Source organism: Amphiura filiformis, chromosome 2, assembly GCF_039555335.1.
Source record: "Amphiura filiformis chromosome 2, Afil_fr2py, whole genome shotgun sequence".
In the NCBI taxonomy this organism is placed as follows: domain Eukaryota; kingdom Metazoa; phylum Echinodermata; class Ophiuroidea; order Amphilepidida; family Amphiuridae; genus Amphiura; species Amphiura filiformis.
Window position 1 is genome coordinate 19,049,376 of NC_092629.1, and position 72,089 is coordinate 19,121,464.

The following is a 72,089-nucleotide window of genomic DNA, read 5'->3' on the forward strand; positions in this document are numbered from 1 at the left end:
TAATATTTTAACAACTCGTCAATTAAAAAAGTGACACCAATCCTACAGTCAATCTGATTGTTTGATAATAAACAAACATTCTTAGTTCATTTCACGCGGTATTTCATAGACAAAATTAGTGGCAAATCATACTGATATGAATGATATCCACAATCTTTCGACGCTGCTACAGCTTTACATGCAAGTTAATGTCGCACCTCTTTTTCACATTCACTTTCAAATATACCCTAGCATTTTCCTGGACCCATATTCGCCAAAAAAAGTTTTTCACAATTCTTTTATTCTTTCCAGACCACAGCATACACTCATATTTTTGTCATGGAGACTTGTTTGATTTTCATTCACATTGTGGTGTCTTCGTCTTCGTTATATCATAACACCTGTATTCAATTCTCTGAAATTTACAAATCAAAAGAAAATCACTCTCATGTGACGAGATTTTGAATATATTGCACGGGCGTTGGATACTTATACTACGTTTGGAAGTTGCAATCTCTCTATTTCGCCAAGACGACATCTACTTTTTGGTATGTCGACTTTGTATGATAATTTATCTTGCCCTATTGACTTACATGTAAGTTGTCTCGGCTAGTCGGCCACATGATTTTCGAACTAAAATAATGAATGCAGCAATTAATATTACCTATTGTTCTTTTATACTCGTACTAAGTATATAACGCACAATGTACTCGTGCAAATGCATTCGTCAAAATAATCGCACTTGCCATGGAGTTATTAGAGTCACGCGGTAGCCGTGACCAGCAAGTTTTTTTTTTAAAAAGACTGATAAAGAAGACTAATAACAGATGCTCCCGCGAGACTATATTAGAGTCACGCGGTAGCCGTGACCAGCAAGTTTTTAAAAAAAAGACTGATAAAGAAGACTAATAACAGATGCTCCCGCGAGACTATATTTACACCTAACATTAAAACACTTGACTTCTATTGTTCGATGTTATTTTCCGCTGGGTACAAAATGTATCTAAAACCATGCTAAATGTTATTTACAGTCCCAGGTGTAATATCTTGACAACTCATTAATTCAAAAAGGGCCACCAATCCTACAGTCAATCATTGTTCGTAATAAACAAATATTTTTGCTTCCATTTCACGCGGTATTCTATAGCGAAAATTAGTGGCAAATCATACTGATCCAGAATTTTTAGACACTGCTACAGGTCTACCTGGTTATCACCTTCACACTACTTTTTCAGATTCACTTCCAATTATACCCTAGCAATTTCTGAAATACCGTACATACAAATTCCGAACCCCATTCGCCAAAAAATCAAGTTTTTCACAATTCTTTTGTTCTTTTCGGACGAAACATCAATTCATATAATAAATATTGTACATCGACAAGCTATTTCACAGCCGACTCCTGTGGTCTAATGGTTAAGGCATTTGACTCCTATTCCGGGGACTAGAGTTCGAAATCCGATGAGCAACTTATTTTTTTTACAATCTTTTATTAAACAATTAATTTTCGTTCATCAAGGATAACATAATTTTAAACATCAGGTGCTATTGTGATATTATTTTTTTAAATCAAAGCAAGATGTTTTATTCTCAGGGAAATTGTTTATTATATTAAGAACCTATTTAAAAAACACCACTGCACAGTGTCATACAACATCACCAATGATAGAGACCAGTTCTATGTATCCATGTACTGTAGCCGTTAGCGAACAAATAATAAAACAAATCTGAATAACACAAGAAACTACATCAGGATAACAATACTAGGATATATGCAAAACTACGTCACTAATTGCAGAGTCATTCTCACGTCGTGTTCACACGGTCGGACATTATCATCATTAAAAACCACAAATCGCGAAATACCGCCAACAACCGCCGCTCATTAGGGATGTCAAACTATATTGCCTCGCAGGCTACAAAGAACCACAAACCGCAAAATATGGATATCCAACCAGTTTAAAAGACAAATTAGCCACCGATAGAGGCCAGGGCCTGAAAATTAGAGAAATTAAAACCACAAACCGCGAAAGAACGCCAAAAACCGCCGCTCACTAGGGATATCCAACTAGATTGGCCCGCAGGGCTACAAAGAACCACAAACCGCGAACTTTGGATATCCAACAAATTAAAACCACAAACTGCGAAAGACCACCAGCAACGACCGCTCAATAGAGACATCCAGCTAGATTGCCCCGCAGGGCTTCAAAAACCACACACCGCAAAGTATAGTTATCCAACAAGCTTAAACTATAAATTAACCCCCGATAGAGGGCATAGGGCATGAAGAATGAGGGAATTCAAAACTACAAACCGCGAAAGACCGCAAACAACCGCCGCTAAATAGGGAAATCCAACTAGATCTACTCTCTAAATGTAAAAGAGTGACAATTTCACTCGGAACTTGGAGTGATTTCATTCTCACTCTATTCGAGTGGTTAGTCGTTCTTTTAGAGTGAAGAAAAGCTTCTACTCGGTCAATCTAGATTCACTCCTTACAGAGTGATCCAAAATTACCGCTCAATTTCAGAGTGAAATCAGAATCACTCTTTGCGGAGTGAATCCACAGTTCGTACAGCCAATCAGAAAGCCGGATTTTCGCATGAAAAAATTGTGATTATTCATTCGGCGAATTAATCGTTGCAGCAATGGCGGTGGAGTTGTCAGTAGTCAGGAATGGGCGAGGCAGTTTGGCGAAGAAATAGCCAATATTTTCGTCGGTAAGTATACTTTGAACTATTTTATTTATATGTTGAATCATTGCAGATTGTAATCGACAACTAAAATCTGATGTTACTGTCTCAAAGGTGATAATTGTACCCATGAAGCTTCTTCATTTGTTGAACACATTGATTCACATTGTCGGTCCGGCATTACGGTGGCACACTCATGGACTGTTTTGCATACCTGGTACATGTATTACTTCGATCATAAACCTGTAAATGATTGAGTGTACTTGTGTAATGTTTGTTATACTGCGTCAGCCTTTTTATTGTTAGTATGTACCCGATCATATCTCCGAGTCCGATGCGCTAGTCATGCTATACATACCAGTAGCCACAGGATCACATGCAGCAAGGCCAGGCCATACCTAGCTTGGCTTAGGCCATAGGGCCAGGCCAAAGCATAGGCATGTTATCTCTGACCAGTCTCTAATTTATCATGTTTATATACTGCAGCATGTTATATCTGCATGTGTGATGCCAAAAGTCACAGAGGACTATAGGCCTCTATGTCTGACCAGTCTCCAAAGGCTTTACTATAGTACAGCACGTCTACCTGCATGTGTGATGCTAGGCCTATAGTCCTACATCACTAAGCTTTTAAGCATGCCAAAATTACCATTTTAATCTTAATTAACATGTAAAAATACTTATTGTGTTGTAATTCCTTTGCTCACAAAAATACATGAATGAATGAACATTTTGTGCCTATTTCTGTGATTATTTTTTGTCAGTCTCATTCACTTCTTTATTTCAGAGCTATTAACTCAAAAAGAGTGGTTTTTCCACTCCTCTTTGGAGCTGTATGAGTAACCAATCCTTTTGGAGTGAAATTCACTCTCCCTCTTTTTTTTTTTTTTTTTTTTCTCACTCTTTTTGAAGAGTGAATTTCACTCTAAAAGGAGTGGTCACTCATACAGCTCCAAGGAGGAGTGGAAAAACCACTCTTTTTGAGCTGTTTTTCACTCTTTCACATTTAGAGAGTAAAAATCTAAATAACTATCAACCGCGAAATTTGGATATCCAACTAGATTGCCCCGCAGGGCAACAGAAACCACAATCATTAAAACATAATTATCTTGCTAAGTCGTGGCACTTAGACGCTTCCGTAGTATAAGCCTTGCTACATATACGCACATTTCTCAGTTTTAATTTGAAATCGGACTGACTCTGTGTCTCGCTGGCATCGTTAACATTGGGTATGTGTTGTTCATATTTATATTTTCTTAGTTGCCTTGAATAATTAAAGTATATTAAGTGTATGTGTATCCCTATTAACATTACAGTCACGCGGTAGCTGTGACCAGCAAGTTTTAAAAATAAACGGCTGATAAAGTTTTATTAAATTATTTACAGTCATAAATCAAGGATAACATAATTCAAAACATCTATTTTTCGTTTTATTCGTTTTATCAGACTGTCCCTGGTTTTATGGAGTACTTCGTAACCCGATGACTTTCCAAGCTTAGAGCTGCTTGGCTACATTCATAAAAAGAAAGAAAATCCACCAAAAAAACGTTGGTAACGTAAAGAAAGCAGCAAGTTTAAAAAGCCCCCACCTCGGCTCACTTTTTGAAACTTGAAAAAAAATATCAACAGCAAATCGGTGTTTTTAACGTTTAAACAATAGCATCATTGCCATTAACATGCCTACTTGTTATTCGTTTAATTCAATCATTGATCATGAACTTGATAATTATTATAAAACAAAACATATGATATTGGCCAAGAACAACATAATAACCTTTCTGATCCAGTTCCAGAATGCTAACAACTTTTACGCATCGGCACATTAAAGATAGATAACACTTCTGGAAATGTTTTAAGTTTAAATCAGTATATTTTACAAATGGGACCAAATTTCAAAAAGTGAGCCGAGGTGGGGGCTTTTTAAACTTGCTGTTTTCTTTACGTTACCAACGTTTTTTTGGTGGATTGCATTTGCAACAATAACTCCACCGCGCGTGCGATTATCTTGACTAATGCATTGTACTCAGTTCACTAGGTAATATTGCTGCAAAATATTTTAAATTACAAAAACACCGTCAGGTCACTGACCTGGTAGTAAGGATGCATGTAACAGGTCAGGAAAAGCAAACACTCCCTCATTTCAAATATATAGTTTTGGTTTCTCTATTGTTCAGAAACCAAAAATCAAGGGATTAAAATGTGGAGATGAACTGGTATGCAATCATAACACTATTGTGCTGGGAGGACACAAGAGGGTATATATAATCAAAAGTATAATGGCCTATAACCATACGTATATAATAGCCTATTGTGCTAACATTTTCATTATCGATATCTATCAACGCGGACGACTTTTGATGCTCTCTGCCGTAGGTGGCACACTTCAATGACACCATAAAATTACAACCGAGTTCCGAGATTCGTTTGATAAGTTATGCATAGACATCATGTGCATATATTGAGGGGTGGGGGTGGGGGTGTTTTGTTTATTTGTCTGAAATATAAACGATGCATGATGATGTAGATGATTTGATTATGAATTAGATTATTCCCCGGAAAGCACAACCCATACCTCTTACCTATGTTCCCTCCGCCACCTATATATAACCTCCTCCTCCCCCCTCCCCACACTCGATATCGACTCTTCCCTATTATTCCACTCCACTCTTGAGCCCCGCTCTCCCCCTCCTTCCTTCCCACTTCCAAAACTATCTCCCCTCTGTTTCTCTTTCTCCCTTACCCTTACCCCCTCCCCCTCACACACACATACCCTCTTTCCCTGTCGATCTCTTCTATCTCTCTCTCTCTCTATTCTCCAATAAATAAATTGAATAAAAGTTAGTTTAAACCAGCTTTCTATGATATTGATCTTCCGTCATGCGACATGCACATAAATAGAGTTGTGGATAATAGTGTTTATAACACTGAAGTCATAATCTGTCAAGTGCCTATTGTAATGTCTGTGGAAATATTTCGATGGTCTATATATTTTCACAGTGAAATCAGCTTAGGCTAATTCGTAGTCTCAAGTCAATGCTTTCAAACTAAATCAATGCTTTCAAATGTAGACTGCTTTGTTCGACTTCTCTGCTCGTGAATATTGCACTGCGAAATTTAAACATTTCTTTTGTATACTTAGAGTAGGTAACTTCAAATCAAATAATTTTACGATCCACACCACTTATAAGAAACTGAAACCAAAACCGAAACTGACTGACACAAATGTTCGGTTTTAAACAAAAGGTAGAAACAATGAGTTCGATATCTTATGATTCAAGTGGTTAGGCAGGACAATAGGAAACCACGTGACCAAAACCAAAACCAAAACTAAAACTATATATTTGAAATGAGGCACTGTATAAGTTGATCATTGATGATCAATGGTATCGATTGCGCCATTCGTCATACTGTACTTTAGCAACTTGTTCACGCATGGTTTGCATACCTGTTAGCAACCAATTGACATTCATGCTGTGATCATTTTTATCGCGGTTCCGAACACAGAGACATGGAGGAGATGAGAAAATAAACTTAAATAACAATATCAACGGAACTTTATAGTTCTGTATTAAATTTGAACTTTAAAATCTACTCATTAAAACACACGACAGTGGAATTTTACAATTTGTACAGTATTATAAAGCATGATCATGATATTATGTGCTAGTGTGTGTTTCCCGGTCGTGTTTATGTTATTTTAGATGCTGAATATTTTGAATGGTGTTTTCTTGTATACGGTCACCCTGTTTTTAGCACTTTTTAATTAACATAAGCTAGATTATTCTCATTTTAAGTTTGATTTATTTGGGTACATTAATGAAAATTTATGGCAATGATAGGCCCAGTTCAAAATAGAACACAATTTGTTACCTTTGATTTACATCATGCGCATTAAAAAATACCATAACCTATATTTTTAACACCACCGAATATGTATTCGTACTTTTTTGGTGATATATATAATTATATATATTGGAAAGACAAGTTATGTGAAAGTAGTATTTCTAGTATTTGAATCTCCCGTGCAAATATTATCAAAAATCTATTGTTTAGCGTGCTGGTTTCAGATAATGCATTGTTCAGCGTGCATGTTTATATAATTTGAGTAGTTCGCGAAAATAATGCACGGGAGAAGAATACATAACGGTGAATAGAAATAGGCACTAGAAGCATATGGACGGATAATTGCATTTGCAAGAACCGCGAGGCTCGGCTCCACGGTTGTTTAATGGCATGTGAGACTGAGTCATTTTAAAGAAAAGTTGATGGCCCTATTTATCTGAAATCTTGTTTGCATCTTTACAAGGGGTAGACACTTGTAGAACATCAGCAAACAGACTAACAACTGACAAGGGAATTAAAAAAACCCATTTTATCATGAAAGTATAACTCATATTATATGGATAATTTAAATTTAAAGTATATGTGAATAGCGCCCTCAATTTGCACACAAACGTACCGTTTATAGAATTAAAATTACCACAAAAAAGCAGAAAAAGATGAACAATTTGATATAGAAACGAACAGCTATGTTAATAATTGCTACAAAATAAATGCATTAGTGTAATAGCTGTTGGTATTATTTAGGTCTAGAATTGAACATTATAATGTTTTGTTAGAAAAAAATAATATATGATCACATCAAACAACCGTGGCTCGGACTGCCTATGGAATGCATTCCTTAAGGTCCGTTCATACTACCACCGCATTTGCGATGCGGTGCTTTGTGATAAGGTGCGTTGCCGCACTGCATCGTACTGCAAACTTCTGCATTGCGATATCACAATAAAGTTTTAACTTTAAATGAACACAGTTGTCAATAACGTGATGATTGTTCGCGTATTTTAAAAATACATTAACTTGGAAATGCGACGAGTTGCGTTGAGTTGCGGCAAAAAGTAATCTGTAATGTATCGGCATCGCAAAGTAACGCATCGCAAATGCGGTGGTAGTATGAACGGACCTTTAGCATGGCTGGATTCACTTTCGGGTTATTCTCACACACACCCCCACACAGGTGTTCATCACACAGTGTACGCGAACAATCATCACGTTATTGACAACGGTGTTAATTAAAATAAAATTTCTACTTTAGTAAATAAATATTTTAATAATTCCGTCTTGTTATTCATTTATATTAAGTTCGAATGATAAAGTATGGTACTAGAAACATTGTAAAAAATATCGACTTCATTTAAAAAATAAAAATTAGAAAAATATATAAATTTAGATTTTATATTCTTTAATTGGTTAAAATATTACTCACTAGCATAATGCATATCGAGCATAGGTTTATGTACTGTGGTATTTTGTTTGAGTCTGGTCCCATCAGGACACAAGCTTGTCTCCACACGGAGCGACCGTTTAAACAAACAAACAAACATGTAAATGGCCAAGAGCAAACTCCGGCATAGCTAGGCTTAGCGTCATTTTTATATTTTCAGTTTGTGGTAGTCTATTGCTCAGAAACAAACGCAAGGCATTAATTAAGTGAGTTGATCATGATCAGTATCATGACTTTATTGTTACACTGATCTGATTATTTACAAAGCATTGAAAGAACCATGTGTAACTCTTGTTTAAATGCAGTCGGAGGCATATGTATTGCATTGGGTGAAGGAAATGAAAGGTTCAGATCCCATGTATCGAAAAAGAATACCCCAGTATCCCTAAGGTGTTCTTTCATCATCTTCGCAATCTCGTACGTAAAAAAATCAGATCGTGATACCGTCATGTATATATTCTGAAACTGTCCAGGGGTTTGTGACATATGTGGCCCTTTTACTATTATTGGTACGTCTGGACACCGCTTTTGAAATCTTTTTATTGCAGATTTGATTTTAATTAGCCTATCTAAAAAAGCACTGCGTGACCATTGAAGAAAGTGTATGCCAAAACCTAGCCAAATTATATAATCACATTGGTTTGCACCAAGACTGTCCAAAACATCAACTTCAAATACAGAGAGATGAAAATGTCTGGGAGCCCCTACTCTAATCTGATGAAAAATGAAATTTATAGTTAAATTGTAAGCACTAATGTGTACAAATCTTGGAATAGAAGAGGGGGCCGCTCTCTGGTCTTCGGATTTTTCTCCGAGAAGAAAAGGCGCATCTAGTAGTTTACACAGGGAAACGTATAATAAATGTATTGTAGAATCCCCCATAATATAGATTCGCTTATTACGGAGGCAGTTTCCAACAACATGTTTGTCTTCAAAATGAGCGTTTTTACAGGTAAGCGATCTCCAGCGTGATGCCTCCCAGTATCCCGAGCTGCTTCTAGCATTGGACTGCGGGCTGTTTTTACATACTGGCAGCTTTGACGGAATGTTTCCTGAAAATAAAGAAGCCATAGAGAAATATAGAATATAACATTCTAGTCCGGCATTATACGGACTAGTATGGTATATCTGGTTAACTAGCACGCCAAATTATTTCTCTCATTGTAAGGATTCAGAAAAAGTATAGTTTGTCCTACCTGCGACATACCGTTCTTGAGTTATAAGCAAAAAGGTCAAATCTTTGGGGGAGGTCAGTTGTTTGGCCACACAGGGGCCAAAAAATAAAAATGCTCCGATTTTAACGAAATTGGGCTCAAATTGCTTGTCATGGAAAAACACATCAAAACAGGAATAACCATGTAGGATTTTCCGTTACCTAGGAAACAACACAACATAGGTTGTGCTCAATAGGCTGTAATGGGGATTGACCTTTATTGGTCCATTTTGTCAATAACGAAGTATTTTAGACAGTGCAAACATTTCCTTATTTGACTTGTTTTCCTTATTTGACCTGTGTGGCCAAAAATACTGACCACCCCCACATTATACCTTTTTGCTTATTACTTTGTAATAATATTCCCGGGTAACAAAATCGAAAAACAAATCAATTTTGGCCTATATCTATACAAAAGTTTAATTAGATTGCGTCATGTTCGCTATGTTGAGTGGATTAAAGGAAAGAAGAGACCCAAAGCAGTAATCTGATAGCAATTTGGAAATTCCAGAAGAATCTTGAAAACAATATTATTGGTTACACAATTTTAAAGCCTAATCCTGTTACTTTACTTTCTGAAATGTTGGTAATAAAATGGAAAATGTTTTCGAATGCTTACCTTTCTGTAAATCGATGTATCTTGGTCCGAGGTTTATTAATGAGTAATTTTTGTGTACACTGCATAACAAATGAAAGGGTAAAGCTAGGTTATTGTATTTTCGTTTTCATATTATCTAATCCAACATCGCGAATCATACCAATTAGGAGGATGAAGAAAAAGAGCATAAAAACACATGAAGTATACACAAAACAAATGGTAAACGAGGGAAAGTGGCGACGTGTAAAAGTTGCAAGGAAAAGATGGAGGACGTATGAGAAGAAAATGATGCAGCTAAAAATTAATGAGAAGGTAACAGGAAAATGAAAGAAGGTATTTCAACCCGCTGTGTTTACATATTAAGTGCTAACGACATGTAAACTGTCGATATCATAAAAAAAATGACCAATGATGGTGCACGGTGGTAACGAACGAAGTGCGTAGATAGGTAACTGTCACGTACGATCTGTGGAAACTGACGTCACATTATTTTAACCATGAGTCGATGCTGGCGGCAGTGTTATTTTTCTGCTATTAATTATTTATGTTTTTATATAACGACATCTTAACTAAGTCTTTGTAGACGAATCCAATTTCACACATTCCTACAGCTCAATGGTAGCCATAGCCGGGTCCCCGTTGGCTCCTTCCCACCTTAAATGTGAAATGATGCGGCCTTGGCGGGGATTTTAACTGCATTTCATCACCCATGTTACACGTAGACAAATGAATGATGCAAAATGTACAACACATTGCAATATAGCATCGATTTCTAAACGGCTTTAATTCACCCAATTGGGCAGTCACAGCACCAGTTTGTTACAAAGGGGAACCAGTAATAGCCGAATGAATTCTGACCATCACTTGGGTTTTGGATTCGTCTCTAGCAAAACGCTGTGTTTTATTTTTCTGCTTCAAACGACCGTTGACCTTTCATATGCCCTAGCCTTAACCTTAATAGAGGTGCGAAGCAAAACTTATTACGGAGTCTCTATATATTATTATCACTTTTACCCCTGTCCCTACCAATATTATGTACTGATAGGGAGTGCAAGAGTAAAAAGGTGGTAGTATAGAGCTCCGAGTTAACACCGTGATAAGCCCCTAGATCGCCAGGGCTTAAAAGTATAAAGACCGCACTGAGGCCACCACTAGTGGAGTTTCACTCGTCACCATTGCTTTCGTGCCCTGCGGGCCTCTTCTAAATTGAAACCCCATTAGTTGCAAGTCTTATGGAAGTATATGACCTTAGCCCTGCCGGGAATGTGGGCTTAATTTTTTAAAGCCCTGAGCACCCCACCCCATCAGGAGTATCCCCTCATTTGAAAGGGGGGAATAAAGAGATTTCGGGAGTGATTAAATATTGAGGGTATAGTTAAAAGGAAGGGGTATTTATTTTAAAAGAGGGAAATGAATTTGTAGAAAATAGTGGGAGAGTCGGTACTTTTTACCTGCCCTCTATTAATACTGTGTACACATATATATAGAGACAATGCTAAAATGTGGTAGTATATAGAAATAGAAATACTATACTACAACATTTTACCCCTATTAATACTCTCGGTAGTATTCTATACTGATAAATAAATAAATAAATAAATACATAAATAAATAAATAAATAAATAAATAAATAAATAAATAAATAAATAAATAAATAAATAAATAAATAAATAAATAAAGAACGAAAGAAAGAACGAAAGAAAGAAAGAAAGAAAGAAAGAAAAAAGAAAGAAAGAAAGAAAGAAAGAAAGAAAGAAATAAAGAAATAGAGAAATGAATGAATGAATGAATGAATGAATAAATAAATAAATACATAAATAAATAATTAATTAATTAATTAATTAATTAATTAATTAATTAATTAATTAATTAATTAATTAATTAATTAATTAATTAATTAATAGAAACCTACCCCGTAAACAAGAATTCTTTTCCTTGCAGTAGTTTCTTTACGGGATTATCCTGAATTCGCGTTTTGTTCTTCGTTTGTTCATGTCCGTAATCGATCAAATTTTTACAAGATAAATTTTTTCCTGGCATATCGCACAGAAACAAATGATTGCCAAGAGCTGTGGGGTGAGTGTATTCACATTTATTATACCAGTTCTCGGAGGTTGATGCAATAGTGCAAATCGATGTATCTTCAGTGTTGCCAGATATGTAAAATCCAGTGAAGTAAAGACGACATGTTGGCCATATATTGTATTTGAGATACTGCGCAGATTCACTGGAATGAACAAGTGTTACATTGATCACTGATTTGGCGCTCCATGCTGCTATAAAATACACACTGTAGGTGCCATTAGAATGGTCTTCAATTCTCCCTGAAGTACTGTAATTCCCCGACTTGGAAGTTAAAGTTGCTGTCCACAAATCTCCTCCGCCCAGCTTTCGTTGGCCGTTCTCATCTCGTGCTGTTATGAGTATATGGACAAAATCGCCATTATCAGTATGGATATTTCCAAGGATTTCATACGACGAAGTTACGGGACTTGTACTACCACTGGAGTTTCCGCGTATTCCATTTTCAATGATATCTTCATTAACTGCAAAAAACGACATGTTCTTGTGGCGAAGATTTCCAATTTCAACAACACCTGCACTGTCGAGGAATATAGGATTATCTGGTATTACCTGAAACAACAAACACATGGATACATTACAATGCAGTCGCAGCATATTCAAATGTTCAAACAACCGTAGGAGATTCTTTTGTTATCTAAATTAGTTTCCTCCCGGTCATTTTGTCAAATTAGATATAGCTCGTTTGTACAAAAGTAAAATTATCCCCGATTTGAAGGTTTAGTCTGCCAGCCAAATTCGGAAGAGTTACAAAAGACTTAAGTTGCCTGCGCAACTGCCTGGCACGGCCGTGTTTCCTGGCCAGGCAGTTGAACCGGACTGTTCACATTATAGTCGAGTAGATGCCTTTTGTTCTCTCTCCTTCAGAGTAAAGTTGCGTATGACTAAGGTTTTCTTGTTTAAAGTTGATGCCTAACATGTTGAGAGGTCAATCATGACGGGTGCCCAGTGGGCAGGTCAAAGGTTATACATGGGTCAAAAGTCAAAATTGTTCCGATTTGGTTAAACCTTTTTCAAAATATTCCTCAGGTCACAAGGATTCGGGAAATATATAGTTTGACCTACCTACGACCAATCAGTCTGGAGTTATTAGCAAAAAGGTCAAAGGTTGAAATTTGGGCTCAACATGGGTCAAACACAGAAAAATTATCAGATTTTGATAAAAATGGTCTCAAAATGTCCTTCTTGTTATAATAATTCAGAGAAAAGAATAGTTTTTACTATGTGCGATATTTTGTTCCCTGGGTAACGCGGGAAAATACCTCAACATCATTGGAAACAACGGGCAGTAATTCTTTTTGGTGTGTTTCCATGGTAACGAAACATAGTATGTAGTGCAAACTAATTCGTTTCTGAATTATTATAACAAGACAAACATTTTGAGACCATTTTGAGCAAAATTGGGTAACGTTTCTGTGTTTGACCCCCATGGAGCTCAAATTTCGACCTTTGACGTTTTTGTCAATAACTCATGACTTATTAGTTCATTTTTTCATTCATTGTATTTTATTAAGTACGTAGGCCTCCAGCCCATAGTACAAAGCAAACAATAATTACACGGTGACAGACATTATTTACATGCATATGAAAGAAAAATCAACAATTTAGATTAATAGAGAAACATTATGTATCAGAATGCATATTATACCTGAGTTTGAGAGCAATATAAATACACTCTGAAAGTGTTTGAATAACATTAATATCTTCATTTTTCATCAAAGAGATAAACTTATATAATGATGGATTGACTCTATAAAAAACAGGAATGTACTTATCTCTTAAAATCCGAAAAGGGACATACCAAAACAAAGTGATATTCATCTTCAACACTACCATCATTGCACAATTCGCAAAACCTCTCCTCGGCGTTTATTTTATTCCACCTGCCAGTTTCAATTCTGAGAGGGTGATCGGAACATCTTAATTTTGCCATGGCCCTTCTTTTTACCAAAATTTCTAATCAATAATAAGTACCTTTCAGGAGCAAGGAGTGATTTGAACTGAATGTAGGTTCTTAATTTATTCCTTGAACTCATATCAGAAAACCAATTTTGAAAGGAAATATCTCTAATTCTGGTGGCAAAAATATTCAAAAATAATTTTAAATCACCAACATCTTGAGTTTGCCACACTACACCGAAACCAGACGTCTGCAATAAGTGTTTTATATTTGTAGTCAATTTGTCATACCACGTTGATCTAAATTAAAAAGCATCAGATAACATTTCTTTGGGTATCTATCATTTGACATAAAAATTAATTTCAACCAATATTTTATACAACGCACAACCTGAAAAGTATACATAGGTGGTCTTCCGCACTCACCCAAAGAAGCACTATTTGATGTATTGTATGATACCCCTAAAAACTTTTTACAGGCCTTAATAATTATGTACATTCTCAATCGCATCATATCTTTTTACACCCCAGATCTCAGAACCATAAAGCAAAATAGGTGCAATGACTGAATCAAAAATTTTGAAATATGCAGAGAAGGGCAAACCACCAACCTTTTTCATTGCACTTTCTAAAGCATACATTGCTTTTGTTGCTTGCATAGCAAGCGTTTTGGTTGCTTCAGTAAAAGTATTAACAATTTCAAGCTCTTTACCTTGAAAAAACCACTTTTCATACCTTCCTGATTTGCCTCCTTTTCGGTTTATGATAACCTTGGTCTTATCTACATTTACTGACATGCCCCAAGTATTACAAAACAATTCAAGAACATCGATGTGTTTTTTTAAACTACCAACACTATCTGCAACCAAAACAATATCATCTGCATAGAACAATGATTTGACTTCAGTGTTATTATCAAGTTGAATTCCACGACCACCATTAACATCAAGAAGTCTTGAAAGCTCACTAATAAAAATTGAGAAGGAAAGAGGGCTAATTTGGCAGCCCTGACGAAGACCAAAGGGGCAATCAAAGAGATCTGAAAGATGTGAGCCACTTTTAATACAAGATTTTAAAATATTGTTTATATTACAAAGAATATTATACAATTTACCATTAACACCAATATCCTTAATTTTTTAAGGAACTTATCCCGAGGTATGCTGTCAAAGGCCCTCGAGAAATCAACATAAAGACAATAACATTTACCACGTTTTCTGACCAATATTTTTTGAATAATACCATGGAGTGTAAAAATGTTATCAACAGTCATATAGCCTTTCCTAAAACCGGCTTGATTTTCAGGCAAAATATTATTATTTTCACACCAAGAATACAAACGACTGTTTATAATATACATAAAAAATTTTCTTATGACATCGAGAAGAGAAATAGGCCTGTAATTTGAGGGACTATTCACATCACCCTTCTTAAAAATTGGAACAATAATACTTACTGTCCACGAATCTGGAATGACAGCAGTATCAAAAATTAAATTAAAATATCTTTCCAACAAAGGCAAAATGTAATCAAGAGAAAATTTAAACACCTCAGCTGGTAGTCCATCAGGACCAACAGCTTTTTACATTTCATTTTAGAAACAGCAACTTCAATTTCATGCCTACTTATTGGAGCATTAAGCTCTTCGACGTCACGATTTGGATCAAACAAATTCTCTTCTTCAACCTCATTTTGATCAAAATTCACAAAATCATTTTTGTGATAAACAGTTTGAAAGTGATTAAACCAATCATCAATACCCAAATTATTTGCAACTCTAGGCTCATTTTTAGAATAAATGTTCCTAAGAGTTTCCCAAAACTCGTTTGGGTCATTGACCTTATCTTCCAACTCCGTTTGTAACATTTTGTTATAAACGTCTTTTTTTGTTTTACATAACTTCTTATAATCTGACCGACAAGCAATATAATTTCTTAAATCAGTTTCAGTTCTTTTTGTTCTGAATTTCTTAAGTAAATTAAGCTTTTTCTTTTCATACTTCTACATTCATCATCAAACCAACCATCATTTTTCATATTATTATTATTACTACGACTTGGTTTACACAGCATGTTATTTGCAGCCAACTTCAATGCATTAATCAGCTGGGATGTAGCACTACTTACGTCACTGGAATTTATCGCATTGTCACACCCATTTAAAAGTTCATAAACCTCATTTGAAGCTAGATTACACCTAAACTCATTAACATACTGGTCTTTCCATTTATACTTTTCATGAATGCTACCTGTACTACATGTATCATTGATATTATTTGTGAACATGTTATGCAAAGCTCCTGTCTTAATAGACCAGGTGATAGGTAAATGGTCGGATTCAGTACGCATAGCCACTTCAAAATCATTCACCGCATTAAGGTTAGCCGAGAGTTTTTCATGCGCTTGATTTCAGAGGGGCGTAAGTTCATAACAGAAACAGCCATGCAGAAAATGAACAAGCGTACTGGGACGTAGGCCTACTTTACAATAGAATATTGATCCACGGTCAAGACATGAAACTTGGCTTAGCTCGTGCCCGGAGCTCGTGAGTCGGGGGCGGGCGGGGGGGTGTCAGGAGGGGCGGCATGCCGGGTCGGATGCCGAGGGAGGGGCACAAGCCGTTTTCGGCAATTTTCATAAGGATTTTATAAATTTTAAATATAACATCAACAACAGTATCAAAAAGCAATTATTTGCAAATCGAATTTGGGAAGAATATTCAAAAGACAGACTTAGCAGGCCTACAAATTTCTGAATTATATAAAGTGAAAAACAATCAATCACATTCACTGCAGTCAGCGAATCAATCAAATAAAACTAAAAAGAAAAGATCAAGACAGACTAAAGAAATGGTGAAAAAGAAAGAGAAAGAGAGAGAGAAAAAAAGAACGACAAAGAAAGGAAGAAAGAGAGAAAGAAATAAAAAAAAATGAAAAAAGAAAAGAGAAAGAAAAGAGGAAAGAAAGAAAGTAAAAATGAAAAAAAAGAAAAAAAAGGAAAGAAAATTCAGCCACACGGGGACTCGAACCCACAAAAATTGTTCATAACAGATTCCCAGTCCAACGCCCTATCCACTCGACCATACATCAGCTTACGAAATTTCTTGTTCTCGAAGCGGATATGTAACTATTGATGCAATTACTTAATGATTACAATCGCGTCCGCACAATGGCTCTTAGAATAAACACGCATGTCGGCGCTGAAATTTTGAACGAAGTGATGGAGGAAAAACCTCGTTTTTGCAATACTAGCTTCAATTTGGAGTGAAAATCAAATGGGATAGCAATTGGCAGAATGTTGAGAAATAATGTAGGTATTCAGATGTCTAAATTAACGCCCCGTTATCAAGATATCGATAATTTCACAAAACAGTTTTTTCTCAGACAAGATTCTCGAAAATGTTCCCCCAAAACGGGCTTTTTAAATTTAATCGGTACTGTATTTGGTTCTTCCCCATGGCAACATTATTTCTTTAATCGATTTGTAGTACAATACAAAAAGGAGAAAACAATCACTCGGCGTGGTTTTATACGGAGCGAACATTTGAAAAAACTGCATGGAACGTGTTTTTGATCTTGTGAACATGGTGCGTAAAAATGATTTAAACGAAGGATTTTCAAACGGATTCTAAATTTTTTATAAACACACAAAAATAATGTAAAGATACATCCATGCACCAACATTTGACTCACTGCGATATTTGATTGCTGAGAAAACGCGGTTTTAGAGAACAACTTTATACGTCTTTTATACGTTTTTTATACGTTTCTTCGTGTAACTTTAAAGAATTGGCTGCTCACCAGTAGATAATCCACAAGACTAAGACCTTGGTGACTAACAAAGGTATATTCACCTTCTTTATCTCTTTCTGACCGTCCATTCATGATGTGAATATTAAGTATTTTACACAACTCAATAAGTCTACGACCCCAAACATTAACAACTTTGTCCTTAGAGCATTAGTAGGTCAAACTATATATTTTCTGAATCCTTGTGACCTGATGAATATTTTGGAATAAGTTTTAACCAAATAGGAAAAAAATGAGTTTTGACCCCTGTGTAAACTTTGACCTCGGATTTCTCAAAATGCTCAAGGGTGCTCATTAGGCATCCGTTATTCTCTTATTCTATACAACTCAGATATCAATATTAAAGCACAAAATGTTAGTCATACCTGACTTTACACTCAGAAGCAAGTTCTATCCGACTATTACTGATAAACAACTATTTATTGTAAGGGGCCGTTAAATTCCCCATTTAGGGCCTGACATTTTCTTCCGAAAAGTACTGGGGGTCATACATTTTTGTAAAGAAAAATGGGGGGGGGGTCATAAATTGTTGATGACCAACATGTAGAGAGTGTTAAGATGACCACAGATATTGTGTTTATTTTATTCAAAAAGATTGATTTCAATACAATTTTAGCCTGTTTAGGGGTAAGGTGTATCAGTGGTGTGGGGAGGTCATAACATTTTTGTTGGGGGTCGCAAATTTTATTGACGCCGACTCTTTGTAAATTTGGGAACCCTTCGGAAGAAAATGCAAGCCTCCGTATACTGCTCTAGCAATGCAACACCCGGAAGTGGGTGTCGAAATTGGTGGACTGCTTCCCTGCTACTATGCCATAATGCATTTCGTGCCGATTTCGTGTTGAAAGCCCATACGATTAAAAAAAAAAAACACGACAGCAACCTTCAGTTCTCTTCACGTTTTATCAATATTTGTAAAAGGAAAATAATTTAATGATATTCCCTTGATTTATCAACGATTTTTAGGTGACTTGTGAAAATGTTACATATTTTTAGAGTCGTCGACCAATTTCTGAATGGGCCTTTTATCCTATTCCTTCAGTGTGTTCACTCTATTATTTGTTTGGGTATTGTTGTTTTTACTAAAGGAGTGGCTGCATTTTGTGGTCAAACTTATACTTCACTGCATACGGTGGCTCATGTGGCGGAGGATCATGTGGCGGAGGATCACAATGCTGTACAATGGTGATCCTCCGCCACATGATCTTCAATAAACATTATTGATGGATTTCTACTTGTTTCTGTATTTGATCTCAGCCAAGTGATATCATATTTAGCATTCATTGCCTCAGTATTTGTTAATTAGACAATTAAAAATGACTAATTACTTGTTGCTACATTAATAAAGTTCGTTGACTTCTATGTATTTAATAGGGATTTAATGTAGGCAACATTCAAAAGGATGCTACGGACAAACGAAACATGATAAAAGGCTCAAATTTCTTAAGCAGACCTTGGTTGTGATCCTCTTTACTTCAGTAAACAAAAAACTAGTAACACATATAAAGTTTGCGACAAATCTGAAAGAGCGCCCTCATGCTCAATTTTGATCCAAAAAGTCCATTTTTACGAAAACGCTTTGTCGAATTCTCTTTTAACTTTCAAAACTGGATTGTTGCGCTTATTGTACATCAGGTTACATGCCTCAATCATGAAAATTTGCATCTAAAGTGCCAGATAAGGGATGTTTTAAAGAAATTTATATAAATATTGACAGATTTTTGACCACCCTGTATCCACATAATTGAAGTACTTGACTGCTAAAAGTTCCATATGGCTGGGTGGGCAATTAAGTTAACTATATTTAACATGTGTCAAAACTTTACAGTATCAATGCACGTTGAGGGGTGATACCCCTAACTGAATAAATTAATATTTTCATTCTTATTTTGCTTGTTACACCCTGTATATTATATGGGTCACCCTGTATAATTACGCCCATTGTATGGTTTCTGAAATCGTCTGAGTATATGCTCTCAGAATATATACTTTTATTGGACTCTAATGTAAACTTTTGAAGTTATAGTACCAAACCTGTAAAAGCATGTGATTTGTTTGAAAAATACACATGCAACGTAACTGGTGCCGAACATAAAAAACATGACCATACGCTAAACATGACCTACATCACGCATTTCTATATTTCTCTATTGTTTAATTGTTAGCTCAATTCTGTTTTATTTCAATTAACAAGTCTTATTCAATCGAACCACCCATTCAGTCTTGCACGATTGCCAGTGGCGTATGTTTATTTGTGACAATGGGGATGTGGTTGGAAAATAATTTCTTGAAGTATAGTGAAGCCAGCACCTTTTGACGACATAATATGTTATTGGTACCAATGCGCGATATTTGCAAATTTGCAATATTCAAATACTTGCAAATTTGCAATATTGAAGTGAAACTGATGAAATATGGTGCAAAACTTAAATTAAAGTTTTAAAGCACTTTTTAAGCTAGAATGATCAAACATGGGGTTAATTTGATAATCGCAAACCCACATACAGGCGTCAATATTGGGGGAGGGGTGATTGCATGGACCACCCCCTATCAAAATATTGGGCGGGGGTATTTATCCACCCCTTCTTGTAACTAAAAGGATAGAACGAACTAAAAATATTACAGAATTAAAATGCGAGAGCCGAAAAACAAATCGTGGGTACTTACAGCCAGGGTGCCCCAGAACAACGGACTCAACGAATCTTGTAATATTTTGAAATGTATTTTAACACCCATTCAGTGTTTAGAGTGAGAGTCTATAATTTGCAACAACAAAAATCATCTTGGTGCTATCAAAATTCACATTTTAAATTTGTTCAGTTTTTAGAGATGCGCTAAGATCTTGAATACAATAATGAATGTTTATATAGGTACAAGAATAAAGTTAACATTCGTTTTTGTAACACGGACTACAAATTTGCGAATTAAGTATTGCAACCTCCCTTAATTTTCGATATAATTCCGTTATATTTGGTACCGGTCCTTACAGTGGTACCAAAATATGTGAATGTTGTTACGAGTCGTACTTGACTCAAGGCCAAAATCACCTTTTACCCGAACTCACACGAATGCACAGCACAAATACACTGTTCGTTTAAGCTAACAAAATCTAAGTCTTTAATTGAAAGCAAGTTTCGTTTGGTACAATATAATGACTACAAATGCACATATACATTAATCAAATATAATCACTCTTTATCTATTTTGTACTTAGCCAGCATTCTTCTTCTTGGTGATCATAAAGTTCTTGTAATGTTCTGGACGACTGATGTAATATATCCCTATTCACTTGTCCTGCGACAATCAGCGAAGTCCTTTGTACACTTGCATTGATAACTCCTTGCGTATAAAATCCTTACACGAAAATGGTGTTCTCCAAACACGTTTACAACTCCTTGCGCAATTATCCTATACTAAACTCCTTGCGCCATCCTCCTATGCTAAACTCCTTGCGCCGTTCTCCTATGCTAAACTCCTTGCGCAGTTCTCCAAATTTAACTCCTTGCGCTGCTTTCTCCAAATTTGGTGCTATTTCCTCCTTTCACACAATATCTTCAGGAAGCAGGACTGCGATGCAGCTGTCTCCACTTATTTTGACAGTTGCGTTGAATCAAAATACCAGACTTCAGCAAGTCGACAGAAGAATATATTTCCTTTCTTGGAAGAATAACGTTCTTTGACGTATTCTAGATCTTCTCCGACAACACTGGTAAATAGTAGTACTTTGACTACATAAAATATTTCTGGTTTGTAATTTCCTTTCTTTCAAGGAATTGGACTGTAAGCATAGCCCAGATCAACACTATCAACTGTGACAATAATTGTGTTTACATTTCTTATATATCAAGCATGGGAAAAACCCCATTCTATTATGGGCCATTTACTACCTTCACATTATGCTCAATCTGGGAAATTCCAAAGTCTTAATTATAACATAAACCTTTCACATGACATCATTTCCTGAGGGAAATCCCATTACATCACTTCCTGAGGGAATCCCATATATGATGTCATCTCTTTACAATCTGAAGGGGGTTTCCAAATATTCCAAATTAGATATGATTCAACTTGTTTTGCTCAATTTGAGAGGGGAATTCCCCAAAATGTCATCACTCATGTAACTTTGTAAACAAAGATAAATCATCAAATTAAATTACTCAGGGCACATCACAATGTGCCCTCGCAAAATTGCGGAAGTTTTGGTTATGTGTAGGCAAAAATGATTTTCGGCTAAAAATATTTACAAACATGCGATTTTAACCGGATTTTCTCATGAAAGGAAATGGTTATTTCAACCTGCAAGAGCAAAATAAAAATCATGGTTATTGAAACTTATGGTGGGCCTCATTTTTGGATGGTTAGCTGGGTTCAAAATTTTATCATCAGAGCAAAATATGAATCAGCGATTAGCTAAAGTAGTTTGGGCGTAAATACGAAAGGCCTTAGGGGATTTAGTACACCCCACCTCTTCGCAATGCTAGGTTAAAGGCCCATTCAGTGATTTGCTCATCCGGAAGATCGTAAAAATCATTAAAATTCAGACTTTAGTACCCAGGGGTGGGGGGGGGGGGAGGGCCAAGATTGCCTGAATTTTGACGTCGTCATTGGTCTTACACGTAAACACGAAAATGAAAATGTCTCAAATAATTCAAAGAGTGTATGCATGTTATTAAGCACTATTTTATCAGTCTAAATCCGTTGAGGTTCGACAGTGAACCTCATTGTAAGTACTGTTTTTAAACAAAATGTGTGTATCAATAACGCACGATATGTTATGATATATATTAAAAAATTCCCTCCACGTGTATCAATGTATGCGTGGTGCAGCGGTAGCGTCTTCGCCTGCCACGCATAGGGTCCCGAGATCGATTCCCACTCCCGGCTATATTATTAATTTTGTTTCTTCACATACATTTTGAATCCAAAATGATTTATTTTCATGTGAATATGTATACATTGCACTGGGAAATATATTTTGTGCATTTTTTTTTCTGTTACTGGGCCAATAGAGCTAAAAACGCGCCTTGGCTTGGGGGGTGCAGGGTGTCAGTCCGAAACGTCCTTAGTCCGAAACGTCTTCAGTCCGAAAGGTCGTCAGTCCGAAGTGCAAATTTACTATATCTGGGGGTTCGTCAGTCCGAAAGTCATTTTAGGTTCGTCAGTCCGAAAAAAAGCTTCGCTAGTCCGAAAATACAAAACACGTCATTAGTCCGACACTTCATCAGTCCGAAGTCTTCATTCTGAAACGTCTTTAGTCCGAATCTGAAAAGCACGTCTTTAGTCCGAATCTGAAAAGCACGTCTTTAGTCCGAATCTGAAAAGCACGTCTTTAGTCCGAATCTGAAAAGCACGTCGTCAGTCCGAATCTGAAAAGCACGTCGTCAGTCCGAATCTGAAAAGCACAGCATCAGTCCGAATTTGACAACCACGTCAATAAAATAAAATGAAATAAAATAAATAGACACATAACATGCACATAGCCGTGGCATTTCAGTGTCATTTAACCCACTCTTTGCACTCTGTGAGGGGTATTTAGGCCTACTAGCAAAAATTCCGGGCCGCACCCCCCCACACCCACACAAACACTTTTTAGATTCTTGAGCGTCATGGGAAAAAGGGGTCAACAATTCATTGTGTTTGAGACACACATTTTATTTGCTTATGGTGTACTTCGAAATCCAAGATGGCGTCCAAAATGATCTCCAGTTTCACCGGCGTGACCTCTATTGTTAGTAACAAAATGGTGAAAATAAGCTTTTTGGAAAACAAAGTTGAATACGAAAGTCATTTCTCGCTTAAATTTTGTATTGAGTTCATAGATAAGATATGAAACATGAGCCTAACCCTAACGCGAACCTTAACCATGCCCCTAATCCTTACCCTATAAACCTAACCCTAAGCCTAAACTAACCCTAACCCTAACCCTAACCCTTAAGCCTAAACCTACCCCTAACCTTAACTCTAACCCTAAGCCTAAACTAACCCTAAGCCTAAGCCTAAGCCTAAGCCTAAGTCTTTCCCTAACCCTGGGTTCTTAAAAGTTATTTCGGCGTCTAACCGTAACCGAACCCTAACCCTAATCCGAAACTTATGCCTAACCATAACCATAACCAGGGTACACCCGTCAGTCCGAAACACCGTCAGTCCGAACCACCGTCAGTACTAATTTTAGGATTACTAACTAACACTAACCCTAAAAATTCGGACTGACGGTGGTTCGGACTGACGGTGTTTCGGACTGACAAGGATACTCCCATAACCGATAACCCTAAGCGTAACCCTAACCCTGAGCCTTACCCTAACCCTAAGCCTTGTTCCGGCGTCTAACCCGAACCCTCACCCAAACTTTAACCATAACCCTAATCCTAACCCTAACTTTAACCCGAACCCGAACCCTCACCCAAACTTTAACCATAACCCTAACTTTAATCCTAAACTTAAGCCTAACCCTAACAATAACCATAACACTACGCTTAATCCTAAGCCGAACCATAACCCTAACCCTAACAGTAAGCCTAACCCTAACCCTGACCCGAACCTTAACCTTAATCCTAACCCTTACCCTAATCCTAATCCTAAACTTAAGCCTAACCCTAACAATAACCCTAACCCTAACCCAAGCCTATGTAGGCACCATCGGGTATAATTGTGCCTATAGCACCTCTGATTATAAGGTAATCAGTATTACGGTCAAGTTTTGAGAACAGGTAATTTTTCCGGCGTCAAACCCGAACCCCTGCCCTAACCATGACCATAACCAGGGGCGTAGCAAGAGCCTCGGGGGCCCATGGACAAGGAGCAATACGGGGCCATTTTAACATCTCCTTTATAATCTTTATCCCTAAGGGAACAACCCGATAGTTCGATGAAATCCTATAAACGAACGTTCTTTCGTTAGAAGACTGAACCCCTCCCTCCCGCTAAACGTAAATGTGAAATATCGAAAATTCCAGTATTTCTAGGCAAAAATGAAAACCAAGTAGCCCAAAATTATATGGTTTACTTAGCAATAAATTGGCAAAAATAATGGCCATTTGCGACTCACTTTTCTATAGATATTTAATCTTTAAGGTGGTACTACACCCCTGATAAATTTTGTGACTAATTTTGCATTTTCTCAAAAAATTACTACACACTGCTAACAAAAGTTATGTATATTAATAGTATGGTCGTTGGACATTTTGACCCAGAAAAAACTGGTAAAAGCTGATTTTTTCACCAGACAAGCAGAATACATCATAAAACATCATATTCAAAATCCGAAGAAATCCTCCTTGGGGAATTTGTTTTATCCAAGATGGCCGCCAAAATGGCCGCCACAACATATAATTAGCTGTATCTTAGCTTCTAAAGCAGATATGATGATGATTTTAGTGTCTTTGAATAGGTTTAAGAGGTTAGAGAATTCAAATTTGTACAAATCTAACACACTGATGTCTTCAATCACACTGAAATCCAAGATGGCCTCCAAAATGGCCGCCACAACGTATAATTAGCTGTATCTTAGCTTCTAAAGCAGATATGATGATGATTTTAGTGTCTTTGAATAGGTTTAAGAGGTCAGAGAATTCAAATTTGTACAAATCTAACACACTGATGTCTTTAATTACACTGAAATCCAAGATGGCCGCCAAAATGGCCACCACCACATATGATTAGATATATCTCCGCTTCTGAAGCAGATATGATGATGATTTTAGTGTCCTTGAATATATTTCAGAGGTCAAAGAATTCCAATTTGTACGTATCTAAAACACTGAAGTCTTCATTCACACTGGAATCCAAGATGGCCGCCAAAATGGCCGCCACCACCACGTGTTATGTTTAGGTATATTTTGGCTTATGAAGCAGATATGATAATGATTTTAGTGTCTTTGAATAGGTTTAGGTAATGCAGAAGTCAATTTTGTATTTATCTAAAGTACTAAGTCTTCACTCACACTGTAATCCAAGATGATCCTCAATATGGCTAAAATCAAACATGCTTAGCTGTATATCTCAGCTTCTGGAACCAATATAATGATGATTTTAATCTTTGAATAGGCTTTTATGAGAATGTAGGTTTTAGGGGTTGCAGATTTCAATTGCAGATTTCAATGTTGCAATATTACTTAAAACACGGAAGTAAGTGCTCAGTAACAATAGAATCCAAAACAGCTGCCACCGCATGATTTTCTATATCTCAGTTTCTGAAGCAATAGTAGCTATCTTCGACTTCATCTGCAAGTATAATCGCCTCAGCGTTTTGGCAATTTTCTCCTCTGCAATCTCCCCAAGCTGTGACACATTTAAGTCCCTTTTTGCGACAGGAACATCCGTTATTTCCACAAGGACTCCTGGAGGATAGTTTACATTTGTATCGTACAAACTTAACAAGCCTTGTGGTGCTGTATCTAACCCCATTGTATTTGGATCCAAGTTATTGTTTGTGAGCTTTCTCCAAAGTATGACCTGCAAAAGAACACTCAGACTGTGAAAATACGCTGATCTTTTAACTAGGTGGATGCTTTTGTGGATCAAGTGATGCTTTATTTGATGATACTATTAATAAGCGAACCGCAGGCCGCAGAATATTCTTCTCTGCCACCACATAAGACAACAAATACTCTGATGCCATTTGTACCAATCTGTTCTAATGTCGCCTCAGGATCGCTCATCAAGGATGATATCTGCGGCAATTCTTCTTATCTTCTGCAACAAACTTGTCTTTCCATGTCCAAATGTTGCAGAAGCGGAGTCACAACCACTCCAGGCATTGATAAACAGGACCTGAGATGGAATGTCAATACTTCACCAACGTTGTTAATAAGGTCTTGAACTTTCCAACCCACCGATATCAGCCATATTCTGGTCCCCAGTGGCACTTCTATCTTGTCTTGAACATTGAATGAGTCTTGAAGGGTACATTCCACTATCAATGTGTCAGCATCTCCGGTACTATTGTGCACCATCCATCGACTCAGCAGCGAGATAAACCGACATTTGTTATTCTCATATTCAGCTCACAGAATCTATGAAGGTTCTCACCATGACCAGCATACCTTCCTCTGGAATGAGAAGAACAACAGTCAGTTTATTAATTATCTCTCTCCAAGTCGATACTTGGAAACCAATGGTCAGATCGTGCACAATAATACTGGAGATGCTGACACTTTAATAGTGGAATGTACCCTTTAATTTGCAAGACAAGGAAGAGAAGTACCTGTAGTAGCAGATGACACAGATATTATGAGATATACTTGTCCTTTTGATGTACCACTGAGACAAGACTATGGCTGATATCTACTTCCATTCAGAGAAGAAAGGGTTGGTGGTTTGGAAAGTTCAAGACCTTGTTAACAAAGCTGGTGAAGTAGTGACATCCCATCTCCTGTTTATCCATGCATGGAGTGGTTGCAACTCAACTTCTGCAACATTTGGACATGGAAAGACAAGTTTGTTGAAGAAGATAAAAGAATTGCAGCAGATATCATCCTAGATGAGCGATCCTGAGGCGACATTAGAACAGATTGGTACAGCTGGCATCAGATTATTTGTTGTCTTATATGGTGGCAGAGAAGAAGAGTCTTTAAACGGTCTACGGTTCGCTGCGGGTTCTTTTACAGGTCATACTTTGGAGAAAGCTAACAAACAATGACTTGATTCCAATTTAAAGCAATGGGGCTGGAAACACTCTGACATCGTACTAGCACTGGTCCTTACGAAATTTAGATGCAGCACCACAAAGCTTGCTTAAGTTTGTACGATACAAATGTAAACTTTCCTCCAGGAATTCTTGTGAAAATAACGGATGATCCTGTCGCAAAAATGGACTTAAATGTGTCACAGCTTGTGAAGATTACACAGGAGAACATTGCCAAAACGCTGAGGCGTTTATACTTTTAGATGAGAACGAAGAGAGCTACTTTTGCTTCAGAAGCTGAGATATATATTCACATGTGGTGGCAGCTTTTTGGGATTCTATTGCGACTTGTACTTCAGTGTTGTAAGCCCGGGTTTTAAGTAATTACAACAATTCTCTGACCCTTAAAACCTACATTCTCTTAAAAGCCTATTCAAAGATTAAAATCACCATTATATTGGCTTCAGAAGCTGAGATATTTAGTTAATCATGTTTGATTTTAGCAATATTGAGGGCCATGTTGGATTACAGTGTCAGTGAAGACATACACTTATGAAGATAAATACAAAATTGACTTCTGTGTCACCTAAAACCTATTCAAAGACACTAAAATCATTATCATATCTGCTTCATAAGCCAAAATATACCTAAATATAACATGTGGTGGTGGCCATTTTGGCGGCCATCTTGGATTCCAGTGTGAATGAAGACATCAGTGTTTTAGATACGTACAAATTTGAATTCTTTGACCTCTGAAATATATTCAAGGACACTAAAATCATCATCATATCTGCTTCAGAAGCGGAGATATATCTAATCATATGTGGTGGTGGGCATTTTGGCGGCCATCTTGAATTTCAGTGTGATTGAAGACATCAGTGTGTTAGATTTGTACAAATTTGAATTCTCTGACCTCTTACACCTATTCAAAGACACTAAAATCATCATCATACCTGCTTTAGAAGCTACGATACAGCTAATTATATGTTGTGGCGGCCATTTTGGCGGCCATCTTGGATAAAACGAATTCTCCAAGGAGGATTTTTTCGGATTTTGGATATAATGTTTTATGATATATTCTGCTTGTCTGGTGCAAAAATCAGCTTTTTACCATTTTTTTACCAATTTTTAGCCACTGTTTTTCCTCTTCAACGACCATACTATAATAGGGGCAACTAATCCAATTACTTCACTGAATTTTTTTAGTGATTCAAGACGAGTGGTTCATTATAGGCCTATTATGTTAAGAAATGAGTTAGATTGTAGCGGTACCTCTTTTCTTTTCATAAATAACGTACCGCGTGTCTTGAGTCACTGAAATTCCAGTGCAGTAACTGGATTCCTTGCCCCTATAATATACATAACTTTTTATAGTCCAGGAGCAAGATCTCACAGGGGCCCTAAATAAGGAGTTGGTTCATCCCCCACTACATACAAGGTTTGACACCATAGGTAGTTAGTATGGACCCTCTAGATCACTGCTAGGTAGGTAGTGGTCTCAAATTGTGGTATCACTTTTTTTACAGGTCATTTTATATATGGACATGTAATCATATAAAATCACAAAAAATAGGACACAATTAAGGGGTAGGGGAGACATAAATTCCCAGAACTCAACTTTTACTCATAATAATGAATTAATGTTGGTATGAATATGTAGCTAATTGATGGTTCTAACTTCCTAGTATTATTTGAAAGCAAACCTAGGTTTCATTAGATCATGATTGGAAGTGGCCAGTCCATACACTAGTGAAAAATCAGATTTTTCACAACAATGCGCTGGATGTGTGTTTTTGTGACATTGGCTTCAAATGTTACTGTTGTGCCAATTTCTATTTTAAAAATTAATTAAGTTTCCTTTTTTTAATTTTGTTTTTAATATCAAGCATATCTAGGCAAACTTTGATGTTCTGGTTCAAATATTTATGTATGTGCATGTTTGCTCGCGTGTTGTGTGGGTTTGGGGTAGGTGGGGGTGGGTATGTGGGGGTGGGGGTGGGTGTGTATAGGGTTCAGGGATGGGGTGTTTTACGTGTCTTAATATGTCACTTGGCTGAACTATATAAGTTCTATTAACAACATTTGTTTGGTAAGCTGCCATTCATGTAATATTTTGAATATTTATATGTGCGGGGTGAGATCAACCGCTGTTTGTCGGGAAAATAGACTGAAAATGTAAAAAATAGTTACTTTTCCACATGTAGTAGCAGCAGGGGAAATATAAACCATCATAACTCAACTTCAACTCATGATAATGAATTCATTTTGGAATTAATATGTAGCTAATTGATTGTTCAAACGTTTTAGTATTATTATAAAGTAAAGCTAACATTAATTGTCAGGTAGATAGACATAAATGTGAGAAAAGGTTACTTTTCCATGTATAACCATGTCAAATATGGCATTATTAAGGGGTAGGGGAAATAAAAACCACCATAACTCAACCTTTACTCATAATAATGAATTCATTTTGGTATCAACATGTAGCTAATTGATTGTTCTAACTATCCAGTATTATTTTTAACAGAAAAACCATAAGATAGGCATAAAATATGATAAAAATGTTAATTTTCTAATGTGTAACAGCGTAAAATATGACAATATTAAAGGTTAGGGGACGTACAAACCAACATAACTCGACTTTTATTTATTATAATTCATTCATTTTGGCATCAATATATAGCTATTTGGTTGTTGTAATCTTTTAAAGCAAAATAACCATTAATTCTTAGCTGGATAGACATTTTGGTATCAATATGTAGTTAATTGATAGTTCCAACTTTCTAGTATTACTTTAAAAGCAATTAAACCATTAGTTGTCAGGTAGATAGACATAAAATGTACAAACATGTTAATATTCCATGTCTAACAGCGTAAAATATGACAATATTAAGGGGTAGGGGGCATACAAATCACCAAAACACATGCTTTACTGATGAAAATGAATTCATTTTGTTATCAATATGTAGCTAATTGATAGTTCTAACTTTCTAGTATTATTCTAAAAGCAATTACGCCATTAGTTGTCCGGTAGATAGACATAAAATGTTTGAAAATGTTAATATTCAATGTCCAACAGCATAAAATATGACAATATTAAGGGGTAAGGGGACATACAAATCACCAAAACACAAGTTTCACTGACGAAAATGAATTCCATTTTGGTATCAATATGTAGCTATTTGATTGTTCTCATTTTCTGACATTATTTTAAAGGCAATTAAACCATTAGTTGTCAGGTAGTTAAACATAAAATATGAGAAAAATGTTAATACCACATGTCTTACAGCGTAAAATATGACAATATTAAGGGGTAAGGGGACATACAAATCACCAAAACACAAGTTTCACTGACGAAAATGAATTCAATTTGGTATCAATATGTAGCTATTTGATTGCTGTCATTTTCTGGTATTATTTTAAAAGCAATTAAACCATTAGTTGTCAGGTAGTTAAACATACAATATGAAAAAAATGTTAATACCCCATGACTTACAGCGTAAAATATGACAATGTTAAGGGGTAAGGGGACATACAAATCACCAAAACACAAGTTTCACTGACGAAAATGAATTCAATTTGGTATCAATATGTAGCTATTATTTTGATTGTTCTCATTTTCTGGCATTATTTTAAAAGCAATTAAACCATTAGTTGTCAGGTAGTTAAACATACAATATGAGAAAAATGTTAATATCCCATGTCTAACAGCGTAACATATGAAAATATTAACGGGTAAGGGGACATAAAAATCACCAAAACACAAGTTTCACTGACGAAAATGAATTCAATTTGGTATCAATATGTAGCTATTTGACTGTTCTCATTTTCTGGTATTATTTTAAAAGCAATTAAACCATTAGTTGTCAGGTAGTTAAACATACAATATGAGAAAAATGTTAATATCCCATGTCTAACAGCGTAACATATGAAAATATTAACGGGTAAGGGGACATACAAATCACCAAATCACAAGTTTTACTGATGAAAATGAATTCATTTGGGTATCAATGTAGCTATTTGATTGTTCTCATTTTCTGGTATTATTTTAAAAGCAATTAAACCATTAGTTGTCAGGTAGTTAAACATACAATATGAGAAAAATGTTAATACCCCATGTCTAACAGCGTAAAATATGACAATATTAACGGGTAAGGGACATACAAATCACCAAAACACAAGTTTTACTGATGAAAATGAATTCATTTGGGTATCAATGTAGCTATTTGATTGTTCTCATTTTCTGGTATTATTTTAAAAGCAATTAAACCATTAGTTGTCAGGTAGTTAAACATACAATATGAGAAAAATGTTAATACCCCATGTCTAACAGCGTAAAATATGACAATATTAACGGGTAAGGGGACATACAAATCACCAAAACACAAGTTTCACTGACGAAAATGAATTCAATTTGGTATCAATATGTATAGCTATTTGATTGTTCTCATTTTCTGGCATTATTTTAAAAGCAATTAAACCATTAGTTGTCAGGTTAAACATACAATATGAGAAAAATGTTAATATTCCATGTCTAACAGCGTAAAATATGACAATATTAAGGGGTAGGGGACATACAAATCACCAAAACTCAAGTTTTACTGATGAAAATGAATTCATTTTGGTATCAATTTTTTTCTCACATTTCCTTCAGTATCTACATAACAACTAATGATACTAGAACGTTAGATGAATTCATTATCACGAGTAAAAGTTGAGTTATGGGAGTTTATATTTCCCCTACCCCTAAATATTGTCATATTTACGCTGCTAGATATAGAAAATGACTTCTTCTGACAGTTTTTGTGTAACCTGACAACTAATGATCTCTTGGTTTATAATAATACTAGAAAGTAAGAACAGCCGATTAGATACATTTTGATTCCAAGATGAACACATTTTCATGAGTTAAAGTTGAATTATGGCAGGTATAAATTTCCCCTACCCTGAATATTGTCATTTTACGCTGTTAGACATAGAAAATTTACCTTTTCCTCACAGTTTCTGTATATCTACCTGACAACTAATGGTCGCTTTGCTTTAAAATAATACTAAAAAGTTAGAACAATCAATTAGATACATATTGAATTTTATTGAATAGAATTAATACCAAAATGAAGTCAATATCATGAGTAAAATATTGAGTTCTGATGATTTATTTTCCTCTACCCCTTAATATTTTTCTATGTTATGCTGATATACGAGGGAAATCAACATCAGTTTTTGTTGTTGGTATTTTTTTGGTTTTTTTAACATTTTTTATCTTTTTTCCCAGTGGTTACTCACGTCCTACACATAAGTATTCAAAATATTACATCAATGGAAACTTAACGGATTTTGTAAATGGAAGTTGGTGCAGTGTAGTGAGATAATAAGACATGTAGGCTACACCCCCCTCACCACACCCCACATACCCTATGTACACCCCGCACCACACACACACACCTCGTCCCACAGACACTCCAACAAACTCATACATATTATAATGATTGGAACTGTTACATTAATGTTTCCCTTGATATGCTTAACATTAAAAACAAAATAAAACATTGAAATTGAAATAAAAAAATAAAAAATGGAAACTTAATCAATTTTGAAAATATAAAGTGGTATAGTTGTGAGATTTGAGGTCAATGTCAAACTTCACAAAAAGTCAGATTACCACTCATTTATGGACTATATACTTCCAAATATGCTCAAATGAAACCTGTTTTTGTTTAAAAATAATACTAGAAAGTTAGGGAAATCATTTAGCTACATATTGATACCAAAATGAATTCAAAATCACGAGGAAAAGTTGAGTTCTTGGAGTTTATATCTCCCCTACCCCTTAATTTTGTCCTATTTTTGGTGATTTTATGCGATTATACGTCCATATATAAAATGACCTGTAAAAAAAGTGATACCACAATTTGAGACCACTACCTACCTAGCAGTGATCTAGAGGGTCCATACTAACTACCTATGGTGTCAAACCTTGTATGTAGTGGGGGATGAACGAACTCATTTTTTGAGGTTGCTGCTCCTGGACTATGATACCAGTGTACTATTATTTTTGAGAAAAATGCAAAAATAGTCACAAATTTATCAAGGGGTGTAGTACCACCTTAATATATGAATTTTAAGACCGCTGTAAAATACTTTACATTAAGTAATTAACACATGAAACAACAGGCAAACATTATGAATCTTTGTTGCTGGTTTATTATATGACTAGGAATGATGTTAACGTACTTATTCATCTGTCATTGATGTGATGATGAGAGTGTCATCCTCATCCATCTAAAGCAGGGGTAGGGCCACCTTTTTTTAACACGCTGGGCAAGAAATAAACAATGAAAAACTGCATAGGCTGCACATTTTTATTTTCAAAGTGCACCATTAAAATCATTTACAATAGGCCTAATATTAATTTTGTAAACTATGTAAATTAATTCATATGTTTCCATGTTTCTAAAGTCTAATCCCTGTCTTAAAATGTATTGAATTATGGTTATGAATTTTGAAACTTTAATAGACTGCAAAAAAATTGAAGAGGAAGTCATTCCATATCTTTATCATGGTAACTAAATTTAATAGTCCTAAGTCTACCTCTAACATGTGTCATGAACTTTATTCTGAGCTTTACAGAATTCACGGGTCATTTGATCATTATGAAAATTATTCATGTGTATTCTCTTGAATCAAGTTGTCATGGAAACCTTTGAAAAAATAATGTATACATAAATCCCAGTTATATGAATCATTCCATGTCAACGATTTACATGTTCTATAGAAAATATTTTACATCGAAATAAGAAAAAACCTCCCACGTACACTTGTACGTACCGTACATGTACATGGCTCCTTTTACCATGGACCTATGCATTTTAATAATAGTAGTATTAATATACGATTTCAGTCAAATTTTAATTTGATTATTATTTATAAAAAATTATGCAATATTATAAAAAAGTTTTCTGGCCATTTTAATCCAAACTAATGAGGTAACGAATGTTACAGAAAACTCATTATCTCATCCGCTTAACGGCAGTGTGCTTTTGTCCTAAAACACAATGAATTTGGTTGAATCCAATTGGGACTGGCATGTGTAAACATTACAATTATGGCAAAAAAAAATCAGTTTTTGAAAAAAAACCAAACTCGTTTCAAAAACATCGTACATTATGGCTTTAAATACGGTAGCTTTTAACTACTTTTTACTAACGTCTTCGGCCTTTTTGACCCACACCCCCTAAACAAAAGGACTTTCGATTATTACTTCATCAAACTTTTGGGTTATTCCCTTAAAGTTTATATTTCAAATTTCTACACACCAAGATTACTATACTTCCTTGTATTGAGATTCATCATAATATAACCGTATTAACTACGTCACATTTGTCTTTATTACACAGTCATGACAATAACAAAATTGTCAAACTTGAATATATATTAGTACCACGCCTGATGAAGGCAATTTTTTTTTTTTAAATCGTTTTTTCTTTAATTATTTTGAACATGGCAACACAATTTTCATGATTTTCCGACATACTAGGGGCCCCTTGCTATTAATATTGTAAATACCACAAAGATCGAAATGATAAATTTGAAGATTATCATTTTGGCGTGTAATTTTATTAAACTGCCTTATGGCGAATCTTACAGGGGCCCATCAAGATATGGTACAATAGGACAAACCACTATATCGCTTTAGTTTTGACAAAACACTGCACTTACATATAATAAAGCGAGAGTATGGTAAGTGTTACAATTTGAGCCATGAAGCCTATGCTTTCATCCATCTGAACCTCAAGCTGAACCCCTTGTTTCATTTTCGCTTTTGCTCGGGGCCCCTGAACTCTCGGGACTCCTGTCCACCCACTTGCTACGCCCCTGACCATAACCCTAATCCTAACTTTTACCCTAACCCTAACGATAAGCCTAACCCTAAGCCTAATACTAACCCTAAGCCTATCCCTAACCCTAAGCCTAAACCTAACCCTAATCCTAAACCGAAGCATTACCCTAACCCTAGGTTCTTATGAGTTATTCCGGCGTCTAACCCTAACCCTGACCAGAACCCGAACCTTAACCGTAACCCTAATCCTTACCCTAACCCTAGGTTCTTAGGAGTTGTTCCGGCGTCTAACACCAACCTTTACACGAACCCTAACCCAAACTATCACCCTAACCCTAATCCTAAATTTAATCCTAACCCTAACCCTTACATTAACCCTAACCCTAATCCTAAATGTAAGCCTAACCATAGCCCTAAGCCTAAGCCTAACCCGAACCCTAACCCTAACCATAAGCCTAACCCTTACCCATACCCTATCACTAATCTTAACCCTAAGCCTAACACTTAACCCTAATCCTAACCCTAATCCTAAACTTAAGCCTAACCGTAACAATAAACATAACCATAACCCTACGCCTAACCCTAACCCGAACCATAACCCTAAACTAAGCATAACCCTGACCCTGACCCGAACCATAACCTTAGCCCTAACCATAATCCTAAACTTAAGCCTAACCCGAACCCTAACCCTAACATTAACCTAACCTTAACCCTAACCCTAACCCAAGCCTAACGTAGGCACCATCTGGTATAATAATTGTGCTTAACCTTTACCCTAACCATGAGCCTAACCCGAAACCTAGTCCTAACCTTAACCCTACCCTACACCTACACCCAATCCTAACCCTATCCCTAACCCTAAGCCAAACCCTAAGCCTTAACCTAATCCTAAACCGAAGCATTACCCTAACCCTAGGTTTTTAGGAGTTGTTCCGGCGTCTAATCCGAACCCTGACCAGATCCGAACCCTAACCTTAACCTTAACCGTAACCCTAATCCTTACCCTAACCCACGTACCTTAGGAGTTGTTCCGGCGTCTAATACATACTAACCCTTACCAGAACCCTAACTCAAACCTTCACCCTAACCCTAGTGCCAAACTTAAGCCTAACCCTAACATTAACCCTAACCCTAAGCCTTACCCTCACCATAGGTTCTTATGAGTTGTGCCGGCGTCTAACCCTAACCCTTACCCTAACCGTAACCCAAACCTTAACCCTAATCCTAAACTTAAGCCTAATCATAACCCTTAGCCTAACCCTAACCCAAACCCTAATTCTAAATTTAAGCCTAACACTAACCCTTACATTAACCCTAACCCTAATTCTAAACTTAAGCCTAACCCGAACCCTAACCCTAATATTAACCTAACCTTAACCCTAACCCAAGCCTAACGTAGGCACCATCTGGTATAATAATTGTACTTAACCTTTACCCTAACCATGAGCCTAACCCGAAACCTAGTCCTAACCTTAACCCTACCCTACACCCAATCCTAAACCTATCCCTAACCCTAAGCCAAACCCTAACCCTTAACCTAACCCTAATCCTAAACCGAAGCATTACCCTAACCCTAGGTTCTTAGGAGTTGTTCTGACCCTAACCCTAACCCTAACCTAACCCTAACTCTAACCCTAAACCTAACTCAAACACGAACAAGAACCCTAACCCTAACCCTAACCTTAAACCTAATCCTAAACTTAACCTTAACCCTAACCTATACCCTAATCCTAACCTTAACCATAACCCTAATCCTAAACTTAAGCTTACCCCTAACCCTAACTCTAAACCTAATCCTAAACTAACCCTAAGCCTAAGTTACCCTAACCCTAATCCTATACCGAAGTATAACTCTAAGTCTTACCCTAACCCTAGGTTCTTAGGGGTTGTTCTGGCGTCTAATCCTAACCCTGACCCAAACACGAACAAGAACCCGAACCCGAACCCTAACCCTAACCTTAACCCTAAGTCTAAGCATAACCATAACCTTAACCCTAACTCCAACATATACCTTAACCCTAACCTTAACCCTAATCCTAAACTTAAGCTTAACCCTAACCTTAACCCTAATCCTAATCTTAAACTTAAGCCTAAACCTAACCATAACTCTAAACCTAACCCTAACCTAAGCCTAAGTTACCCCAACCCTAAGTCTAACCCTAATCCTATACCGAAGTCTAACCCTTAGTCTTACCCTAACCCTAGGTTCTTAGGAGTTGTTCTGACGTCTAATCCTAACCATGACCCGAATCCGAACAAGAACCCGAACCATAACCTTAACTATAACCCTAAGCCTAATCCTAACCTTAACCCTAACCCTAACCTATACCCAAACCGAACCCTAACCTTAACCCTAACATGCGCGTATTTGGGGGGGCTTTGGGGCGCCAGCCCCCAGGGGTAAAAGCAGGGGCGGCCAAAATGAAGCGGCGGCGGAAGAAGAAGGGCGTTTTTTTTGGCTCTTCACTTTTTCAAACGACCGAGAAAAAAATTGGGTCAACCTTTTCGGGCTGTTGAGGAAGGGGCAGCAAAATTGAATTTTCTTCAGCCCCCGGGGTTGGGGCGGCCACGGTACGCCACTGCCTAATAATAATAAAAATATTTATCTTTTTCCTGCATTTTTGTGGTAACTTTTATTCTATAGGGTAAGGGCGTTATTTATATACATTTTAAATAATTTAAATTAGCAAACTAATATGAGTTAGTCCTTACATTTCATGATAAAAAGTTTTTTGAAAATTCTCTTGCCATTTGCTAGTCTGTTGTCTGATGTTCGAATGCCATTATATTATACCAGTGTTTACTTCTTCTAAAGATGCAAACAAGATTTGTTTGGGTTAAGGTTAGGGTTAGGGTATATGATAGGGTTAGGGTTAAGGTTAAGTTTAAGATTAGGGTTAACCTGTTCTCAAAACTTGACCTTAATACTGATTGTCTTATAATAGGTGTTATAGGCACAATTATACCTGATGGTGCTTACGCTAGGCTTGGGTTATTAGGCTTAGGGTTAGGGTTAGGTTAATGTTAGGGTTAGAGTAAGGGTAAGTGTTAGGCTCAAGTTTAGGATTGGGTTAGGGTATGAGTAAGGGTTGCGGTTAGGCTTAGGGTTATGGTTATTGTTAGGATTAGGCTTCAGTTCAGGATTAAGGTTAAGGTTAAGGTTTAGGTTAAGGGTAGGCTATGGGTAAGGGTTAGCCTTAAGGTTAGGGTTAGGGTTAGGCTTAGGGTTATGGTCAGGTTTAAGTTTAGCATTAGGGTTAGGGTTAAGGTTTGGGTTACGGTTAGGGTAAGGGTGAGGGTTAGGCGCCAGAACAACTCATAAGAACCTATGGTTAGGTAGGGTAAGGCTTGGGGTTAGGGTAAATGTTAGGGTTAGGGTTAGGCTTAAGGTTGGTCTGAACCCTGGAATTATGGAAACTTTCGGGCCTCATAACTTTTAAATTGTTGGTCTAAAGTATATAAAACATATTTAGAATGGCAAAGACTTGATAAGTTCATCTGTGAGGTCAAATTTAGGCCAAAATGGCACTTATGGCCCCAAACCCCAAAAATAATGGTTTAAATAAAAATAAAAAATTTTAAAAACTGGATCAAAATATCTAGGATACGTTTTTTCATTTTTTTTAATTTTGACCAATTTCACCAAAAATATTTGAAATTTGGGCCAAAATCGGGCTTTCTTATGATTTTTTGAAAAATCAGCATTTTTGACCATTTTTGGCGCAAATTTCTCAAAGTTAGTCGAAATGAAAAAAAAATGAAAAAACGAGTCCTAGATATTTTGATCTAATTTTTAAAAATTAATAAAAAAAAAAAATTGGCCCAAGAATTTTTTTTTTACAATGCACGAAAAAGAAGTGGGCCAAAAACCGTTATTTTTGGGATTTTGGGCCAAAAGTGCCATTTTGGTCCAAATTTAATAATTCCATAATTCCAGGGTTCAGACCAACCTTAAGTTTAGGATTAGAGTTAGAGTGAAGGTTTTGGCTCGGGTAACGGTAAGGGTTAGTGTTAGACGCCGAAACAACTCCAAAGAATTGAAGGATTAGGTTACAGTTAATGTTAGGGAATGGGTTCTGGTCAGGATTAGGGTTAGACGACGGAAGAACTCCTACGAACCTACGGTTAGGGCAATGCTTCGGTTTAGGATTAGAGTTAGGTTTAGGCTTAGGTTTAGGGTTAGGCGTAGGTTTAGGGTTAGGGTTAATGTTAGGACTAGGGTTCGGTTTCGGGTTAGGGTTTGGGTTTGACGCCGGAAAAACTTCTAAGAACCTTAAACTGATTGCCTTATAATAGGTGCTATAGGCACAATTATACCCGATGGTGCCACCGTAAGGCTTGGGCTAGGGTTAGGGTTAGGATTAGGGTTAGGTTAGGGTTCAGGTTCGGGTAAGGATTAGGCTTAGGTTTAGGATTAGGGTTAGGGTTAGGGTATGCGTTAGGATTAAGGTGAGGGTAAAAGGTTAGGTTTAGGTTAAGGGTTAGGATTAGGGATAGGGCATGGGTAGGGGTTAGGGTTAGCCTTAAGGTTAGGGTTCGGGTTAGTGTTATGCTTAGGGTTATGGTCAGGCTTAAGTTTAGGATTAGGGTTAGGGTTAAGGTTTGGGTTACGGTTGGGGTAAGGGTTAGGGTTAGACGCCGGAACAACTCCTAAGAACCTATGGTGAGGGTAAGGGTTAGGGTTAGGGTTAGGTTTAGGCTTAGGATTAGGGTTAGGGTTAGGCGTAGGCTTAGGATTAGACTTGGGGTTAGGCCTAGGTTAGGGTTAATGTTAAGGTTAGGGTTCGGGTTCGAGTCATGGTTAGGGTAAGGTTTGACACCAGTAGAACTCCTAAGAACGTTAACTGATTGCCTTATAATAGATGCAATAGGCATAATTATACCCGATGGTGTCTACGTTAGGCTTCGGTTAGGGTTAGGATTAGGGTTAGGTTAGGATTCGGGTAAGGGTTAGGCTTTGGATTGGGTTAGGGTATGTGTTAGGGTTATGGTTATTGTTAGGGTTAGGCTTAAGGGTTAGGTTTAGGTTAATGGTTGGGATTAAGGGATTGGGCAATCTTGTTTCAAATATCTCCGAAATGAGAGAAATTTGCCATGTTTGCTGTGAATTTTTGCCTAGCAATATTGATCATAGGTTCAAAATTGATGGTGCATATCAATGACCAAACTCTCTAGGTTTATATTTGAGCCTGATCACTTGTGTAAGGTCTTAGGAAATTATGTAAATAGGCGTGTATATTTGATGCTACATTATTGCTCACGCACTTTCTAGTGGCAACGAAGATTTCATGAATTTGCTTTGCGTCGATTTCGCCAGAAGTTCGTCTTAATATGTTGGACACTCTATATAAATAATTACGGTACTTACTTTCAACTTGAGGGTAAGGCATGTGCCCTAATTGGTATAGTTTGTGCACACAATTCATCGTGATTTTGCAAGCTTGGAAACGCCTATTTCTTATTGCTATTTTGTCCATCAAAATTTTAAAAATGTCCCACTTTTTAAACGAAAAAGACTTCTACACCCATTCCGTTAGCGAAGAAACCCAAATTTGTTTGTATTTAGTACATGCATCCTATTCAAACGTCCACTTTAGTGCTGAGTTTTGCTTTTATATGTCATATCTACAGAATAATTATTGATGTTATGGAATTTTTTAGCATAAATTCATTGATTTTAATATATTTTACTCACCGCCTTGCCTCGAAATTTCACACATAAGAAGGCCAAACACAAGCGTTGCACTGTGGTTATTATTTTTCTTCCGATTATTGTCTTGCGTTAGTATAAATCCACATTTTCCTGGTAATAGTCCATTGCAATACTTCATAACTGAAAACATGTGTCACTCTGAGTAACTCTGGATTCAGTATCGATATATTTATCATCATTTCAAGGGGTCTCAATGTAGGTTGTCAATGTACGCTTAATGTATAAAACCGAACTTTAGGGTTAGGGTAAGAGTTAGGGTTAGACGCCGGAACAACTCCTAAGAACCTATGGTTAGGGTAAAGCTTAGGGTTATGGTTAATGTTAGGGTTAGGGTTAGGCTCAAGTTTAGGATTAAGGTTAGGGTGAAAGTTTTGGTTAGGGTTCCGGTAAGGGTTAGTGTTAGACGCCTGAACAACTCCTAAGAACGTAGGGTTAAGGTAAGGATTAGGGTTACGGTTAAGGTTAGGGAATGAGTTCTGGTCTGGGTTAGGGTTAGACGACGGAAGAACTCATAAGATCCTAGGGTTAGGGTAATGCTTCAGTTTAGGGTTAGGTTTAGGATTAGGGTTAGGCGTAGGCTTAGGGTTAGGCTTAGGCTTAGGGTTAGGTTTAGGTTAGGGTTAATGTTAGGGCTGGGGTTCGGGTTAGGGTCATTGTTAGGGTAAGGGTTCGGGTTTGACGCCAGAAGACCTCCTAATAACCTTAACTGATTGCCTTATAATAGGTGCTATAGGCACAATTATACCCGATGGTGCTTGGGTTAGGGTTAGGATTAGGGTTAGGTTCGGGTAAGGCTTAGGCTAAGGCTTAGGGTTAGTGTATGCGTTAGGGTTGTGGTTATTGTTAGGGTTTGGCTTAAGTTTGGGGATTAGGATTAGGGTAAGGGTTAATGTTAAGGTTAGGTTTCGGATCAGGGTTAGGGTTAGGCTTAGTGTTATGGTTCAGCTTAGGGTTAGACGTATGGTTATGGTTATTATTAGGGTTAGGCTTAAGTTTAGGGTTAGTGTTAAGGGTTAGGTTTAGGGTTAAGTATTAGGGATGGGTTTAGGATAAGGGATAGGGCTAGGGTATGGGTAAGGGTTAGGGTTGGGCTTAGGTTAGGGTTAGGCTTAGGGTTAGACTTAAGTTTAGGATTAGAGTTAGGGTTAGGGTTAGACCCCGGAACAACTCTTAAGAACCTAGGGTTAGGGTAAGGGTTAGGGTTAGGGTAAGGCTTAGGGTTAGGGTAAGGCTTAGGGTTAGGGTTAATGTTAGGGTTAGGCTTAGGCTTAGGGTTATCGGTTATGGGGGTCTCCCCATCAGTCCGAAACACCGTCAGTCCGAACCACCGTCAGTCCGAATGGAATAACTATAGAATACCCCGCTCAGGTGCCTAACCTAACCCTAACCTAACCCTAACCTAATCCCAACCCTAACCCTAACCCTGTGTGTTGGGAGGTGAGATGGGTATTCTATAGCTATGCCGTCCGAATATGGGGGTTAGGTTTAGGGTTAGTGTTAGTAATCCTAAAAATAAGTACTGACGGTTGTTCGGATTGACGGTGTTTCGGACTGACGGGTGTACCCTGGTTATGGTTAGGGTTAGGCTTAAGTTTAGGGTTAGGGTTCGGGTCCGAGTTAGGGTTAGGGTTAGACGCCTAAATAACTCTTAAGAACCCAGGGTTAGGGCAAGGGTTAGGGTTATGTTTCGGTTTAGAATTAGGGTTAGGGTTAGGCTTCGTGTTAGTTTAGGATTAGGGTTAGGTTTAGGGTTAAGGTTAGGGATAGGCTTAGGCTTAAGTTCAGGATTAGGGTTAGGTTTAAGGTTAGGGGTTAGGTTCGGGTCATGGTTAGGGTTAGGCATCGGAACAACTCCTAAGAACCTACGGTTAGGGTACTACTTAGGGTTATTGTTAGGGTTCGGTTTAGGATTAGGGTTAGGGTTAGGCTTAAGTTTAGGGTTAGGGTTCGGGTCCGAGTTAGGGTTAGGGTTAGACGCCTAAATAACTCTTAAGAACCCAGGGTTAGGGCAAGGGTTAGGGTTATGTTTCGGTTTAGAATTAGGGTTAGGGTTAGGCTTCGTGTTAGTTTAGGATTAGGGTTAGGTTTAGGGTTAAGGTTAGGGATAGGCTTAGGCTTAAGTTCAGGATTAGGGTTAGGTTTAAGGTTAGGGGTTAGGTTCGGGTCATGGTTAGGGTTAGGCATCGGAACAACTCCTAAGAACCTACGGTTAGGGTACTGCTTAGGGTTATTGTTAGGGTTCGGTTTAGGATTAGGGTTAGGGTTAGTTTAGGGTTAGGTTTAGGGTTAGTTTAGGCGTAGGGTTAGGTTTACGGTTAGTGTTAGGAGCAGGGTTAAGGTTCGTGTTAGGGTTAGGGTTCGGGTTTGGGTCATGGTTAGAGTTAAGGTTTGACGCCGGACTAAGAACATTAACCTGTTCTCAAAACCTGAACTTAATACTGATTGCTAGTGCATTATACAAGGTGCTATAGGCACAATTATACCAGATGGTCCTGAGAACTAAGACGCCGGAATAACTCCTGAAAGCATGTTCTCAAAACTTATCCTTAATACGGATTGCTAGTGCCTTATACTAGGTGCTATAGGATTAAGACGTCGGAACAACTCCTAAGAACCAGTTCTTAAAACTCTGCTAGTTCTTTATGCTAGGTGCTATAGGCACACAATTAGACCCGGCGGTCTCGATGATTAAGACGCTGGAACAACTCCTAGGAACCTGTTCTCAAAACTTGCCCTCAATACTGATTAGGCTACTAGTGTCTTATACTAGATGCTATAGGCACACTTTGACTCGATGGTCCCGAAGATTAAGACACCTGAATAACTCCTAAGAACCTGTTCTCAAAATTTACCCGTCATACTGATAGCCAATGCCTTATTAAAGATGCTATATATATGCTAAATTAGAATTAGACCCGATGCTCCCGAAAATTAAGACGCCGGAACAACTCTTAAGAACCAGTTCTCAAAATTTACCCTTAATACTGATTGTTAGTGCCTTATACTAGGTTCTAGTATTAAGGGCAAGTCAGTTTTGAGAACAGGGTCTTAGGAGTTGTTCCGCCGTCTTAATCCTCAGGAGCAGTTGTTCCAACGTCTAGCCCTAACCATGACCCGAACCCGAACCCCAACACTAACCTTAACCCTAAACCCTAAGCCTAAGCCGAAGCCTAATCTTAACCCTTGTCCTAAGCCGAACCCTAATCCGAACCCAAATCCTAACCCTAACCTTAACGTTAATCCTAACCTAAGCCTAATCCTAACCCTAACCTCAGGGGTCTATCGTCTTAATCCTCGCGGGAGCAGATGTTCTGGCGTCTAACCCTAACCCTGACCTGAACCTGAACCCTAATCCTAACGCCAATGCTAACCATGACCCTAAACCGAACCATAATCCTAACCCAAATCCTAACTATAACCCTAACTTTAACCCTGAACCTAATCCTAACCATAATCCTAATCCTAACCCTAACATGGGGACCATCGGATCTAATTTGTGCCTATATCATCTAGTATAAGGCACTAGCAATCAGTATTAGTGGCAAGTTTTGGGAACAGGTTCTATGTTCAGCGTTTTAATCATCAGGAGCATCGGGTTTAATGTTCATGTTTTTTTAGATTCGGACTGATGACGTGCTTTTCAGATTCGGACTAACGACGTGTTTTTCAGATCGGACTGATGACGTGTTTTTCAGATTCGGACTGAGGACGTGCTTTTCAGATCCGGACTGACGACGTGTTTTTCAGATTCGGACAGACGACGTGTTTTTCAGATTCGGACTGACGACGTGTCGGAGTGAAGACGTTTCGGACTGAAGACGTTTCGAACTAAAATAGTGCATTTCATTTTCGGACTGATGACTGTTCGGACTGAGGACGTTTCGGACTGAAGACGTTTCGGACTGATGCGGGCACCCCGGCTTGGGGAAAAATAATTGCGTCCAACGTCCAGGCAGTCTTGCCGTCATATTGTCTGTTTTGTTTACGCTATTGGCTGTTGCCACATTTAATAATGTCGGCCACCGTCATCTGCTAGTACCGTTGTTATTGTCATTGATGTGCTAACATAGCCTGTCAGTGGTTCAGCCGAAAGCCGTGTATTTAAGACAAAATGAGGCATTTTACATGAATACGTCGTATGTAATTTATATACTGACAGTATATAAATTAGCTACATGTATTTGAACGGGGTTCCAACTTCGTCAATACTGCTGTTTTCTTTCTTTTTTGAAAAAAAATTCATTTCAAAAATACCATTATCAGTCCGGTCCGACTGCCTGATCAGGAAGTACTGTCGAATCAGGCAGTATGTTGCCGAGTTAGGCAGTATGGTATCCCACAATGCAATGCTCTATTTCAAATAGAGCATCTTTTAATATACCGTTATTTCTTGGTTTAGAGTAAAGAAGTAGGTAAAATATATAAAATTATCAATGAATGTACAATTAGTAGTAATTTTTCATCAGTGTTAGTTAAAATAAAGTTAATTTGCATATTTAAATCAAATTTTTAAAAAACCGTTAGAAATTGTTTTGTTATTTAAATTATTTTTCTCCGGTGGAATTTTTTTTCGCCCGGTGAAAAATTGTCAAATTACATGTAGCTCATGTGGGTCAAAGTAAAATATCCCCCGATCTTTTATAAAATCACCATGAACAATTTAGTCCTTAGTCTGCCGAATTCGGAAGGTTTACCAAAGCCTGTGTTGCCTAACTCGGCAACATGCTGCCTGATTCGGCAGTACTTCCTGATCAGGCAGTCGGACCGGACTGATTATGAAAATGTTATCACATGTTTTGCAACCACTGATTAATAGTAATTAAAATCGGTAAGTTAATCCCGGTATATCATAACACCAAATAATTTTGTAATGCAGCAAAAACGATGAAATGTTACATATCATGTATATATGCCAGTCATCGTATATGTCAAAACAACAACCTCCTTATTATTAGGAAGCTTTATTATATAAATCTGACATGCGTCGGTATGTCAGAAAAGAAGTTATCGTACGCCAAATTATTACGTCTAATATCTAATTATTGAATTGCATTTATTCTCAAACCTGGTCAGATTGTATAAGTTAACTAATTTTGTCAAAAAAGTGTCATAAACCGGTTTGCAATTGTCTGTTGACTTCAAGCACATCGTATTGGTTAATTAAAAAAAATACTTCTCCGTAGAACTAATCTCCATAGTTAGACCAGTTCTAAAGTTAGACCTGGTCAGAATACGGACCAAAAAGTGTTAAGGGAGAAGCCATGTCCAACCCCTTCGCAGGACGAAGGTTTACTTGGTGGTAAATAGGTAGGAATCGTTGCAACATACCGTATGCGTAGAAACTGTTGTTGATATATTCCTTAATAATGCCATTGCAGTCATTGTAATTCCGCAAAACACAATGAGCATACCAACTCGACTTCTCGGCATTAAGCCCATGGTGAAGTGTAAAGCAGTAACCATACTCGTACATTTTGTCTTAACAGTGACAGCCTCCAAAATTTTTCATTTCCGAAGGTAAGTTAGAAAAGAAAGTGACTGAGAGTAATATATGAAAAATAACTCGCATGTTACGTAGCTCGAGCCCGTGCAGATGACATGTCAATATCAACATCTAGACCAGGTTAAAACTGAGCTAAGTACCACTTGGAGAACAAGAAATTCTCATATGGTTTATCTGGACCAGTTTTGCATGGGGAACAAGAATTTCTTGGGTAAAAAGCCTGTAACCTGAGAACTTTTCCGTGAGGGCGCTTTTTTTCAAAATGGCCGCCAAAATCCAATATATATGGTTAAATTAGTCACTTTAGGGCATATTTAACCGGATTTTGGATTTTTATTGATAGTAATAATGTACTACTAAGTCAAGTTATTAATATGGAGGTAACAGGAGGTCCCAGCTGAGGGCGCTTTTTTCAAAATGGCCGCCAAAATCAATAAAAAACATATATATGGTTAAATTGGTCACTTTAGGGCATATTTAACCACATTTTGGATTTTTATTGATAGCAGTAATATACTACTAAGTCTGGTTATTAATATGAAAGTAACAGGAGGTCACAGCTGAGGGCGCGTTTTTCAAAATGGCCGCCAAAATCAATGTATTGTTAAATTAGTCACTTAAGTTGTATACTTCATCAGATTTTGGATGTCGTTATTGATAGCGGTAAAGCATTACTAGGTCAGATTATTAATACGAAGGTAATAGGATGTCACAGGCGAGGGTGCTTTTTTCAAAATGGCTGACAAAATTGAAGGAAAGTATGATATCAAAAAAAGCATCACCAATGTTACTTAAGTAGAAAAAAGGTAATAGTTGTCTTTGACTTTTTGAATTTATAATGAAGTACTTCATGGTGGTAAATATAGATTCTGATTTAAAATGGCGGCAATGATGACTACCAGAATTGCCTTTATGTATTAAAGAAGACCTCAACCTGTAAACTAGAATGATGCAAAAGTGTTGTTCCGTTTGTGCTTGGTTTCACTGATGCATTGTTTTTAATTCTCAGGATCACTCAAATCGCTATTTTCTGAAAAATCTTCATAGTCATTCTCTACTAATAGTTCTAGGACGTTGTTTCCACCATCGTATACAGTGACATCTGCTGCTCTCCACTCTCTTGCAATGAAATTTGCGCTAAGGATATATGAAGCGTCAGCGCCTGCTTACATGGTGGTAGTAAGGATATATCTGCAATCTTTTTCTCTTTTAAAAACTTTCGATCAAAGATATCTTCTTCTTCTTTTCTTCTTCCACGGTAAGTGTAACATCAATGATGACAAGCACACTTCAAGTTGCGTATGTACAAAGGATCAGGAACGCAGCTTCAAAAACAGCAGTGCAAAATATGTACAGTGCGATGTGTGATAAAAAAATCAGCACTCGGTGGAGGAATATTAGTGCTGCGGAGCCCCCCAATGCAGACTTGACAGCATTGAGGGACGGCGAGATGGCTGGATCTGTCTGAAGAAGGTTCCAGTCCTTGGCTGTTATCTGAAAGAAAAAGTGCAGGTAGACCTGGGTGTTGCAGTGTTGAAGCTGGAATCTGGAATCATGGCCTCTGGTGTTTGTCACAGATTGGGTAAGGTACTGGTTCCACTGGATGTCCACAAAGTTATATCTGATGCGATACATCATCAGTACCCGGCTCTGTTGCCGTCTGGCTTGTAGAGATTGCCACTGGAGGTTTTGCAGAATAGCAGACACATTGCTCCTCCTGTCATAGTCACTGGTGACATAGCGAGCACACATGCGCTGGACTTGATCAAGTATCTTTATGTTCTTTTGGGTATGGGGATCCCAGACAGGTGCTGCATATTCAACTATAGGCTGACATAAGTAGTGTATATACATACATGTTGCTTCTTTGGTCTTGCGTATGCAGTGACTGAAACTGCGACTGAGAAATGCACGGGTGGAGTTGGCTTTCTTAAAGATGCTGTCGATGTGGGTGTTGAAACTGAGTTTGGAGTCAATGTGGACGCCCAGATACCTGGCAGAATCAACTTCCTCAAGTGTGTGGCCATTAATAGAGTATGAGCTCTGGAGGGATTTTTCCTATTTCTGATATGGATGACTTGGCATTTTGATGGATGGAATTTCATTGTTGTTCCCACTCCTGCAGATTATCCAAGTCTTTTACTTGCAGTTGCAGACTGTCCTCGTGTGATGTAATTCTTTTATACAAGATGCAGTCATCTGCAAAGAGTCGAACCGAGGAGTTCTTGATGCAGGCTAGTAGGTCATTACCCAGGCAAAAAAAATTCATGGGTATTCCCAAAATTCAAATCATGCCATGAACATGGCATGTTCTTGGCATGAACATGGCAAGACATTCTAAATCTTTTGTTTTGTATTTGGCATGAACATGCCATGAAATCCTCTATCAAGGACTCGTGGGAATGAAATTAGGGGGTGAATTTTCAACCCATGAAAAATATAATCATTTTTGCATTATGTGACTTTTATTAGCAGTGATAGAGAAATGGTAGCGAACGGTAGCGAATTATCATGCTGTCAATCAAAATATAAATTGGGTATTAGTTAATTGGGTTGAATATGCCTGCTGCCCTCGGTCATTTTATGATAAGCATTTATTAGTTTAGCCACTCTGTTTTCCACTATCAGCGGTATCCGGGACTGGATTTTGTGTAAACTCGGAAGAAAATCTATTAATATGATGATTATTGGTATTAAATCCAAAACAATGGTCTTCATACATGCAGGTCTTTCTTTATAGCTTTGGCAGTCCTATTGGCAATTTAATGTTAGCGCCAACTGCTATACTGCTCTCCTTTCCAATGATTTTATGCTCTCCTTTTAACATGATTAATTGATGTTTTAATAATGCATGTTGGAAAGTCAGTACAGTCTGCATAAAATTTACGGATTTAAATTACACCCGATTTCAGTCTTCTTTTGAAATAGTAATACGTGGGCGCTAGCTCATTTTGATAAAATAATAAAATGTGATCATTCGCGCATCATAACATTCTGAATGAAAATAATGAGTTTTCTTCAATTTACTATACATTATCATAAACGATTAATTTGTCGAGAAAGGATTGCAGAACAATTGCTTTTAATGAGTGAATGTTCTTAGTCAATTGCTTTTGTTTCATCATATGATTCATATCATGCAAGTAACGTTAAACCCTGCTGTGATGGTTTATACAAGTCTTAGTCATTTCTATTGCAGGTATTTCCATGAAAACTTCCTCAAATGTTTGTTGCTCGTTTGTTACAATTTTGACGCATACCAGGGACACATAAATAGCAAATATCATGGACGCACATGAACAGGGCATATTAAAGACCCATTCAGCATGTTCAGTGATTCCAGCGCAAGTGTAAAAAAATTAAAATTGCTTATAAATTGCTTATAAATGAGGAATAAGTCATTCAAATGTCATTTGGTATTTTTGAAATGAAAACTTTGGCAAAAAACGAAGAAAACATCAGTATTGATAAAGTTGAAGCCCCCTTCAAATACATGTAGCTAATTTATGTACTGTCAGTATATAAATTATCATGTTCATGTAAAATGTCTTATTTTGTCTTAAATATACAGCTTTCGGCTGAACCACTAACAGGCTATGTTAGCACATCTATGACAATGACAAAGGTACCAAAATCTGAATTTTGATGACTTTTACTATTGTCCGGATGAGCAAATCACTGAATAGGCCTTAAGCATGAAATTGAATGCCAAATGGACATGAGCGTAAAATTGACCTTCGCTAGTTCTCTTAAAGTTAATTTGCTACTATAAATAACACTAGTAATAGCACTGCATCAATTCCAATGCTTTGATAACAAAAAAATAACGGCAAAGTAGACTTATTCTTTGCTATAAATGGGCTATTCCAGAAAATAGATGCACACCCCCTATAGAGGAGTTCGGATATCCGGACTTTTTATGCAGTCATGACTGTTGGAAATCCAGACTTTTAAAGTGCCCAAAGGCAAAAAAAATCCGGCAGAAAAATAGTTTAAAGTCAGAAATCCTCAATTTGAGAGCTCATTTTCAACATTTCCGTGATTTTTCCTTTTTTTCTGGAGGGGATTTTTCCTATTTCTGATATGGATGACTTGGCATTTTGATGGATGGAATTTCATTGTTGTTCCCACTCCTGCAGATTATCCAAGTCTTTTACTTGCAGTTGCAGACTGTCCTCGTGTGATGTAATTCTTTTATACAAGATGCAGTCATCTGCAAAGAGTCGAACCGAGGAGTTCTTGATGCAGGCTAGTAGGTCATTACCCAGGCAAAAAAAATTCATGGGTATTCCCAAAATTCAAATCATGCCATGAACATGGCATGTTCTTGGCATGAACATGGCAAGACATTCTAAATCTTTTGTTTTGTATTTGGCATGAACATGCCATGAAATCCTCTATCAAGGACTCGTGGGAATGAAATTAGGGGGTGAATTTTCAACCCATGAAAAATATAATCATTTTTGCATTATGTGACTTTTATTAGCAGTGATAGAGAAATGGTAGCGAACGGTAGCGAATTATCATGCTGTCAATCAAAATATAAATTGGGTATTAGTTAATTGGGTTGAATATGCCTGCTGCCCTCGGTCATTTTATGATAAGCATTTATTAGTTTAGCCACTCTGTTTTCCACTATCAGCGGTATCCGGGACTGGATTTTGTGTAAACTCGGAAGAAAATCTATTAATATGATGATTATTGGTATTAAATCCAAAACAATGGTCTTCATACATGCAGGTCTTTCTTTATAGCTTTGGCAGTCCTATTGGCAATTTAATGTTAGCGCCAACTGCTATACTGCTCTCCTTTCCAATGATTTTATGCTCTCCTTTTAACATGATTAATTGATGTTTTAATAATGCATGTTGGAAAGTCAGTACTCTGCATAAAATTTACGGATTTAAATTACACCCGATTTCAGTCTTCTTTTGAAATAGTAATACGTGGGCGCTAGCTCATTTTGATAAAATAATAAAATGTGATCATTCGCGCATCATAACATTCTGAATGAAAATAATGAGTTTTCTTCAATTTACTATACATTATCATAAACGATTAATTTGTCGAGAAAGGATTGCAGAACAATTGCTTTTAATGAGTGAATGTTCTTAGTCAATTGCTTTTGTTTCATCATATGATTCATATCATGCAAGTAACGTTAAACCCTGCTGTGATGGTTTATACAAGTCTTAGTCATTTCTATTGCAGGTATTTCCATGAAAACTTCCTCAAATGTTTGTTGCTCGTTTGTTACAATTTTGACGCATACCAGGGACACATAAATAGCAAATATCATGGACGCACATGAACAGGGCATATTAAAGACCCATTCAGCATGTTCAGTGATTCCAGCGCAAGTGTAAAAAAATTAAAATTGCTTATAAATTGCTTATAAATGAGGAATAAGTCATTCAAATGTCATTTGGTATTTTTGAAATGAAAAAAAAAAAAAAAACGAAGAAAACATCAGTATTGATAAAGTTGAAGCCCCCTTCAAATACATGTAGCTAATTTATGTACTGTCAGTATATAAATTATCATGTTCATGTAAAATGTCTTATTGTGTCTTAAATATACAGCTTTCGGCTGAACCACTAACATGCTATGTTAGCACATCTATGACAATGACAAAGGTACCAAAATCTGAATTTTGATGACTTTTACTATTGTCCGGATGAGCAAATCACTGAATAGGCCTTAAGCATGAAATTGAATGCCAAATGGACATGAGCGTAAAATTGACCTTCGCTAGTTCTCTTAAAGTTAATTTGCTACTATAAATAACACTAGTAATAGCACTGCATCAATTCCAATGCTTTGATAACAAAAAATAACGGCAAAGTAGACTTATTCTTTGCTATAAATGGGCTATTCAGAAAATAGATGCACACCCCTATAGAGGAGTTCGGATATCCGGACTTTTTATGCAGTCATGACTGTTGGAAATCCAGACTTTTAAAGTGCCCAAAGGCAAAAAAATCCGGCAGAAAAATAGTTTAAAGTCAGAAATCCTCAATTTGAGAGCTCATTTTCAACATTTCCGTGATTTTTCCTTTTTTTTTTCAAGTAACATTGGCAACTGGAAATCCAGTCGATTTCAGAAAGCAGACTTGGAAATCCGGACATTTCGTTGATTGAAAATTTACTCCTCTATAGGGGGTGTGCAATTATTTTCTGGAATAGCCCAATCAGATCATGCTTTTGTTTCAAAATGCAATTTGGGTTATATTAGTATATTTTGTATCTCAGTGAAGATGTACGGTACTAGTAATTCTCCTTCAAGAATAAGTTTATTCTTGCAGTAGATAGAGGACATCTTATGATGAAAACAGCTAGGGGCTACTTTGGATCTTGGAACGGATTACTCTGAGGCCTAAAACCTCGACCCAAACCATGATCATTACAAAAATTACAAGTCATCCAGAGTCATCGATTCCATGCCTTTGTAAACATTCAGTGGAATCTTAACATATAGTCCTAACCCTCGACCCCCTTTTTTTCGGTGCACCTGTTACTGGTTTCGAACCAATTGCAGTTAAAAACATATAGATTGGGCAACTACTTAATCCATTTTTATAAAAAGTAATCATCACATTCTACTTATTAAAATAATGTGTAATTTTTGCACCAATATGAACTTATTGGCATGATTACAGCTGTGTTGTGTTGATATTGCAATGGGTTAATGATCAAATGTATTATTTAAGGTAAAGAATTTAGAATTTATGACGAAACAAACAAACAAAAACCTTGAATTATAAAGAGACACCATATGGACAAACAGGACAATACCATGATGGTCATGATGGTAGGCATGACCTTAAAATTAAATTTGATTTAGAAGGTGCTGAAAACCCATTTAAGTTTATGGCTGCTTACTCCTAAGTAACATATAATTATGGAACAGATATACATTTGTAAAATATTTGTATTTATATGATAGAATTGACCGCTAGAAGTGAATGTTTTGTTTGTTTGTTGCATGGATGAATGACCACTACCTTCGATCCTTCCCTCTCAAAATGCCTCCATTCTGAATATGGGGAATGCCCCCCTAATATCAAATCATACACTTTTAGTACATATCATTTCTATAATAATTTGCCTTATAAAAATGTTTATTATATCGCGAATTTCAAAAAAATCAAAATTGTTTGAATAGAGGGACATTCCTTGGATTTAGAATGCAATTTAGTATCAGTTTCAGTTTATTTACCATATAAATTTATCATAAATCGAAACAAACGCAATTAATGGTATTAATTAATCAGTATGTCTGATGTGCTCTCAAGTCTCACAAAAATACTGCGCAAACGTTGCTATCCGGTAGTTTAACGAGCTGCTTAGTTAAACCACAATTGAAACAGCTAGCTATATTTAGAAGACTATATCAAAATAATGTTTGTGCAAAGACCATAATACACATGTATTTAAAGCTGAAGAAATAATAAAAATTCCCTTTAAAAGGGAAGGCCAGCGTCAATGCAGAAGAGGTCTTGTAAATAGTTTGGGTCCGTGAAAGGCATTTTTTAGTTTTTTGCTTACATCCATGTTACATGACAGTTCACCAATCCATCAATGGTGAGAACATGCACACTGAAACAGCAAAACACATTAACTCCTATAACTCCTGTCAACTCTGTTAATTCATTACTCCAAATTGTTCTGTATTTTTGTCTTTACTGCTTTTTACCCATGCTTATTATAAAAATCAAGAAATACACTGCAGTTGTTAGTTAATTCGCTATGTTAACTCAACTTACATGCACATTTTATTTTAAAATAATTTTATATTATTTCGCAATGTATAGTTTACTATAAAGTAGATAGTGGCAAGCACATGATAAAGGACTGATCATTCACTACAATCTTCACTTTTAAACTGTATTTTTTGAATGTGTTGATTGTTAGTCCGAAACTCCTGCAAAGCTATGGACATGGCATCTTACCTACTCCATTCTGTAGTCTGCATTGTGTGTTTTCTCAGTCTTCAATCATTTTGTTGAATGTAATTTTATGAATCAAATAAAAAAGATAGAAATTGGCCTCACTTTAGTTATGTGTCATTTTACAGTATTTATCATTTATAAAGTAAGACAATAATTTATTTATTTTCTATAAGTGCATGTCAAAATATGGGATATATTGTTCAATATTATAGCTAGCCCTAAAAACTTTATTTTCAATCGGATTTTTCCCGTTGAAAAGACAAAACTGATGTTAAAGATAGCAATAATATCATCAATAACATTTTGAGTCAATTTTATCCATAAAACGATACAGGATAGGATAGATAATTACTTTGACTTCAATGTGGTCCATATAATGAAGATTTTGATTCCACAACATTATTAGATCTGTTATCAACATATCAATTATGCACTCACAGGCAACCAAACATCATGCTATGCTATAGTCCACTGATATGACCTCGTGATCATTCCCCGCTTTGACCATGTCATTTTTTTTTTGATATGCTGATTGCTGAACAAGTTTATGTTTATATGTGTAGGCCTAACCTATGATAACTTTTTAAGTCATAATTAATTCAAACATAACTTTGGCAATACTCAATCGTTTTCGTTCGTTGAAACGGCAAAACATACTTTCTTTTCCTTGCAAATCGAATTAGCAGACATCAAAAACATTTCCACCACGAGAAGTAAAAAAAAATAATTCATACCAATAGAAGAAGGCTATAATCTTAGCTAATCTTTAGTGTACACAAACCCCATCTCAGAATTAGGTACCAGCGCCCTATGCGCTGGCGAAAAGAAATTCGTAAAATAATGTATATACCAAGGCGACGAAAAAAAAACATGTTCTACGGGCGAACGAAATTTTCAAGTATTTTTTTTCTGGAGTCTAAAATTACACTAAAATTTCACAAAAATCTGAAAAAAAATCTGCAGATTTTTTTGCAAACATATTTTCTGGTCAGCCAAAATTAATCAATTTGGGCCCAAAACGGCTGATTTTACATGATTTTAACAAAATATATAAATAATTCTCCAAAACCCACATGCCCACATTCTGGATCGGTCGGGCCCGTAGAACAGGATTTTTTTTTCGTCGCCTATAAAATGAACAGATAAATCATTGCAACGAGGGGTTGAAGACCGAATTCAAGTACGAATTTGTACAATGGCCTCGTGATACATGTGTCATTGGAAAGTCAAGGTTTACAATTGATAGTTTGAGAGAACCATGAACATTGGTCGCTTTATTTCAATTTTTTCTATGGATGACTGGAACTTCCATGAACAAACAACAGTCCATCACATGCATGGTGCCCAAAATTATTAGTAGGCCCCACCCAGGGGTTTGGTTTCTGTAACACGTTTAAAACAATGCTAGGCGTATAATTTTTCATTAACACAGTAAAGGTAGGACACCTTAACACCAAAGTAAAAACATAAAGACAGAGTAAACATAAAGTATTCATAGATTCTAAACATTCAACGTGTTAACTTTAAAAATTGTTTAGAAAGTAAACACACCAAATGTCGAATCACAAATCCAAAATAACCTTCCCTTTGGTTTCAAGTTATCACACTTTGATTTTTAAATCTAAATGCATCGTAAGCACTTATAACTCATCGTAAACACCATGTTTAGCTTGTGTTTATATACACTATATATGTTTAGATATCAAACACCAACCTGTATATCTAAACACAAGCTAAACAGTCGGTGGTGTTTAGTCTGTGTTTAGATTATACAGGTTGATGTTTAATATCTAAATATATCGCTTATCTAAACGGTAGCATTTAGAGTATTTAGGTCGAATACATGATATAGGTGTTTAAAATGCGTTTAGATACAACTCTCTTGGTCCTACCAATTGGATTTGGAAGTTCTACGACAATGCAACATCTAGTACAGCTTCGATAACTCGTAAACGCTGTCATCGGGGCATTTACGAACTCGTTGTACCATTTGGTTTTACAAAGCTCTGGTGGTTTTACCAGGGGGATGACACTCTATTCACGTGGTTTCTTTTCCAACGCTAAAAGATTACGAATTTTGATGGTTTGTAAATGAAAAGTGTCCGCACTATCGATTGATTACGTAACTGTTATGAATAATTTATTAGTTTTTCAATGCAATCGCCTCGACCCATTAATACATATTATCTGTATTAATCAAAGTACTTGGAATAGCAATCTGGTGAGTTCACTGAACTACGCCCAAATACTGATGGAGTTTTAATGGCGCTAATCCTCTCCATACACAGATGAACAAATACAATAGGAGAAGGTCAACACATATGACCTCCTATATGACATGTTATATGAGATGTACAACAACCTGAATATCATAAAGATCAGTGTTCGTTTGTGCATATGAACTGCATATTTACAATACTAAATATTACTCGTTATATATTATGTCAAATATTGGTATTATGATAACACGGTATATACATTGTATATAAAACGACTAATAGATCCTACTATCATGGCGTCAGGTCATTGGTTCATCATATCCCGTATATGTTTCTTAAAATTCATTCATATTTGAGACAAATTTCTGTGCCCATTTTATAGGCGTACAGGTGGATCCGGGTTTTTTTGTCATTTTCATTTCTTTTTGATGAAAGAATTAAGGTTTTCCACTGCACGGAGGCCACTATGTGATACTAATTTAATGCTATTTGTAAATGAATGCGGATTCCCGGTTGTTGTTTTTCCACAGTGTGACAACTGTCCACCCATCCAGACAACATCATCACATAATCTGTATTTTTACGATGAGTAAATATTAAACTGAACTTTGCCTTGGAACATTGTGTAAGACGGTGTAAGATTTTGTGGGCGCCCTCAACATTATTATCCTCTTTGTATCCGTAAATGACATGGCATAGACTGTGTGAATTCTATGAAGACTAGGGGCCTACTTATACATGGGGTCATATCCATGGACACAAGTAACGATAATTGACAACACGATACGCGACTGTATTTAGGGAGGCTAACCACTAATAATTAATAATGCCGGGTAGGGCCTACTCCTGGGCGACTCGTGTGGGCAAGGACGCCTTAGGACGGTGACCAAATGAGTCTCAAATTTCACCGGGGAGGGGCACTCAAGTATGATAATGTAGGCCTATACGCATGTGTGGCCAACTTTTTAAACACCCCCTAAAACGAGTTTTACCCTACCAGCAAATTTAGGATCAATAGGCCTAAGCTAACTTAATACACTAAAGGAAGTTTTGGATGAGAAAACGGACATTTTGATGAGAAACGGCCAAAATGGTGAGAATTTAAATTTTCTCATTCTTTTGGATGAGAAACTTCCTGGTGTTTGTGTCAATCATTATTGTCTTATTAAAATCCGGGACTTTGGTTGACCTGTGCTAGACTCCAGCACATGTTAATGACGCAAAGACAGTTGTGGTAACACCATGGTCGCAGACCTGCAAAAAAGCTCAAAAACAGATAGTAATGAAACCAGTTTTTATTTTCCTTGCTCTAGCGAGTTCACAGAGAAGGTGTTTCTAGTACAATGCAGCTTAGGACTCTAGCTGAGAGCGTAGCCTGAGTCCAAACGGACTCCAAGAAGGGCTCTCCATACACAAATGAACAAACACAAAGGAAAGTAGTCTCCTCCGTGACCAGCTTGATTTCGATGGAGCGAAACCAAATTGGCTGCAGAGGAGACGGGTAATTTTGCCATGCAAATGAGGTGAGTGCCCTCTCAAGAAAAACTGGAGTAACTACAGAATACCCCTCTCGGGGGTATAGTTGTATAAAGTTCTAACATGTTTGTATGAATTGGAATAGGGTGTTTTGTGCTTGAGTGGGGTATTCTGTTTTAATGATTTGTGTATGGTAATGTTCTGAGTGTGTTATTCTGGAGACTAAGTATAGGTCTTGGTTTTTTGTGGGCGCAGTCGGCGCAGACATAGTCGAAAAACCGACAGAGTTGGCGTTTGACGTGGACGCAGTTTAAATTGGCGGGTTAATCAATGCAGCGTAGATGCATTGTTTAAGTTGCAGTTGAAACAAAGGAAGTCTGTTTGTTTGTTTGTAATTTATAGTGTATTTTTTTGTTAGATGTACTACTCGGGAGTGTATGTGCCCGGTATAGGTGTCGGTTTTTAACAAGGCGCAGTCGGCGCAGACGTAGTCGAAAAATTGACATGTTTGTTCTTTGGGGCGTTGGTATTGCATGGGAATTACGTGTTTTGTGCGTGACTAGTGGTGTATTGTGTTGTAATGAGTTGTGTATGATAATGTTGTGAGTGTGGTATTCTGGAGACTAAGTATAGGTCTTGGTTTTTTTGTGGGCGCAGTAGGCGCAGACGTAGTTGAAAACCGACAGAGTTGGTGTTTGACTTGGACACAGTTTTTTTGCGGTTTGATAAATGCAGCGAAGACGCATCGTTGGAACAAAGGAAATGTGTTTGTTTGCGTGTAATCATGGTAATAATGTTTGCTGGTGTACTACTCAAGTCGGGAGTAGGCCTATAGGCCCTATAGGTGTCGGTATTTAACAAGGCGCAGTCGGCGCAGACGTAGTTGAAAATTGACAGGTTTTAATAAATGGGGCGTGGACGTAGTATTGCGGGGGGATTTATCCCCGTTACCGTTGAAGGAGTACAAGATGTGGTATTTTTGTGTGTGATTGTATTTCAGGCCTACTAGGACAAATTATTCTAGTTTTTATGTCGGCGTGTCGGCGCAGACGTAGTTGAAAATTAACAGGTTTGGGCTTTGGGCTTGGACGTGATTTTATGAATGGGACATAGTGTTTAATTAGTATAATATGTTAGTTTGTGTGTGAATGTGTATGGTGGCAGTACATGGACAGTATGTTAATATGTTGGACATAGGTCTTGGTTTTAAGTCGGCGCAGTCGGCGCAGCCGTAGTTGAAAATGGCAGATTTTGCGTTTGGGCGTGGACGTAGTTAAAAGTGGTGATTTTAAAAATGGGGCGTGGACGCAGTATAGCGGGGGGATTTGTCCCCCAATGGCGTTGAAGGAGTATGCCTACAAGATGTTGTTTTGTGTTTGATAGTGTTTGAGTTTGTTGTTGGTACATATGTAAATTGGACAAAGTATAGGTCCTGGTTTAATGTCGGCGCAGACGTAGTCGAGATTTGGCATGTTTGGGCTTTGGGCGTGGACGTAATTAAAATGGGTGATTTTATAAATGGGGCATGGACGCAGTGTTGGAGGGGGCTGTCCCCGTTGAAGTTGAATTGGTATGGTATGTTGTTTTGTGTTTGATACCAGTATAGTGTTTGAGTGTTTTGCTGCTACATGTACTGTTTGGACCGTTTGGACCCTTTTTATGTCGGCGCAGTCGGCGCATACGTAGTTCAAAAATAGCAGGTTTTGTGTTTAGGCGTGGGCGTTATACCTGAGAATGGTATATAGACCTATATTTGATTACTTTAAAGTTAATAATATGGGAACGTAATTTGTTCAGTGGATTTAATAATTGTTAAGGGTATATCTTCGAGTATAGGCCTACAACATCAAAGTATGAAGGTAAACTGACGTTGAATTAATATAATTTTAATTGTGGTGTTCCAGATAATGATGGTATTTAATGTGATGAAATACCATTGATTAATGTGCACATATGCACATCATGCGTGGCGTTCAAATAGGGAAATGTATAATTGAATAGATTTGATCAAATATGGAAGATTAACTTCGAAGTCTGATAGGTGTGACTACTGTAGGCCTACGTTTTAAAATGATGAATTAGAAATGATGAATTAAAAAATAACTTTAAAGGAGGATTTCGTGATCCAAGCATACTCTTTTTATTCCATTTTTCAGTAGATATCCACGAACAATGACCCACAATTTCAGTTGATTCCGATTTTGCGTTTGCGAGTTATGCATGATTATGTGTATTACCATGATTACACTGGGCCATAGACAAATTATGTGTTGAAATTTCGTTCTGGTATACCAGAACGAAATTCAAATTTCACGATATGTTTGCAAAACGAATTAATCTGCAAGAAATTTTTGAGAAAAGTGGGGGGATGATGCTGTGGATCAGGAAATGCCCTTTTAATTGCATTCATAATAATTGATGCGAAATTTGGTGGTAAGATTGTGTCATTATTCTTCTTTCTTACTTTTATGGCTTTTCATTAGAACACTCTGTTGTTGTTTGAGTTGTTTTGATGATTTTGATAAAAAGTTGATGCATTATTTTTTGGCATTAGATCCTGATAAAAAGACACTCTTAAACCTTAAAAAGTTCTATAAAGAACCTTAAAGATTTAAATAGGCATAGGGACATTCTAATTCATTAATTCAGGGACTCATCACAAAGTTAAGAAAAGTATAAAGAAGTGTTAACCATGTTTGGTAATAAAAAAAAAGATTTCGTGGATAAAGAACTTTTTTCAACACTTGATACTAAATATATCTTTGACTATTGAATGACTTATACCTGATCAAATAAATACCCTTATCTGGAATGAACTTTTGTTTTGGTTTTTAATACTGGAACATTTGCGAAAATATTTCAGGCTATTCGTTTATTTTTTGCTTCAGGACTAATGTTGCTAAAAATTTTTACAGCCCCCCCCCCCCCCTCTAAGTGCACAAAAACTTTTTAACCCCCCTGTTCATACACCCAAAACTTTTGAATCCCCTATATTCAGAACTCCTAAAATTTTATAACCCCCCCCTACATATTTTTCAGCTCCCCATCTACCAAAGTATTTATGAGCACTCCCTAAGCATAATAATTGAAGATTCAGTATGTTTTGAAAGTGATATTAGTTCTTCAAGGATGACTTTGGCTATAGGGGTGGGCTTTGGCACGATTTTAGGGCACATGATTATTTTGTTCATTGCAATTTATTTGCGGGCATTTGTCCTTATTTGAAATATTTTGGGCAAATATTTTTGCAAAATTTTTTTCAACCCCAAAATAACATTCTGTTTAGAATGATTTGTACCAAGTTTTCACAAATATTTTTGGAATGTTATTAAAACGTTTTTATACCCTTTATATAACCCGACATTTAAATGTTTTCTATAAAACATTTGTGTTTGCTGTGCAGTAAATTACCAACAAATGTTATTTGATGTTATGAAAACGTTTTATACTCTTAATGTACCCTTTATATAACCCAACATTTAAACGTTTTCTGACAACCTTTTATAACCTTTTGCGAATGATGTCGAAAACGTTTTGTGTTTGCTGGGTAGCTACTTTTATGAAGAATGAATGTTCTTTTTATGAAGAATGAATTGATTTTTATCCTTCATCTCTATTAGATTTTCAGTGTATTAGCAAGTAGATGATGTATATGTATCACAGACGTTATACATTCATAAAAACTTTTCTTTTGGTCAACATAGGGGTGGATCCCGGGTGGGGGATAACCCCCCCCCCCCCCAATATTTTGCCAGGGAGAGCTTACTTATTTGTGTCTTCTATACTATCCATCATATACCCCCCTGCATAACGAAATTCACTACAATATGCCCCCAAAACAGAACTCCCCGCCCCACATAATCGCAAATTGACACGACAGCTTCATTCCAATTCAATTTATTTCATCCGAAACGGTCCTGTGATACACCTTCCCTAATCAAACACATTTCTCTTGCATTTGATCATCTTCTACTCTTCCCTAGAAAAAATCATTATAATACCAAATATAAACACCATGCCATGGAATTCACCATAATGACCAACGCTCTGCAGGGTCTATTGTTCTATTGTTTCCGATTTGAGCGCTGACATATTCAGTCCCAGAACAACGCCAAATATGGATTAAAAGACCTTTGACCTTGGATGTACAACAGCATGTTATGATCTAATGGGAAACTGTGCACATCAACAAACACCATTTCTATCAAAAAGGCAACGTCTGATATAATTTGAAACCACATAAATTACTAGAGTTGGTTCTTCTCTTGGATTTGGACCAAGCTTTAGAATATCGAATGTTGCGTTTTGAAATAAAACAAACCAGAAATTTATCACCCATTGTAAAAGATATAGCACATGTACCGAATACATGTACATACATTGGCTGACCTTGTGGATTTGCTGGCCCAGTCATGCTAACCACATAAGGAGATTATACGATTAACCTAGTGCAGCTATTGTCATAGCAGGGTATTATTATGTAATACTCCTGATCCATATTTGGCGTTCTCTTGGACTGATATTGGAAAATGTTGCCAATCAATATTCATGAGAGTGTACATTCAACGTCCAGTTTGCGAAATTGGGTGAGTTGTGTTTGGTAGGTGTGAAATACATCTGACTGGGCGTTTTAATTACGTAACGAATAAAGGCATTTACATCGTCGAATGGCTGCCCAGTGCTGTTATGTGTTTAGTTATTATATAGGCCTAATAATTATTATTAAATGTATTCATCATTCCTTTCTTTTCCCTTCTCTGTACTTATTCGTTCCTAGGCCTACATTTTATCACTCCCTCGCTCTCATTGTCCCATCTCACCCTCCCTCTCTCATTCCCATCATTTTCCTTATATTTCTATTTATCTACTTGTCTTTATTATCCCTTCCTCCAGCCCTCTCTCATTCTCCATATCCCCTCCCCCCCTCTCCCCCCTCCCAAGACTTCTCACAGAGGTGAATCTGTCCCTCCCCAACCCCCGCCCCTCTTTGGGTACGCCACTATTTCTATACCAATCTCCTTCTTAAAATAAAATTAAATGGAAATTTCTTAAAAACAACCTTTATAGGCCTATACTTAAATACTTACATGTATACGTAGGGGAGAGCGGGGAGTGTTCGCCCTAGGGGTAGGTTCGCCCATCCCTTGTTTCTCAGCACTACGGTTATCGGGGAATTTGGTGATGGCAACATTAGGTGACATAGGTCATTATAAACTTCTCATATTAGTTACGCGACATAAAGAGACGTGTTCATCGAACTGCAGCCAAAACAAAAAAATTACACCAAAACGTAATTTTTTCTTGCATTAATAATGTTGTATTATCATTGATACATAAATACAGATGGTTTTAATGGAAATCTGTATTTGGAATATATTTGATTTGTTATAGATTTAATGCAGTTATAAACTCCTTATTCGATTTGTTATTTGCATACCCTGAAGAAAATACAAAAATGTGCACAAGGGGCACGTTCGCCCTTTTGAGGATGGGGCATGTTCGCCCTATATCTTCCCCGGGCGGACTTACCCCAAACTGGAGGCGGACCTGCTCCATCAGCGTATTATGCAAAATATTGATAATTATACCATTAAACAAGGGAAAACTACTGAAGAGCATGTTTTTTAAAGTTATGTGGTATCAGTATTACTTATACCACCGTTTATGTCCTAATCCATAATCCCCCCGAAGTTGTAAACATGATACGTTTAAGCTCACTTTGGACCCCTACATTTTACCCTGACCCGACCCCTACAACAAATTTAGTAATTCCCCAGAAGAGAATGAATGCCCTGTATACTCTTGCTGAATGTTTGCATTGAATATGTTATTGTTACGCAATGTTTAAACCTTTTTTGTGATTAGGGTGAACTTACCCCACCATATGGGCGAACCTGCCCCAATATGGGGCAAGTTCGCCACTTTGCAAAACTTTTTTGTTTGCTTTATCCTGTTGCTATTGTAAGGCCTATAGTTCTGGGATTGTGGTCTTATATAGCTAAGACATAGGCCTTTCACGTGGGCTAATCAGATCATCCCTAGCCTTAAAATTGACTTCGCTAGGCCGGTCAGAAAAAAATAGGGCGAACACTCCCCGCTCTCCCCTATAGCGATTACCATTATAGTGTAATAGATATATGGACTGGAAATGGCAGCCTTCATACATTCTAATGTGTAATCGATCACCAAGAGCATTCAATTTATTTAAATGAAACACCTATCGTCAGGTGGGTGGTAAAGATGATTGCATTCGCTACTTGCACGGTTCCGCCATTATGCACTATGTGCGGGGAGAGCCTCGAACTGGCAGCATACATGAAAGGAAGAATTATGTACCCTTACACAGAACGTTATGACTAGTTCAATTCCCATTCATGTATGCTGCCAGTTCGAGGCTCTCCCGCACATAGTGCATAATGGCGGAACCGTGCAAGTAGCGAATCGACAGCTAAAGCCTCCTCATAGTCTTCAGACCCACACAAGCACACATTTGGGATACATGAGTACAATGGTACCACTTTACACATGACTGCCCTTACACATGATTGTAGTGTGGTCACTTATTGATACTCGCCTGTTGTGTAGAGCGTTAATATGATGCCGGATCAGTGACCAATTTAATGGCGGAACCCCTTTATTCGAAACAATGGTACCACTTTTATGAATAGCCTGTCGCAACTTCTAATCGGCATCAAACGAACAAAAGATTATATAATCTATTGCGACTCTATTTCTATTTAAAAGCTCTTTGATAATGACCATATCACGTCCTAGCTCACATTGGGCGCCCGTTCCTTTTTAAAGGAATTTTATTTAGTTGAACGATGCGATGCGGAAATTTTGGCCCCTGGCTCGGTGACTCCGGTATCCCCTTTGCATTTCAGCATTGATAGCAAACTGCTTTTCACGGGAAAAGAGAATTTTTGGGACAGCTTGGAAAAACTTAGGTTACAGATCTGAAGGGCCAAAGCTGAATCATGTTGCCTTGCACAGCCCCTCCCCCGAGAACATGGTCTCTGGCAGGAGTGATGATGAGTTCACTGACCTTTTAGGCCAAGTAAAAATAAAAATATGTTTCTCGTCCGGGTTTTTTAAAAATTAGGAGAGGGGCTTTTTATTTTCTAATTTTTATTGGGAAATGACGCTAAATACCTGTATTTAGCACCATTTTGGGTATTCGACGCACATATTAGCTCATATTACTATTATTAGCTCATATTGATATCTGAGAAAAGGAGGAGGCCCTTTTTATTTTATTGTTTTGAGAGGTAGGCCCCTCAAGTGATCACAAAACTCTTCTTAAATGATGTATTATGCATTTACAAAGCCGTAAAATAAGTTTCAACTTCTGAAACATCTTTTTCAACATGTTATAACTGAAAGTTTACAAAATAAAAAGAAATTTGAAAAATCTTCAAAAAAGGATGAGGGCGCGAACGAGAAACATGTATTTTTTTTTACTGGGCCTTAACAAGTTCAACCATGGTTCAACAAAAGTCAATACTATTACGTAATTGTTCATGTGATGACACACACAGAGGGAAAGTCAATATTTACATTTCTTGGTCATAAACCTCACCTCCATGCAGTAGCCCTTTTAATATGTTACGCATTATACACACTAAAAACTACGGGGTTATATTTTCCGTGGTCATTTTGAATTGACCACGTTTGGGGTTGTTTTGACCCTTCAAGGGGGTTGTACTGTTTTAATTTGACCACATTCACGAGGTCATTTCAGCCACGACGAACGTGGTCAAAAACTTAGTGGTCATTTTGCCGATACCGTCGCGCATTGATATCAGTTACAATCTTCCGCTTTGAAAATCTCAATTCATAAATGAGTTTAAACATGAGCTTCAATTAATGTTTGTTGATTAATAAATAAAACTATTTTTTGACCGAAGTTACCCAATTTGTCAACTTTATAATGACTTGCATTTCGGAACTATTTGCACACACGGTGTGCATCGGCTCACGTGGTCACATCAGCGCCATATTTGTTCTGATTGTGCAGCTCAGCGGATTGTCGTGTGTGCTTGTCTGCATGATGGAATATGAAAAGTTAGTTGAAAAGTGAGACTGCAAGGATGCATAGACCCTTGTCTATGCACGCAGATTCATTCAATTTCATGCTGTCGTGGCTGGTGTCTTGGCTGCAGTTGTTATAAGCTTATATCATGTAAGCTTATAATATAGGCCTACGTGAACTGCCATAGGCGATGACTGACTGTGTGTGAGTGTGATACACAGATGCATTTTGCAGTTTATGTAATGCTTTCTCTGTGCAGAAACACACTTATGTCCTGGTGGGACCAGCATGACCATATAGGCCTACTAAAAAAATCCAAACAACCCCTAAATGTGGTTATTGAGTAACCCTATAAAACAACCCTTTCAAATGGGTCATTTCATTTGACCCCGAAATGAGGTCATTAAGTAACCCAATAAGGCAACCCTTTTGAAGGGTCATTTCATTTGACCCCGAAATGTGGTAATATTTTGACCCCAATGGGGTTACTATTTGACCCAAATACGTAGTCATTGCAATGACCCCGACCAATGGGGTCAAAATGACCCCGTTAGTGGTATGGTGTTTAGTTGATAACTATGCTGGGGTCAAAAATGACCCCGTTTGGGTCATTTTTTGACCCCGTAGTTTTAGCTGATTTGGGTAATCAAAAAAAAATCTACCCATCGTGGGTTAGGGTTTTAATAACATGCTTAATTTCCGGGTTTGATTGAATTTAAATAATGGATAGGCCTACACATTTTAAGTTTAGCATCAGTTTTTGTTATTTAGTTAAGTTGGGTTTTTGAGAATTACAAAAAAAATATTTTGCTTGAATCATTAGAAAATATGTACCATATTGGCTGAAATTTTTGGGTTGAAAAGTCGTGTATGAGAAGTCAGGGTCACAAATTGTACTAACCCGAAATTTTTATCACTTTGTAATATTTTGATTTGGTATGTTTCTTATTAAAATTTGTTGTGGAAAAAAGTGAGGATTTTTATCACTTTGTAATTTGTTCATTTGTTATGTTTCTTATTTAAAGTTTGTGAGGAAAAAAAGTGACAGTTTTTTCATCACTTTGCACATTTTGAATTTTTTTATGTCTTTTAATATTTTGTGAGGAAAAAAGTGAGAATTTTGTCATGACTTTCAATTTTTTATTTATTATGTTTCTTTTTTTTCTGGTGAAAAAAAGTGAGGATTTTGTACTACTTTTATATTTTTGATTTTTAATGTTTTCTATCATTTTGTGATGACAAAAGTGAGGATTTTTTCATCACTTCGCAAATTTTTCATTTGTTACGTTTCACGTTATTTTGTATGGAAAAAAGATTGTTTAATTTTCTGTATAATGTTTAAAGCCCATGGATTGAGAAATTTAATATTATTATTCCATGCCCTGATATTGTTTGATTGCATTTTGTAATTTTGTTTTCAAAGTGATAAAAAAGTGATGAAAAAAGTGATGAATTATTATGATGTCCACAAAATAGGTGCCAAAATTTCTCCCCCAAAACGCTCATTCCAGATCCCTTAAGTCCAGCACGAAAAAAAATTGATATCCTTGTCATGTATTCAAAACTGCAAAATTTTCTGTTGCAATTTAGATTAAGAGTACCCCAATTATGTTTACACAAACAAAGCCCAAACGAACTGGTGTATGAATGTACATTATGGACGGTAATATGGCATATAATTTTGTAAGACCTTAAACAATCATTTTGTAAGTGAAGCCCTATTATTTATTAATGAAGCAGTTACAATAAAGAATAATAATGATTGAACTGCTCAATTTTTGAAAGCATAGCCATTGGGCTATTCCAGAAATTTTCCCACACACCCCCCAAAGGTGACAAAATTAAAATTATATGTGATTTCCCGACATTTACATTCCGATGTGCATCTGGATGGGAAATGGGATGTTCTTTCGACATTTCATGATAGGAATTCCCAAGCAATATTGAGGGGGAAATCTGTGGGAAATCCCAATGTCACCTTTGGGGGGTGTGTGGAAAATTTCTGGAATAGCCCATTGTAATTTAGATTTAGTGTATTTCAAATAAATTATGGCCTTTGTCATAAGTGTTTGGAAAATATTGTGACGAATTCCCTCGCGAACTTTTATGAAAATGGTATGAAAGTTTTGTCTTGTTACGTTGCTTTGCACTTTGTGTACATTTTTTTTTTTTTTTGTTGAAGTTTTTTATTCCCTGTTCTTGGAACTGGTGGAAAAAACATACACAATGGGCCACCAGTTACTAACAACTTAGGCCTACTAAGCTTAGGTCGATTCGGATGACACTTTTGGTTGCTTAACCTTGACGTCAACTTGATTTCTTTCTACAAGCATTGGTGTATTAATAACAATGGAAGTAAAGAGACATGGTGTACATAGGTAACAAAAAGGAAAACTAAGTTAACTGTTTTGGTTTGGACATGATGTTCAACACGCACGTGGCACATAACCCGAGGACCCATGAATGGATAACGGTGGATGACAAATCTCCCACCAAATCTTTAAGGGTACTTGCCCATGAGTTTCATTCAGGGGCGTGTTTGAAAAACGGCACTGCGCATTAGTAAAAAGAATAAAAAATACTAAAATTTTCACCGGGGTTCGAACCACTGCCAATTGCACTATGAATGCTAAAGATGCCTATACTGTGCCACGGTGACTGTGGTTAACATTCGGCGATTTTCAAAGATATACATATCAACACGTTTCTATGTATTGAAAATCAGATTTTGGTAGGAATACGGTCATAGAAAGACATATGACTCTACTTGTCTGTTTGTTTTTCATTTAATACAAATTAATTTTGATGAATTGAACTGGTACGACTCTTAGCACTCGTGATAAGGGACCGATCGTTATTTACGGCAGGGGGGGAATGGGTGTTTTGGCAAAAATATCAACAAAAAATTTCGCGTTCCCCCCTCGCGTCCGCTCAAAATTTTCGCGTTCCCCCTTGTTTTCCCAATATTCTCCATTTAAAATTTAACAATCCCCCCTCCTGGTTCAACTAAAACTTTCAGGTTCCCTCATCAAAACCACAAAAAATTTCGTGTTCCCCCCTAAATTTACCCATTCCCCCCCCCCCTGCCATAAATAACGATCGCTCCCTAAACGACGATTAATTTAGTAATAATAAAATGAAAACGCTGGGTCATTCACGACGTCATTTGTAATTTATGTCAAAACATGGCGAGGACCACACACATCCGTGCTGCATGTATACGTGCGCAATCGATACTCAATGATCCAGACAATAGCGTTTGAATATACCGCCCTGCTTGACACATCTTGTCACTTGCGGGAAGATATACCACGGAATAGGCCTGGAAGCGGCGCTAGAAATTAGCATGAAGCCGCATTCATATGTAAATAGCGTATTGTTATTTAAATTTGCGCCCAGACGTATTGAGGGCGACAGTCATGTTATCATCCAGACAGAGAATGTCTTGATGCGCCAGGCATGTCAAATGAGTGAATGTGTATAAATCCCCTTCCTGTATAGGCAATAAGCTAGTATATTTCGTGTTCCAGTTTGTTGTAACAAAAAAATAAGTATTATATTAAATATATTAAGTGTATAAACTTTAAAATTGACGTGAATTTGAAATGCAGAGCTCCAAATCTAGCTAAATCGTGTAGTGTGAAATTATGCTGTGTGACCCCTCTGCGTGGTAGAATTATATTCATAAAACATTGAATTTAACATATAATATGGGCAGCCAACCACGATTTATCAGCATTTAAAAGATATATTAAACAAGTCTGAAATCTTAAAATGTTGCCACGTGATTTCCCGAACACGTGATATGTCTACATGTGACCATTATTCAGATTTACCGAAGTATTTAGAGTATGGTGCACGGCTTGCAGGCAACTGTGTATTTCTTTACCTCCGTATAAAATCAATAATTCATGCTGGGAGCCAAGTAACATTCTGTCTGCTTAGTGCAGTTTGGTATTTTATTTTACTTGAGAGCATATAGAAATACATAAAACGAATAAGGCGCCATGATGGAAAGCTATGGAAGGTCAGGTCGGGAATCAAAGGTTATTTTAACTTCAAATACTACTTGTGTTTCACACCTTGCCTCTGTCACGTATTTCCTTCATATTATTGACCGCAAGTCCTAATTTTGACTTTGCTATTGCAAAATGTCATTTCATATCAAATTAGTAGACTTTCTTTGAAAAAAATATATCACTGGTGCCCGATGGGAATATCCGTCCGCCATTTCATTAAACTGGATCGTTTTCGCCTGGTTTGTGCCCAGATGTATTGGGGCGCGCTATACTCTCATTGAACAGGCAAAGTTCGCAAAACTAACAACGTTGTTATTTGCCAATATCAATTAACATGATCCAAGGGGTCGAACATGAATTATTCATAACGGATCGATAACTAGCTGGCCTCACTTTCTAGATAGTAAACCAGCGGAATTTTTCATAGGTTTTGCGTTGCTAATAGAACAACCGTGAATTTAGTGTCACCCCCTTGGATATACTATAGGCCTACCCTAATAGCTTACAATAGATATATACCCCACCGTAAATAGCTCTGTTCATTACCTCGCTGTGCTAGTTTATACGCATAGTGTACGCACTTTTGAAACATATTTTGTTCAACAATAATAGGAAGGACTGTTTTCAGCTAAAATGTCGGTTATCAGCAGATGCTTAATGATACCGGGAAGTGTTGCAGAAAGGTAAGCGTACTCTTTATTTATTCAAAATATCACATATCAATGAATCTAAATTTGAAATCCAAAAGGAAATGTCAGGTCAAAATTCTCACCTTAGAATTATTGTGAAATAAAATCAAACCAAATTTAGGCTCCGCAAACAACGTCCAATTATTCCCATTGGTGTTTGCTACACGTGCATATAATAAATTATGATTTGGGGCTAATTTGAGAAGAGTTAATGCCTCGAGTTTCAAAATACACCGAGTGATGTTTTTGATCAAAACATCGACAATTCAAGACTCTGTAAAAACAAATCAAGAATTTTCTGGGATAATTGCAACTAAGTATAATGAAAGTTATGATCTAAGCTACCAGATGCATCATTAATTTCCTGGCTATGATATTTAGTTGTGGGAAAAGATTACTTTAATGTTTTGGCGGGATTATTTCCCGCCAAAAATTTCAACCAAAAAGAGCATGTAGCCTTAATGAGTCGAGCTCATTTGTAATTACTCGGACAACAACGCGTTAAGACACCTGTATAATAAAGAAGACAGTATTTTGGTTTTTGCTTGGATGCCGTATCATAAGACATATTAAAGAACCTGAATCTGAAATCGGCGTTAAAAGGTAAGTAGGCCTACAAATAAAATTATTGTCCGCGGGATTTCGTCACGATAATCAGCAAAATGACATCACTTAAAATGCAGTTTTCACCTAAATTTGTCGGGCATGATGCCACAGGAAATCGTCTTGACTATAAGGTTACTAAAATAATATTGAAGCCCGGAATTGAAGGTATTTGTATTCGTCAAAAAGGCCAATTTATAACATTTCTCTCAGGGCTGACGCTTCTGGAGTCTGGTCCCAACATGCATATTTTAGGGCCTAAAATCATTAATAATCTTTTATGTGTAGGTCTATTTGTTATTTCCTTGAAAATGATAATTATTGTTTAGAGCGTGATGAAATAAAACATCACGATTGGTTAGAATGATTTGTACAAAGTTTAAAAAAAATGTTTTTGTAATGTTATAAGAACGTAAAACATTGTAATAACATTTCAATGTCGCATTATATAAAGGTCGTGAAAACATTTTAAAAACGTGATTGTAAATACTTGGACAAACATTGTTTTCAAAATATTTTTGCAACTCCAAAATAACATCCTGTTGAGAATGATTTGTACCAAGTTTTCAAAAATGTTGCTGGAATGTTATAAAAACGTAAAACATTGTTCTAAAATTTAAATGTCGCGTTATATAAAGGTCGTGAAAACATTTTAAAAACGTTATTGTAAATACTTGGACAAACATTTTCTTCAAAATATTTTTGCAACTCCAAAATAACATTCTGTTTAGAATGATTTGTACCAAGTTTTCAATAATGTTTTAGGAATGTTATAAAAACGTGTGTACATGTATACCAATGATATAACTCGCATTTATCTATTTTCTGTCAAACATTGTTGCTTGTTGTGCAGTAATTACAGTA

The 72,089-nt window shown here is 36.9% G+C and overlaps 1 protein-coding gene across 1 annotated transcript; it reads right to left on the bottom strand.

Moving 5' to 3' along the window:
* Positions 1 to 1,625: 1,625 nt before the first annotated feature.
* On the bottom strand, positions 1,626 to 46,563 carry LOC140138790 (NXPE family member 2-like). Its single transcript, XM_072160561.1, has 5 exons — positions 46,061 to 46,563; positions 11,681 to 12,402; positions 9,789 to 9,847; positions 8,719 to 9,008; positions 1,626 to 1,706 (listed from the first exon to the last, which is right to left on the bottom strand). Exons 1-5 carry the CDS (start codon positions 46,193 to 46,195, stop codon positions 1,626 to 1,628), a joined length of 1,287 nt encoding a protein of 428 aa, XP_072016662.1. The 5' UTR covers positions 46,196 to 46,563.
* Between the last annotated feature and the right edge of the window lie 25,526 nt (positions 46,564 to 72,089).

Excerpts from the sequence above, each read along its gene's own strand:
- LOC140138790 (XM_072160561.1), bottom strand. The coding sequence starts at position 46,195 with ATGGTTACTGCTTTACACTTCACCATGGGCTTAATGCCGAGAAGTCGA. Across the intron at positions 9,848-11,680 it reads AAAGAATTCTTGTTTACGGG|TGTACACAAAAATTACTCAT; the intron begins GTAGGTTTCTAT and ends TTTGTTATGCAG. Across the intron at positions 9,009-9,788 it reads ATACATCGATTTACAGAAAG|GAAACATTCCGTCAAAGCTG; the intron begins GTAAGCATTCGA and ends CTTTATTTTCAG.